This window comes from Podarcis cretensis, assembly GCF_951804945.1.
Source record: "Podarcis cretensis genome assembly, chromosome: 13".
NCBI classification, from domain to species: Eukaryota; Metazoa; Chordata; class Lepidosauria; order Squamata; family Lacertidae; genus Podarcis; species Podarcis cretensis.
In genome coordinates, this window is record NC_137182.1 from 41,395,277 (window position 1) to 41,464,216 (window position 68,940).

General features: G+C 46.9%; 5 protein-coding genes and 1 long non-coding RNA gene across 14 annotated transcripts; 5 read left to right on the forward strand and 1 right to left on the reverse strand.

Annotated features, from left to right (window-relative positions):
• Nucleotides 1-681: 681 nt before the first annotated feature.
• On the forward strand, nucleotides 682-8,626 carry LOC307201260 (apoptosis-associated speck-like protein containing a CARD). 4 transcript variants are annotated; one of them, XM_079950312.1, is made up of 3 exons: nucleotides 682-699; nucleotides 1,675-2,048; nucleotides 4,665-8,626. In XM_079950312.1, the coding sequence occupies exons 2-3, from the start codon at nucleotides 1,721-1,723 to the stop codon at nucleotides 4,943-4,945; spliced, it is 609 nt and encodes a 202-aa protein (XP_079806438.1). In that variant the 5' UTR covers nucleotides 682-699; nucleotides 1,675-1,720; the 3' UTR covers nucleotides 4,946-8,626. The 4 variants fall into 4 exon arrangements, with proteins under 4 accessions (XP_079806438.1, XP_079806439.1, XP_079806437.1 ...); XM_079950313.1 differs by lacking the exon at nucleotides 682-699 and adding an exon at nucleotides 755-772; XM_079950311.1 differs by lacking the exon at nucleotides 682-699 and having other exon boundaries at nucleotides 1,624-2,048.
• Nucleotides 8,627-15,009: 6,383 nt separating this feature from the next.
• Nucleotides 15,010-20,963, forward strand: LOC307200589 (uncharacterized protein). Of its 4 annotated transcripts, none has more exons than XM_079949142.1 (3): nucleotides 15,010-15,337; nucleotides 16,548-16,668; nucleotides 17,972-20,963. In XM_079949142.1, the coding sequence occupies exons 2-3, from the start codon at nucleotides 16,587-16,589 to the stop codon at nucleotides 19,006-19,008; spliced, it is 1,119 nt and encodes a 372-aa protein (XP_079805268.1). In that variant the 5' UTR covers nucleotides 15,010-15,337; nucleotides 16,548-16,586; the 3' UTR covers nucleotides 19,009-20,963. The 4 variants fall into 4 exon arrangements, with proteins under 4 accessions (XP_079805268.1, XP_079805267.1, XP_079805269.1 ...); XM_079949141.1 differs by having other exon boundaries at nucleotides 15,013-15,337; nucleotides 16,551-16,668; XM_079949143.1 differs by lacking the exon at nucleotides 15,010-15,337 and adding an exon at nucleotides 15,418-15,871.
• Nucleotides 20,964-22,934: 1,971 nt separating this feature from the next.
• On the forward strand, nucleotides 22,935-27,959 carry LOC307201722 (uncharacterized protein). 3 transcript variants are annotated; one of them, XM_079951053.1, is made up of 2 exons: nucleotides 22,935-23,150; nucleotides 24,764-27,959. In XM_079951053.1, exons 1-2 carry the CDS (start codon nucleotides 23,105-23,107, stop codon nucleotides 25,951-25,953), a joined length of 1,236 nt encoding a protein of 411 aa, XP_079807179.1. In that variant the 5' UTR covers nucleotides 22,935-23,104; the 3' UTR covers nucleotides 25,954-27,959. The 3 variants fall into 3 exon arrangements, with proteins under 3 accessions (XP_079807179.1, XP_079807180.1, XP_079807181.1); XM_079951054.1 differs by having other exon boundaries at nucleotides 22,936-23,150; nucleotides 24,767-27,959; XM_079951055.1 differs by lacking the exon at nucleotides 22,935-23,150 and adding an exon at nucleotides 24,291-24,621 and having other exon boundaries at nucleotides 24,656-27,959.
• Nucleotides 27,960-29,131: 1,172 nt separating this feature from the next.
• LOC307201723 lies at nucleotides 29,132-31,170 on the forward strand. Its single transcript, XR_013832748.1, has 2 exons — nucleotides 29,132-29,277; nucleotides 29,363-31,170. It is a non-coding gene; the product is annotated as an uncharacterized lncRNA (long non-coding RNA).
• Nucleotides 31,171-37,054: 5,884 nt separating this feature from the next.
• Nucleotides 37,055-47,463, forward strand: KAT8 (lysine acetyltransferase 8). Its single transcript, XM_079951197.1, has 11 exons — nucleotides 37,055-37,485; nucleotides 38,745-38,819; nucleotides 39,642-39,817; nucleotides 40,025-40,078; nucleotides 40,180-40,344; nucleotides 40,986-41,075; nucleotides 42,018-42,158; nucleotides 42,764-42,857; nucleotides 43,453-43,603; nucleotides 43,824-43,978; nucleotides 46,004-47,463. The coding sequence occupies exons 1-11, from the start codon at nucleotides 37,200-37,202 to the stop codon at nucleotides 46,066-46,068; spliced, it is 1,452 nt and encodes a 483-aa protein (XP_079807323.1). The 5' UTR covers nucleotides 37,055-37,199; the 3' UTR covers nucleotides 46,069-47,463.
• A 1,394-nt stretch (nucleotides 47,464-48,857) lies between these two features.
• Nucleotides 48,858-62,848, reverse strand: PRSS8 (serine protease 8). The gene is made up of 6 exons (XM_079951406.1): nucleotides 62,507-62,848; nucleotides 55,885-55,938; nucleotides 54,895-55,063; nucleotides 53,279-53,553; nucleotides 52,409-52,575; nucleotides 48,858-50,939 (listed from the first exon to the last, which is right to left on the reverse strand). Exons 1-6 carry the CDS (start codon nucleotides 62,550-62,552, stop codon nucleotides 50,550-50,552), a joined length of 1,101 nt encoding a protein of 366 aa, XP_079807532.1. The 5' UTR covers nucleotides 62,553-62,848; the 3' UTR covers nucleotides 48,858-50,549.
• Between the last annotated feature and the right edge of the window lie 6,092 nt (nucleotides 62,849-68,940).

Here is a 68,940-nt window from a genome sequence, read left to right on the forward strand (position 1 = left end):
AGGAGGGAGGGAGCAGGCTAGGACAAGCTGAAGACAAGCTGGGGCAGGCTGAAACTTGCAGAGCCAGCAGGAATTATAAAAGTACTCAGAGTCTTTAAAATGTTTTCCTTTTGTTAGAAATTGGCATCCGGAGGACAATTAAGATAAGGTTTTAAAAGAATAAAAGTGAGCGCCGGAGAGCGTGACTTGCCTCGGCGCCATCTTGGCTCCCTCCATGGCTAATCGCTGTTAAAGATATATCTTTATTTCTTACAAACCTGCTCCATCCCCCACTGGCGGAGGAAAGGGGTGGGGGAGCGCACCGCCCCGGCACCATCGGAGAGGGGGATACCATCATGGCCACCCCAGACACATGCCGTGCACCCCCCACGCTGCAGGCCACGCCCCTGCAGAGGGTGCCCCATGGCCCCGGGATGCTCGCCATGCCCTCGCAGGTGGTTGTGCCACACCCCCGGGACGCGCGCTGCACCCCTATGGGCAGCGTGCCATGCCACCGGAATGCGCATCACCCCCCCAGGACACTCACCAGCCTCGCCCTCACCTGCTCTCTGCCCCCTCCCGTCAGAGCATGCAGCTTCTCCACTGCCGTTCCCCCAAGTCCCCCCAGCCCTATCTCTTCAGAATTTCACTCCTGCAAGAGCCATGTGCTGCAAACCCACAAAGTGTCCCTATTTTCAAAGGACAGTCCCAGATTTACAGGTTACTGATTTGATCCTGGAATGTCCTGCTTTTCCTTAGGATGTCCCTATTTTCATGGGAGAAATGTTGGACGGTATGGAGTTTTGCCACCCCCTTGCCAAGGAGATAGAAGTAACTAGGGAATCTAAAGGCAGCCTTGCATAGGGAAGGTTTTTTTTAAAGTTTGTTTTATTATGTTATTTTATATATGCTGGAAGCCGCTCAGAGTGGCTGGGGCACCCCAGTCAGAAGGACGGGGTATAAATAATGTTGTTGTTGTTATTCCCCTATTTTCATCAGAGAAATGTTGGAGACAGTGGCGTAGCGTGGGGCGTGCAGGGGGGGGGCCGGCCGCAACATCTGGGGGTTAGGGGGCGCAAATCCACTGGTTAGGAGGGCGCAAATCCACGGGTTAGGGGCGCAAATTACTTGCCTTGCCCCGGGTGCTGACAACCCACGCTACGCCACTAGTTGGAGGTTATGCCTGGACGCCTTTTGCAAGCGCTCTCTCGTGCAAATGCTTATACAGTGGTACCTCGGGTTAAGTACTTAATTCGTTCCGGAGGTCCGTTCTTAACCTGAAACTGTTCTTAACCTGAAGCACCACTTTAGCTAATGGGGCCTCCTGCTGCTGCCGCACCGCCGGAGCACGATTTCTGTTCTCATTCTAAAGCAAAATTCTTAACCAGAGATACTATTTCTGGGTTAGCGGAGTCTGTAACCTGAAGTGTCTGTAACATGAAGCGTCTGTAACCCGAGGTACCACTGTAATGGGAAAGTAATGGGAAAGTCCGTCTCCGCCCAGCGCGCCGAGAAAAGAGACAGAAAAGCGCGGGAGGGCGCATGGGCGCGTTTCCGCCCCCATTGTAGCTTTCACTCAGGCCAGCCCCTCTCCTCCCGCTGCACCAATCGGAGTCCAGCATCTCCCCCCCCCCCCCCCCCGCCAGCCCAGCCCGGGCTTTGTATCAGGCAGGATGCCTGCTTTCAATCTTGCAGCTTCCGCGAAGCGAGGTTGATTTCGTGCTGGCTCTGAAGGCGCGCCATGGCGAGGAGCGCGAGGGACTGCCTGCTGGATTGCCTGGAGAACTTGGAGGAGGGCGAGCTGAAGAGGTTCAAGGTCAAGCTGAACGAGTTCCCCGTGCGCCCGGGCTACGCCAACATCCCCCGAGGGCGGCTGCAGAAGGCGGATGCGCTGGACCTCAAAGATCTGCTCATCAGCTTCTACGCCGAGGAGTACGCCGTGCAGCTGACCGCCGAGGTGCTCAGAGCCATCAACTGCAAGGACCGCGCCGAGGAGCTCCTGGCCGCCACCGGGAACAGTAAGGAGCGGCTGGGAGGGAGAGCGGCGCCCGATCTTAAGGATCGCCAAGGTGGGAGGGGAGCGAAACTTTCGCCTGGTCCCGAGTTCGGCGGCTTTGCAGTAGCTGCTGCTACAGCCAGAGAAGATCCTCCGGAGATGGGAAGAGGCGGTAGAGTAAAGTTGGTTGAGGTTCATCGGCACTCACTTAGCAAAATTGGGGAGTGGGCCCTTCCACTTAAAAGCCTCGCCTCGCCGGGTAACTTGCCCTTTTCGCTTCTCTCCATCTAGTTTTGTAACTACGTGAAGTCAAACAATGAGACTAAACTGCGATGAGGGAGGATTTCAAAATGAAATAGTAAGTCTCTGATCGCTTATCTGCATAACAGTTTTATTGGCCTTGAAGTAGTTGAGAATTACATTACAGAGAACATAAGATAGAAAATAATAAGTAAATAACGTTTTTTGTTAGCAAGGACTGTCAAGCACAAAGCTTGACTTTAAAAAAAATGCATTCGGGGCTCCCCCCCCCCCCCTGCTTTCATGGAAATGCCTCCGTTCAGTTGCTTTCGCTTTCGTGTATTTCATAACGCCCTTTCCATCTATGGACTTTAGAAACTGCCTTGTTCTTCTTTTAACTCATTCTTTACTTACATTCTGCCCCATGAGGGCTAAACTTTGTACTGCAACGAACTCCCGGACTTGCTCAGGTTTAAGTGAGCAATTTCGCACCGCGAGACATTTCAAGCTTAAAGCCTTTATTTCATTTCCCCATTTGCTTTAGAAATGCAAGGCTGCTTCTCAGCCAGAGAGGTTGCAGCAGCAATAAAAAGGAAGGACCAAACTGCTGATAGGCAGCTCTGAAAAATATGGATTGAACTTTGACAGTTTATATTTGTTGGCACAGGGCGGGGCACAAGCACCTCAGAGTCACAAAGAAATAAGGGAACAGTTCCATGGAATAATTCTGATAACATGAAAAAACATGCATAGTTAGAGAAAGGATGGAGAAAATGTGTTCAGCTTCACTTCTTTAAAACATTTTTAAATGGAAAGCTATTTAGGATATTTTTCTTTAAGGGAGCCCGAATTTTCACCCAGGATTTTATGCCCCTTTGCACCCCTTCCCAAAAGATTCTCCTCGCCTCTGTGCTCTGTATTAGGAATTAAAAGTGCAAAAGACCCCAGAGGAAGTGGCATGTTTAAGTTTCACATCTAGTTATGCCGTGGTTGGAGGGTTGTTTATGTCCTCTCTGAGAAAGGTGTACTCTTGAAGCAGACAGGGTCACCAGGTGGCAGCAGCAATAAAATAACCAGACTGCTGATTTGCAGCTCTGAAAAATGCAGGTTGGACTTTGTCCCTGTGTACTTGCTTGGATCATTATGGACACGACTTATAGCTCTACGCTTCCTCCCTACCCTCCATTACCAACAACAGCAACCAACACATCTTCCATCAGCTTTGATGTTTGCCAGTCCTGGTTAAATGGAGCCCATTAAATGAGGCTCAAACAACTTTAAATCTGCTCTGAGAAATAGCTGGCCATTGATAACAGTGGCCGACAATAAAAGACAAAAAAAAAATCCCCACAAAATATTCTTTTGTTTTCTGTTTACTTGAACTTTAAAATAGGTTTACACCAACAGCTTGATTTAACTGTAATGTTTTAAGATCTAATAGGCCACAAGAAGGGACATGGGTGGCGCTGTGGGTTAAACCACAGAGCCCTAGGGCTTGCCGATCAGAAGGTCGGCGGTTCGAATCCCCGCGACGGGGTGAGCTCCCGTTGCTCAGTCCCTGCTCCTGCCAACCTAGCAGTTCGAAAGCATGAAGTGCAAGTAGATAAATACATACCACTCCAGTGGGGAGATAAACGGTGTTTCCATGTGCTGCTCTGGTTCGCCAGAAGCAGCTTAGTCATGCTGGCCACATGACCCAGAAGCTGTACGCCGGCTCCCTTGGCCAGTAAAGCAAGATGAGCGCCACAACCCCAGAGTCGTCCACGACTGGACCTAACGGTGAGGGGTCCCTTTTTAGGCCACGGGATGTTGTGAACCTGAAGTTATTGCATGTTGGCTCCGAAAGCCTCTCCCAACCACCCAATTCCACAAATTTAAGGTCAAACATAGGATGGATGGAAGAACCTTTGCTATATACAAATTTCTCTCTTTTCTCTCCTGCCTCTTCCTGGCTTCTCTGGTTCCCACAGTTGGGATTATGCATGCCTTGGCTGCAATTTGGAGCCTTTTAGAGAGCTTCTGACATGAATCTAGGATACCCCATGCTTTTCCTTCTGTGATCACATTTGCTTGTTTTGCACCTTTACAAATGCATTTTTTTCTTTTGTCTCTCTGATATTTGCAGTTCAGTGCAGACCCCTGTGCCTTGCACCAGTGCCTCTCAAGTCATAGTGTAGTCAAGGCTGGTCAAGTTGCTGTCATTATTTATTGGTTGATATACTGCTTAAGGCCTAAACTGGCTTTTAAGCAGTTCTCAAAACAGTTTTTACCCAAAGAATTCTGGGAACTGTAGGCAGATGAGCTACTAGGAATGCTCTGTTAGCAATCCCTCCCCTCATGGAACTGCAATTCTCAGGGCACGGGGGAGGAGGGAATGAGTTGGGCAACCAGTTTTAAGCCCGCAGTGTGAATGTGTAGTAAGATTTCTGTTCTTTCTCTTTCCTTGTAGGACTGCAGTTTCCAAACTCTTCCAACGTGCACTTCATCGAGCGGCACAGGGAGGCGCTAATCCAACGGACCACCCCAGTGGAACCGGTGCTGGATAAATTGTATGGCTCTGTCCTCAGTGATGAGCAATACCAAAAAATCACTGCCAAGGAAACTAACCCAGACAAGATGCGAGAGCTCTACAGGCTTGTGCCAAGCTGGGACCTCCGGTGCAAGGATATGCTGTATGAGGCACTGAAGGCCAAAAACCCACATCTCGTAAAAGATCTGGAAGAGCTTTGAGGCCCCAAGGGAAGGCAGAAGGCAAGACCCCTTTCAAGGCACCAGAAATCCACCTCCCTATTGCCAGGGGAATCCTACAGACAAAGCCATACCATGTATTTTCCCAAGCACTCACTATGCTCCAATCAGGACACCATGAAAAGGCAAGAACAGCCTGCAACCATAGCAGGGCTCTCATAGTCAGAGCTGCTGTGTAACCTGGGAAGGCAAGAGGGGAACCTGGTTCTGTTGTTCAGGCCTTTAGGGTGGGGCAGGGGACAGTTTTCAACATATATCGTAACACAACCCAGTGGTTCTAACTAGCCTTCCAGACCTCCCCATTTGGCTTGCCCTGCTCTTTTGGCCAAGCCACACCCACCTTCCATGTACCTGCTCTCAGGCTTGGGGCAGGTAAAGATGCCGCTGGGCCATGCAGGGGCGGCCTGTCACTTGACTGGAGGCAGCAGCTGTGCAGTGGTACCTTGGTTCTCAAACTTAATCCATTCCGAAAATCTGTTCCAAAACCAAAGCGTTCCAAAACCAAGGTGTGCTTTTCCATTGAAAGTAATGCAAAATGGATTGATCTGTTCCAGACTTTTAAAAACAACCCCTAAAACAGCAATTTAACATGAATTTTACTATCTAATTTGACCATTGTTCCATAAAATGAAACCAATAAACAACAGTCACACAATCAATCAATCAGTAGCTGAACTGGGTTCCACACAGTCACAAAAAGAGCCGCAAAAACAAAAACGCAAAATAAATAGCAAAATCAGACAGACCTGAGCATAACACTCAAAACAGAAGCGTGGCACTGAAATCAGAAGTGTAACACTCAAAACAGAAGCATAGCACTCAAATCGGAAGCATGGCACTCAAAACGGAGCACTTTCAGCTTCTGAAAAAAGTTCGCAGACTGGAACACTTAACTTCCAGGTTTGCAGTGTTTGGGTTCCAAGTTGTTTGAGTACCAAGGTGTTTGAGAACCAAGGTATCACTGTATAACACTTTGCAAGCTGCAATGAATGTTGGGGCTTGCTCAGCACTGTGCTAGGGAACCCCGATGATCAGCTGATAATTGGAGATTCTGGGCCCATTGCTATACCGAATGGGATCACCTGACTTCATTGTGACAGTGGGTGATTGACATGTAGGCAGACTGAATCACGGAGTAGATGGATAGACCCATTCAGTTTGCCCAAATTCCTTTCAGAACCACTCACTCTTTTGTGCTGGTAAGAGTGGAAGCTCAAGAGGTCCTTGTCATGCCTTTGGGGTTTTTTAAAAAGTCCACTTTTGAATCCCCAAATTTATGCACTTCACAGTTCAAGCAGGGAAGGAGGTGGTCGTTATAGGCACAACCCAGTGTGAGTATCTTGAGTCATTTGGGTGTGAGATGAAACAAGAGTAGCAATCTGAATCCTTTAGGGCAGGAATAGCTGGCATGTTGCTCTCCAGATGTTGTGCTCCACAGCTCCTGTCAGCCCAGCCAACAGGTAGAGGGGCCAGGTATGCGGTGCTGAAAAAGAGGAGATCAGTTTGCATATAGTGATTTATATGTATGGGTGCAAATTTAGAAATAATTACTGCAGTTTAAATAAAAAATACATATCATGGTGGGGATGACAGGCTGCCTGCTTCTGCGGGAGGCAGTGGAAGACAGGAGTTCCTGGTGTGCTCTGGTCCATGAGGTCATAAAGAATCGGACACGACTAAACCACAAATCTTAAAGCAGACTTGGACTGGGCAGTCCTCAAAAAGAGGAGAGTCCTCTTTAATGTAGGACACCTGGCTACCCTAGGCCAGTAGTCAGGTCTGCTGGGAGTTGTAGTCCACCACATCTTGAGGTCCCCACAGTGGCTACTCCCGCTCTAGGGTGTGCCATTTTGTTTTGTATTCTGGGTAGAAAGTGGCTCTGAAGGCGAAGCCCTTGGTGCGGTTGTCAGATTTCCTGGATTGCAGGCTTTCCTTCCACTGCCCAAGTAGCACAATTTTTTGTCTATATTCTAAGGTTTTTACCTCCCCCATCCCTAAAAAGCCCACAACCCTCATCCCAATTTCAAAAGCTGTTTGGACTAACTTAAAAAAGCCCTCTGCAGGCAGTCAGTTCAGAGAGAAGGGGTTTCTCATTTCTGGCTATAGCCACTCTGTTCATTTTCATGTGTCCCCTGACAGAGATTACTTCTTGGGGAATGTGTGTTCTTGCTTTTGCACTGAAGAACTGTAGCAGCTTAGAGCAAAGAGGCAAGGAAACCTCTGAAGCTCCTGATGTTAGATCCCAACTTCTATCATCTCTGACTATGCTGGCAGCAGCTTCATTCAGTGGCTGTTGAACATACTCCATCTTCATTTAACTGTGTGGTTTTTGGGGGGGGGAGTGCAGTGTTGACGTTTTTAAGATTTTCTCTTCTGAAAACCCGGTGGTTCCCCTCAGTGTTAGAAACTCAGATATATATATGCCATAAAATCAGGCGCCAAATGGCATCTCACACCTAAGCTATGATCACCAAAATGGAATGCCTATTTGCCAGGGGCTTGGACTAGATGACCCTCGGTGTCCCCTCTAGTGCTACAATTCTAGGATTCTATTATCTCAACTACACTGCTTGTCAACAGTTCTCTTGACCCGGTATGCAAGAAGGAGAAACGCACACTGTGGAAATGGAAATAGTATTAACTATGGACTAGGACAGAGGTTTTTAAACTGTGACCGCCAGCCTGGCATCCAGAAATCTCCATGTAGTCGTGTGCCAGTAGCAAAACACACCTGGGAAAATTTAAACACTGGTTCGCCTAGGCATGCTGACATCACCGCCTTGTTTCTTGGCAACGCTATTTCGACTCCACTTCTGTTGTCACTTGCTCTCCTCCCAATCAGGAAAAAGTAATGTTAAGTGATCTGCCCTAATTGTGGTTTGTGGTGAGCCTGTGCTAAGCCCCTCTAGTGAACTGTGGAGATCATAGAGTCATAGAATGACAGGGAAGGTGGGAGGGACTGTCTGACTTACCCATGTTTGCTAATATGATTCTGCCAAGGAAGTTAATGGTTTTGACAGAATCCAGACACTTTTAGTCTTTTGCTGAAAATCCAAGCAGTTAAAGCATATAGTGGCAAATTAATTAACTGATCGTTTATTGTCCTTTAACACACACCAGGTAGATTCATTAAGTGAGCCATCTTTGCTGCCCTGATATCTCCAATCTATCTGTTAATCCCTATTGTGAATACCATTCCCTGCTCACACCTCCCAGCACCCTTCAAAGGAATAAGGAAGGTGCACAAAGGGTGAAATTAGGTTTTTGTCATGATAGCAGATGATCTTGTAAATTGCTTTTAAAACTCCCATCAGCCCCAGCCAGCAAGGCCAGTGATCAGGGGTGATGGGAGTCGTGGTGCAGAATAACAACAAATTTTATGAACTAAAATAAAGTTTTGAATACACAGCTTTTGATGCAAATCACTCTGGTACAAGGAACCACTTTTGCCTCTCCTTTTTGTCATTCCATTTTATCAGACAGTTCTTGTCAATATTCCCTAAGATGTGCCAATGCAATGTGAATTTTTATGAAACTGGGGGGAAACCATGCTTCATCAACTCAGGACTTTGTTACATATAAAAAGGATATGGAAAAGGAATGTTTGTGAAGTGATGTTATATGTGCCTTACAGATGGATTTTAGTAAATGCGACCTTCCCAATTCCAAGCCTGCTGTGTCCTCATTTGGTGAGAAGCTTGTGTGGAGTGGGGTTCAGCAACCCAGGAATTTCCTTGGAGATCAGTTCTGAGAAATCCAGGACGGGGCGGGGGGGTTCTCATTGTGCAAGCAACTGCCAGCAATTGCATCCTTGGATTTCCTCAAGGCTATTATTGGGCTGGTCCCAGAGTATGTTCTGAAGGCACACGAGGCTACAAAAATGATACAATTATGCACTATATAAAATAACTAAAATACCTTTCTGAAGCTAAGCAGGTCTAAATCTGGTCAGTGCCTGGATAGAACTATAATACAATCTTGGGTTTTATGATGGTAGAAAGGTGGCATATGAATGTAAGAGAATAAACAAGAATAAAGCTAACAGTACAATTTCATGCATTTATACTCCAAAGCGAGTCTTGTTATGCTGCTAACTTTGGCCACTATCCTCAACGCATTTACTAGCAGTTTGAAAGCATACCAGTTCAAGTAGATAAATATGTACTGCTGTGGCAGGTAGGTAAACGGCATTTCCGTGTGCTTCTGACTTCTGTTATAGTGTTATGTTGCGCCAGAAGTAGTTTAGTCCTGCTGGCCACATGACCCAGAAAGCTGTATGTGGACAAACACCAGCTCCCTTGGCCTGAAAGCAAGATAATAATAATAATAATTTTTTATTTATACCCCGCCCTCCCCAGCCAAGGCCGGGCTCAGAGTGGCTTACAAACAATAATAAAAACAAGAAGAATGATTACAACTTAAAAACAAAAATAAAATACAACATTAAAATAATGGAACATTAAAATATTAAAATGTAGCCTCGTCACAGGAGGAGAAGGAAAAGAAAACAAGAGAGAGAGAGAGAGAGAGAGAGAGAGGGAATCAAATTGGCTCCAAGCCAAAGGCCAGGCGGAACAACTCTGTCTTACGGGCCCTGCAGAAAGAAATCAGATCCTGCAGGGCCCTGGTCTCATGAGGCAGAGCGTTCCACCAGGCCGGAGCCAGAGTTGAAAAGGCCCTGGCTCTGGTTGAAGCCAATCTAACTTCCTTAGGGCCCGGGACCACTAGGGTGTTGCTATTTATGGACCTTGAGGCTCTCCGTGGGGCATACCGGGAGAGGCGGTCCCGTAGGTACGTGGGTCCTAGGCCGTGAAGGGCTTTAAAGGTCAAAAGCAGCACCTTAAATCTGACCCTGTACTCCACCGGGAGCCAGTGCAGCTTGAAAAGCACTGGGTGAATATGCTCCCATGGCAGAGACCCCGTGAGGAGCCTCGCTGCAGCATTCTGTACCCGCTGGAGTTTCTGGGACAGCTTCAAGGGCAGCCCCGCATAGAGCGAATTACAGTAGTCAAGCCTGGAGATGACTGTCGCATGGATCACTGTGGCCAAGTCAGGGTGGGAAAGGTAAGGGACCAACTGCTTGATGCGGCGAAGGTGGAAAAATGTCGCCTTGGCTGTTGCTGTAACCTGCCCCTCCATGGAAAGGGAGGCGTCAAGGATTACACCCAAACTCTTAACGGAAGGCAATGGCACTAATTGGGCCCCCGCAAGAGAAGGGAGTTGGTCCCTCATCCCCATGCCATCCCGACCTAGCCATAGGACCTGTCTTCGAAGGATTTAGTTTCAATCGGCTCCCACGAAACCATCCAGCCACAGCTTCCAAGCATCTGGTCAGTGTGTTCAGGGTCGAGTCGGTGTGGCCATCCATCAGCAGATAGAGCTGAGTGTCATCAGCATATTGGTGACAGCCCAGCCCAAAGCTCCGGATAATCTGGGCAAGGGGGCGCATAAAGATGTTAAAAAGCATTGGGGAGAGAATTGCGCCCTGCGGCACTCCACATACCAAGGAGTGGCGCAACGACATTTCCCTCCCTAGTGCCACCCTCTGTCCCTGACCAGAGATAAAAGAGCACAACCAGTTACGGGCTAAGCCCTGTATCCCCACGTCTGCGAGGCGGTGGTCCAGAAGATCATGATCGACCATGTCAAAGGCTGCTGACAAATCTAAAAGGATCAGCAGTCCTGACCCGCCTCGATCCAGTTGTCTACGGAGATCATCTGTTAGGGCAACCAGAGCCGTCTCCGTCCCAAAACCAGGACGGAAACCGGACTGAAATGGATCTAATGCCGATGTTTCCTCCAGAAACCTACCAAGCTGTTCAGCAACTGCTCTCTCAATTACCTTACCCAGGTATGGAAGATTTGAAACTGGGCGGTAATTGGATAGGTCTAAGGGATCTAATGAAGTTTTTTTTTAAGAGTGGACACACCACTGCTTCCTTCAGTTCCCCTGGGAATGTCCCCGTGTCAAGGGACAAATTGATAATTTCAACCAGGGGGGTCCGCACAACATCTGGACACTCCCTAATCAGGCAAGACGGGCACGGATCGAGGAGACAGGTGGTGGGCCTACCAACTTGGAGGAATCTATCCACATCAGTAGGGAGTATCCGATCGAAATGGTCCAACACTGGACCTGAAGTCAGTCGAGGGGCCTCCAGTTCAGTCACTGTATCTAAATTGGCAGGGAGGTCACGGCGGAGCAACAGGACTTTCTCCGCAAAAAAACTCGCGAATGCCTCACAGCTGTGGGTCGAATTTGTGCTTAAATTTGGTTGTCCTCCTAAGGACGTTATTGACCTAATTATTCTAAAAAGTTGTGCCGGGCGAGAGCTAGCGGATGCAATGGAAGCTGCAAAGTAAGATTTCTTAGCAGCTTTCATAGCCGACTCATAGGCTTTCATAAGCGTCCTATAAGATGTTCTTGAGGCTCCGTCACGAGTCCGTCGCCATACTCGCTCTAGCCGTCTGAGATCCCGCTTCATTTTCCGGAGCTCCTCAGTAAACCAAGGGGCCCGGTTTCGACGGGGTCGCAGAGGGCGCTTAGGCGCGATCTCATCAATGGCTGCCAAGAGCCGGTTATTCCAGTCCTCAACAAGGTCATCTAATGAGTCGCCAGGAGGAGCAGGGTTCCGCAAGGCTTGTCGGAATCTATCAGGATCCATCAGTTTTCGCGGACGAGCCCAAATAGGTTCGCCACCCGAGCCGGGGAGGAGCGGGAAGTCAATCTTGGCTTTCAGGGCGTAGTGATCAGACCATGGCACTTCCACAGCAGGGAGCATGATCACATCTATGCCAGCCCCAAAGATCAGATCCAGCGTGTGGCCTGCTTGATGAGTGGGGCCCAAAACAACCTGGGAGAGCCCTAGTGTTGCCATGGAAGTCACTAGGTCCAGAGCCTGTGAGGAGGGAGCAGCATCGGCATGGACGTTGAAGTCTCCCAAAACCAGTAGGTTTGGGAACTCCAAGGCCCAGCCCGCCACCACCTCCAGCAGGTCTGACAGGGTTGCTGCAGGTGTGCTGGGTGGTCGGTACACCAGCCAGACAGCCAAGCTCTCCTTGGTGCCCCACACGAGACCAACACATTCAATGCCGGAGATCGTCGGTGATGGCAGAGCTCTGAAAGAGCAATCCTCCCGGAATAACAACGCTACTCCTCCCCCCCGACCCACAGTCCGCGATTGATGGAGGACAGAGAAACCTGGGGGTGTTATGTAGGGAGACTACTTCGCCTTCCCGTACCCAGGTCTCTGTCACGCAAGCCAGGTCAATCCCCTGCGAGACAAAAAAGTCACGCATGGTGGCGGTTTTGTTGCCTATGGACCTGGCATTGCACAGCACCAATGACGGAGGTGTGTAATCCTTGCTCTCCCTACCCTCATCCCTTGGGATGGGGCGTAGATTGGAAGGGGTTCGAGGATCACTGCACCCCAGTCGCCTTTGACGGGACTTAACCGTCCAGGAGTCCTTTACCTTTTTTTACTAGGAAGAAAGCCCTGCATATTTCTGGGACTTATTTCTGAGTAAACCATCACAGAATTGTAGAGTTGGAAGGGACCCTGAGCCTGAGGATCATCTAGGCCAACTCCCTGCAATGCAGGAATATGCAGCTCTCTCATACAGGGATCGAACCTGCAACCTTTGTGTCATCAGTACCGCACTCTAACTAACTGAGCTATCCACATAGGAAGCTGCTTTACACTGAGTGAGACCATTGGTGTAGCTCACACTCAGTATTATCTACAATGATTCTCAGGAGCTCTCCGGGGCTCCAGACAGTCTCTCCTAGCCCTGCCTAGAGAAGCAAGGGATTGATTCTGGAACCTTCTGCATTCAAGGCAGATATTCTACTACTGAGCTACAGCCCTTGCTCTGTCGTGTGGCTCTTCCTCAGTCCTCTTACCACCAAGTAGCCCTAAGGATTAGGGCATGGGTAGGCAAACTAAGGCCCAGGGGCCGGATCTGGCCCAATCGCCTTCTAAATCTGGACAATCCGGGAATCAGTGTGCTTTTACATGAGTAGAATGTGTGCTTTTATTTAAAATGCATCTCTGGGTTATTTGTGGGGAATAGGAATTTGTTCATTATTATTTTTTCAAAATATGGTCCAGCCCCCCCACCCCTGGATTAGTAGTACGACTCATGCAACACATTGGCAACTAATATACACACAATAATTACCAAAATAATTATACATTCTTTATCAATCTTCTGAGAAAAATACAAAACCTTGTGTAAAGCCACAGAGACTTACGAACTACCCAAGCTAAGATGAATTTATAATGTCTGGTTTCAATGGATTTTTCAGATGCTTAACTCAGTCTTTTGTTTTCTTTATCTTTTTAAGTAAGTTCATGAAGATACCAACAAAGGGTAAGTTCGGTGTTTTTCACAATACTGAGAGATGCTAGTGAAGTTGTAGATGGATGTTAGTGAAGTTGTAGACAGGGTACCAGCGTTTTACACCTGTTTCGCCCTGGCAGTCCAAATAATCAAGAGGCCGCTGTTCGCCCCTGATGGGGCCCTTTTACTGGGGCTTGCAGGTAGCACACTCCCAAGGTAGTTTTCCAGGCTTCTTCGGTGGTCTAATCTCAAAGCCGTGATAAGTATATTGATATTCAGTTTCATAAAGAATACTATTTCTTGCCTTAAGCTTAAGAAGACAAGAATAAGAGTTTGGATTTGATATCCCGCCTTTCACTCCCTTTAAGGAGTCTCAAAGCGGCTAACATTCTCCTTTCCCTTCCTCCCCCACAACAAACACTCTGTGAGGTGAGCGGGGCTGAGAGACTTCAAAGAAGTGTGACTGGCCCAAGATCACCCAGCAGCTGCATGTGGAGGAGCGGAGACGCGAACCCGGTTCCCCAGATTACGAGGCTACCACTCTTAACCACTATACCACACTGATTTGCTTAGCAAGGTTACCCTGTTTGGATCTGAGTGTAAATACACGGTTATTTCCCACACCTGTGAATAACCTTATAAATTCTTTACATCTGTTTTATCAGTATCAGTTAGCTACGCTGGTTAGTGAGCTCTGATCCGCAAGTATTACATTTACCTGTATGGATAGTCTATCTAAAACTATTTGGCATGTATGCCTCATTTATTATTTATTCGTTATTTAATATACAGATGGCTCAGTATTATTTTTGTTGTCATTCACTATATGTAATGTATTCAATTTCATCAGCTGACAAAGATTCATCTTGGAAAAAGTTGATTCAATCCGGATATACTGTTTGGGATATCATCTATTGAAAGGCGCTGTGGTGTTCCCCGCCAGCAATTCATTTTGTTGACTACTTCTTGGTTATTGCCTGATATTTTGAAGTTGATGAATTGTAAATTTTGAATGACATTCTACTACTAATAATAACACATTTACTATATTCATTAGCCACATGTTGCAGCTGTATTTGAGCAGACGTTTGTCCACAGACAGCTTTTCTGGTCATGTGTCCAGCATGACTAACCCGCTGCTGGTGCAACAGAACATCGTGACGGAAGCCAGAGCGCAAAGAAACACCATTTGTGTTCCCGCTGCAAAGGTACCTATTTATCTATTTGCACTGGTGTGCTTTCGAACTGCTAGGTTGGCAGAAGCTGGGACAAAGCATCCGCCGCAGGGATTCGAACCGCCGATCTTCTGACTGGCAAGCTCAAGAGGCTCAGTGGTTTAGACCACAGCGCCACCCACACTGTTTGACAGTGGAAGGACTCCCACAAGAGGTTGTGGGCTCTCCTTCATTGGAGCTTTATAAGCAGACGCTGGATAGCCATCTGTCACAGAAGCTTGGGTTGAGATTCATACATTTTGCACGGGCGACCCTCAGGGTCCGTTCTATCTCTACAATTCTATGGCTGCTACTTTCAGGTCCCTATCCAAGACATGCAACTAAGTGTGTGTTCTTACCCCTAACACAAACTGGGCTCAGGCCCACCCTATACAGTTCTGATCTCCTGGAAAAAGCAAGTCGGCTGAATTAGAGACATTGTTGGGGGTTAGGGATGCTGATGACTGGCATGGAAGAAGAGCTCAGAAACACAGGAGCCCCTTTGTTGTCTATTCTCTTCCCAGGACGGCGAGGAGGAATCTTTCTGGCGAAACGATGCGGGCTGCAACCTTCTGGAGGCGGCGGCGGCGGCTTTGTCTCGGGGACGCGCGTGTCGCAGCCCTCGAGTGGCCTCTGTCCTTTTCACCGCCGCAAATCCGACGCCTCCTCCCGGCACTGCGGCGAGCGAAGGGGAGGGCTGGGCGGCGCCCTCTCGCGCAAGGGGAACGCCTGATGCCAGGATGGGATTTCCTGGGGACGGCCTTCGACGGGGCACAGCGCCTCTTGCGCCCGCAGTCTGCGGTTTCCCGGGAGTCTGGTGAGCGATTGCGAGCCTTCCTTTGAGAGGGGGGGGGGCTGGTTTCTCGGGGGTGGGAAGTAGGGAGGATCAGGTTGCTTTTCCGGGTTGGGGGGGAGTTGCGACGGAGAAACAATAGGAAGGGGGCAGGAATCGCGCTCTGCAGTCGCCTGGAGCGCTGCAAAAAAGGGGGGGATGGGGGAGGTTGTTGCTTGATCCTCCCCCCTCCGTGGTCTTCTCAGCCTGCACTGCGATCTCTTTGGGGGCCATTGCACGGAAACGCGCCCCAGGACTTTGTTTTCCTTTCCCACGCACTCCCTCCTTTTCCAACCCCCCCTCCATGCATGCAGCGCTGTGGGGCTGGAAAGAGGGGCGGGCAGGGGTTTCGTGCCACCCCCCTTCTCAAACTGGGGTGGCAGCCGCTTTAGGAAGGCGAGAAGAGTCGTTGCACTGCGTCTCTAGGGACCGATCCTCCTCCTGCGGGTGGCTTTCCTTGATCCCGTCTCCGGCGATCTGTGGCTTCCCTTCTCCCTCTATAGGGGGTGGGCGTGCATTGTAAGTATCGGTTTCATATTTTGCTCACCCATCGAGCTGGTTTGTTTGGATTCCCCCCCACCATCTGGTCTGCTTTTTCCTTTCACAGTGACTCATTCTCTTAGAACTGCCGTCGCTGGCGGAAGCCGCAATTTTACATGGCGGGGTCAACCAGCAGTAGGGAAGTTTTGCAGCTGGCTGCGTTGTGGCTTGCGACCAGGGCAAGTGATTCAGAGGACACGCTTGCTGTAAGCGGGGTGCAGAACAAAACAAATGACTAGCCACGGACATGCGAATAGGCCTTCTGCATTCGTTCCATATTTAAATCGTTGTTACGACCTCCTGCCCTATCAACCTAGTTTATCTCAGAGGGCTCTGTATTTTTATTTTATTTACTCTAGCTTTCTGATTGTTTTGGTTGCTTTTTTCCACACCTTTTCCAGCTCTACATGCACGTTGCCAACCACCCTGTGCTAGCCTAGCTTTATTTACTGCGACTAATACCTATGCAATTATCTTAATGACTGGTGTTATGTTTACTGTAACTATAGAAAGTTCCACAGGCTATATGTTCTGAGGAACTGCACATTCATGATTGATTGAGTGTGTAGCAATAATTGTTTTCCCCTACATTGAAACATACCGGTATTTAGAACAGAGAGTGGACATGAAATCTTGTTTCTGCATCTCTCACTAGCAGGTTTTCAGCTCAGCAAAGTGTGTTTTGGTCTTCTGGATGGCCCAGGTTGACGGAAATTATGTTCCAGAATTTCAGATTTCTGAGGATGGGGAGATCCCAAGGGGAACAATCTTTTCAGGTGAGAAATTGGGCACGATCACACTGTATTATTGATGAAAAATTATAATGCAATTATATAGCTCATTTCCCCATTAATTATTCACTTCAGATTGACAGATTCACTTCATTTCTCTTAAAATAAGTTAAAAGAATCACTGCCACAAGGGAATATTCACTTATTCAGGTTTTTTGAACACACTTTGTATTGTAGTCCTATTACAGGAATGTTAGTCTACTATACACCTCAGGCACACACAATCATTATTTTTGTGTTGTTGTTGTTGTTACTAATTCTCATTTTTTATTATTAGATTTTACACTTGTCCTTCACCCATATATATATATATATATATATATATATATATATCTCCCTGGTGCCAAAGGCTAAAGTAAATAAGTGCATGTTCAGCATATGACTGTATATACTATACCCAAAAGTGAATCCCTCCTTTCATTTGGCTGAATAAATACTTGCACAGGTACGTGTGTCTGTACTTTGTGCTCCAAACCACCTCCCAATACATATTCTGTGACCTGGATGCTCATATTCTGAAATCAATGGATTATGCAAACTATGCATGCCTATGCATAAATACTAAGTTTTACATAATTTCTTCTGTTTCTGGGGCTGAAGCTTTGCAAAAAGTTGGAATTTTTGATTGAGAAGTGAAGAAACACTGGGGGGAAATTAAATGAGGAAATGGAGATGCTTCCAAGCTCCTTTTCAAAACTATGAGCAGTAGAAACTTAGTTTTTGCCGGTTGTTGCCAAATTCAGTGCTAGACAGCAAATGCAAAGTTTCAGCTGAAGCCCATAACTTGTTTTTAGTATCAGTCTTCAGCCCTGGAACATGTGTGATATTATTAGACTACCTTTGAGTATACGTATGCTCCATTGAATATTATGTTTACTTACATGTTATTCTTACCCTTATCCTCACTACAGTGAGGCAGGTTAAGCTGAGAGAGAGCGATTTGATCAGCCACCCAGTGAGCTTTGCAGCTGAGTGTAAATTTGACCCTCGATCTCCCCGGTCATAGTCCATCCCTCTAATAATTATGTAACAGCAGCCCCAGCATCTCCCCTTACCACCCACCCACCTCCTACAGTTCTTAAACAGGGCGTCTATCTTACGCTCAATTTCCTGGTTTCTGCTGATTGGCTGTTTGTCACATGACAGAACCCTGAGCAGAGTGAACAACTGGTCTGACATTGCCTGGGAATTCCCAATCTCTGATGGCAACTTGTCCTCAATATGGGCAGGGAGCCAAGCTTTTTAAAGTACATATGGGGCTGAGATCCTCACAATATTCTCCACACAGGTGACGGAATGGTGAATGAGGAAGTGGCATTTCTTCCTAATGCGGCAGCTGCGGAAAACGCCCCCCGAACCCTTCAGAACATCTGCCGGGTAAACCCCCCGCCACTCCGACGTCGCCGCAGGAGATCGAACGCGCCAGCCATGGGGGGTTACATCAATGTCCTGGGCATCTTAGAGGCCCCGCCGAGCTCGCCCCGGCGTGCGCCCGAGAAGCCGTTCCACTGCACCGATTGCGGGAAGAGCTTCTCTCAGAGCTCCAACCTGATTGAGCACCAGAGGATCCACACAGGGGAGCGCCCCTTCACGTGCAGCGAGTGCGAGAAGAGCTTCAGCCGCAGTAGCACCCTGGTGGAGCACCAGCGCACCCACACTGGCGAGAAGCCTTACACGTGCCTGGAGTGTGGGCGGGGCTTCAGCCGCAGCTCCACCCTGGTGGAACACCAGCGCACCCACACCGGCGAGACCCCCTTCCCCTGCCGGGAGTGCGGGAAGGCCTTCAGCCGCACCTCCAACCTCATGAAGCACCTGCGCACCCACTCCGGGGAGAAGCCCTACACCTGCGCCCTGTGCGGCAAGTGCTTCTCCCTCAGCTCCAACCTGCTGAAGCATGAGCGCACCCACTCCGGGGAGAAGCCCTTCCCCTGCTCCCTGTGCGGGAAGCGCTTCAAGAAGAAGACCCACCTGGTGTCCCACCACCGGGTGCACACCGGCGAGCGGCCCTACCGCTGCGAGGAGTGCGGCAAGTGCTTCTCCCAGAGCTCCATCCTGATCGAGCACCAGCGCATCCACACCGGCGAGAAGCCCTACAAGTGCGCGGACTGCGGGAAGGGCTTCTGCGTCAGCTCCAACCTCATCAAGCACCAGAGGATCCACACGGGCGAGAAGCCCTACACCTGCTCGGTCTGCGGCAAGGCCTTCCGCTACAAACCGCAGTTCACCCGTCACCAGAAACAGGTGCACCCTGTGGAGGAGGAGCCGGTGGCCCCTCTCGCCTTGCACCCCTGGGCGGAGACGCCCCCTCTGCTGCAAAATATCTGAGAAAGCAGAGAGCAGGGCTGCCCTACGGTTTCTTTATGATAGTAGCCCCTTTCACTCGCTTCCTGTCTCTCCCTCTAGGCCCCTTTAGAGCTGTGTTCCTGGCCTCTTTAACTAGCTTTAGCTCCTTGGAACAAAAGAGCTTCTGATCGGACCCTCTACTTCATTCCTGCATTGCAAGGGGTTGGACTGGATGATGAGGTCCCTCCCAGCTCTATACTTCTATGATTCGACTCTGCACCCATCAGATCTCTTCTCCCTGCTTCCCTGATCGTGACTGGCAGAGCTCATCAAGGCCATTTATGTGCTTCGCCATAGGTTGGGCAAAGGCTGAGCACTCAAATTAAGAGTCTGAACACACAGTGGTTGGCGCTCCAGTGCTTTCTCCCAAGTCCGGTGTTCGCTGTCATGGTTCTCCTGCCCAGCATACGTAGCCCTGTTGCAGGTGTGTGAACAGTTGCACACCTCTGGAGAGTGGTACTAGCCTCCAGGTCACTAGGCAAAAAAGCATTAATCAAATGGAAGAGAGCTGGTTCTTTTTCTGCTGGACAGCAGAAAGTGGTCTGGCAAGCTAATAATCTCTGTGTGCTAACCTGCCAATCTGTCCTACTAGTTGCCTAACCCCTGCTTCTATGCTCTTCTCTGTCACTCACTTCATTCCTCTGCCTCCTTACTCTTTATTACTCCTGCAGAGTATGCAGAAGTCTGTTTCACAGCCTGGCCCTGCTTCTCGAGACTTCTAGCTCGGCTTGCTGCAAAAGTGAAACTGGCAAAGGGCTTCTATACGCTTTGCCTTCAAGCCAATCAGTTTCAGCTCCCTGTGAGTGCTCCTCCTTTGTGTGCTGAAGCGCACATCATCCCGCCTTTGGAGTGAGGGGGGGAGATCTTTGGACCTCCAGGGCTGTTGCTGAACTACAACTCCCATCAGCCCTAGCAAACGTGGCCAACGGCCGGAGGTGCTGGGAGGGCCAAAGCTTCCACACACCTGCATGAGAGCAAGGGTGTGGAACCTGCTCCCCACCCCCACCCCCAGTGTTGCTGGGCCACAGTTTCCATCATCCCCAATCATTGGCCATGCTGGCTGAGGCTGTTGGAGTTCAACATGTGGAAGGCTGCAAGGTCCTCAACGCTTCTTTAGAGGGAGCAGGGACATTTGAGTTGGGATTTCTTAAGACTCCTGGAGAGGCTCCAAGATGAATGTGACCTCCCTTTTGCTTTCTCTATGGGTCCCGTCTCTGCAGCTTGCACTAGCGTCCAGTGTGGGCACTGTGGGGAGTCGGGTCATTCACCATCCATGATGCCAAGGACACTACTGGCAACAACGTCCACACAGCCACATTTCAGATAGCACTTCAGATAGCACTTCAGGTGGCCCCGTGAGCTGGGCATGGAATTGCATGTTCCCAGTGACAAGCAGATTTTGAAGAAAAAAACAAAGAGCAATATCCTCCTAACAAAAAGCACTTCCCCAAGGAGTGAGGGGTTTGGAGCCCTCACACCAAAGGAGAAACTCAACACAGTTTGTTGTGCTGGTGAGCATCCAGACTATCCGGACAGTCCCCAAAGCTTGACTTAAGCTTCTCTCCTTGTCAGCGGCAATGACATTTTATTAAGAGCATTAAAAAAAAGATGTATTGCTACCTAAGGTCATCCATCAATTCTGAAAGAGTTGTCGTGTGACTCTGTAGCAGCCCTGGTCTCCTTTGGGAGGAAGGGCAGTCTATAAAGAAAAAAAGAGGGAAAGAGCATAAAGTTCTCAAGTACACTCATACCACAATAAATCAATTGGTTTTTAAGGTGCAACATGCAATAGGCTCTTTGGTTTTATTTTTTGACTGCCTTTGAGATGGTGTTTTTATTCCATGTATCAACTGCCCTTGAGAAAATCAATTGTGAAGAAATTGTGTATACCTAAACCCCCTTCATTGTAAGTTACCAAAATAAATGTTTTTCATCCAGTTGCTCATCTTGACTATCCTTTTGTCTAACTGTTTTGTGTAGGTGAAAGAGAGGAACATCCAAAACATGTGGAGAATCATACAATCATACAAAGCTGTCATGTGTTCTCCCTTGTAAGACCTACAGTCACTGAGGACTCTTCCATGAAGCAGCGCCATTATTTATATACACCACTTGATCCAAAATAGTTTTCTAAGTGGTATGGAAGTATATTTATTTAAGGCATTTATATAACGCTTAATTTGCATGTCTAAGCAGCACACATAAAAATAAATCACATATGGTAAAAAAATTAAAAGTCATCATAAAGGTAAAGCTAATGACTACCTTAAAATATCGAGTCTAACAACCAATTATGCAAGCATTAAAATAAAAACATGCTTTAATGTTTAATATAGTAATGCTGTTAAAATAACACAGCAATTAAAACAAGTGACTCAAGTGTTCAATGGGATTGCTGTGTAAATGGCAGTGCCATCTTGAAAAGCAGGACATTTTTTTAAAAATTTAACACTTTTATTTAACACATTTATATCCCAGCTTTCTCCCAAGTCAGGATTCAAGGTGACTTGCAACATGTAAAAACATCAATGATAAAATACAGATCAAAATAAAGAAACTAGTGCAAAACAATTAAAATGCATCAGGATGCATTCTGATTATTTTGTTCATTAAATTTGTATACTGCCCTTCATCCAAAGACTGGCTTGATAGGTGATGTTCACGCACCTGCTGGCAAGCTCAAGAGACAGGAGGGCCTTTTGGTGGTGGTCCACAGCTGTGGAACTCACTTTCAAATGACTTGCACCTTGTTCAGGCACTTAAGCAAAACAGAAAGACCTTTCTCTTCGCCCCTCCCTTCAATGAATGCTTTGAATGGCTTAACCAGAGCAGCTTCCCTTAGTAGCACATTCCTTTCAGAAGTGTCTCCATTACTATTGTTGTGCATCACTTTGGGAGGGCACAGCTAAACATTTTTTTAAAGCTAAACTATGCAGCTTATAAAAATATTTTTAATTAGACAAACCAAATATAGATGGCTCCTCTTGCGTTTCAGCAGGAATTGCACCAGCAAAAAAAAAAAAAAAAAAAAAAAAAGCCCTCTGCTTCACAAGAAGCTGGTACTGTTATTATTTATTCATTGAATTTATATATTGCCCTTCAGAGATCACAGTGGCACAACTTTTACTTATTTATTTAGTAAACTGCCCCTTCATCTGAATATCATATATCTACTATTTTCTCTGACAGGGATTGGGGGGGGCGGCTTACAGATAAAATAGGAACAGCTAAAAACGGGGGTGGGCAGGGAAGGAACAATAACTACAAAACAGTTAAACGTTAATAGAATTGAAAGTAGGTGGATTGACAGATTAAAACGTACAGATAACTTTTTTATCATTTTTATTAATTTTCAATTACAGTCCAATAATAGCCTCATTCTAACAATGCCAAATTATAATACTGTTACTAATATCAATCATTCAAATACCAAATTATATAATTTAGGTGCCCCCCCCCCCACTTGCTAGAATTGGTTTGGTGATTTCCTTTATTTCTGCGTTCCAAAATTCCTGGTTTCAATTATATTCCGGTCAAAATCATAAAATCTTTGTGCAACAACTGCAATATTAATAACTTCTATTCGTGTTGGGACATTAAATGATTTATCGTCCAGATAACTATCATGGGGGCGGGGAGGCTTCCCCAACCCCAACCTAGTGGATTTCCCTTTTTAATTCTCTTAGCTACGTGGCTATAGCAAACAACGTCTTCCTTTGTTTCCTTTGGCCGCCTAAAACAAGGGGCCCTTTTCCAGGATCTGCGCCCCCGACAAAAGCAAGTTCGGGCTCCAGGAGGCTCTAGGCCTCGCGCGTTCCCTCCGGTATCCCGGCAACCGCCTCCAGGATCCCCCCTCCCTCCCCTCTGGTCCAGGTTCCCCCTGCATCACGTGGACGCCAGTGAGGATGTGACGTCATCTCTGGGCTCCCTCCTCCTCCTCCGCTGGCGTTACCGACTCGCCAGCCTGTAGGTTGTGGCAACTGCTGCCCGCGGGTGGTGGTTTTTGTTGTTTTTATTTTTTGCAACGGACCTGCCTTCCGTCTGCAGCGGGGAGTTCGTGAGAAAAGCCTCCCCGAAGATGGAAGGGGAGGGTGCGGAAGGGAGGAAGGAATCCCCCGACCAACGTAAGTAAGGGAGAGCAAATCTCCGTTAGGGAGCAGCGTTGGAAAAAGAAAAGGGGTGCGGTGGGGTGCAGCCAGAAGCTCAATGTTAGGTTGCAGTTAATAAAAAATAAAATCCCCCGAGTGAAGGTTTCGCGATCGCGTTCGGCCCCACCGAACAAACAAAAAAAAAGGAGCAAGCAAGCGAATGCCTTTTTTTTGTTAAAGGCAGCTAGTGTCAAAATTCTGGAAGCACAAGCTTTCTGGGTTGCACAGCTATAGGTGTTCAAGGCGGAAACATTATGAACGTGCATGAATGCATAGATTTTAAGGGTTATCTTACATGCCCAGGTTAATGGAGATGCATGGGATAAAAAGAATATTCAACTTAATCCTTTTTGTGTGAGTGGTTATACTAATAAGTTAGGCAGCTTTAGAGATGCACAGGACTCCCCCTACCAAAAAAAGGTATCTGAAGAAGTGTGCATGCACACGAAAGCTCATACCTAGAACTAACTTAGTTGGTCTTTAAGGTGCTACTGGAAGGAATTTTTTTATTTTGTTTTGACTATGGCAGACCAACACGGCTACCTATCTGTCACCAAAAAAAAGACACCATTTTCTGCACTTTGAAAACATGATGCATTATCACAATGTATGGTGTGATATATAGGATTGAAAATCATAATACCTGTATTTTTTGAGATCAACAAAGCACCCATTCTGGAACTTAGATCAAAATTTTTCCTGGAAATCTGGAATGAGATACGGGTTTGTTTTGGTGTGCAGCCGGAAACCTGATAATTTGAAGGTGGAAAAATGGGTGAGTGGGAGGCTAGTATGTGTTAAAGCACTTAAATGACAGGGATGGTATGGGGATCTGACAGGGAATTTGTGTGGTTGGAAAATACTGCTTTTAAAACACCCTGGAATGGGAACAATACGTTGGTGGGGAAACTTTGGTTATATTCTGTGGAGCTGGGTATTCTAGAACAATAAAACATTTTTAAGGGGTGTTTTAAAAATGGGATGCTTGGCAACTATCACACCCTTTGTCATTTTCATTCCCATTCCCATTGAGGGATTCAAAGTTCCTATATCCTTACTACCATTTTGGAGATGCAGTTAACTACAGTACTTTGGCAAGACAAGCAGTGTGTTCCCCACTCTTTATCAGAGGGTGCTCTGTCCTGCCTGCCTGTTTTAGGCTTGTGGAGGTTTCTCTTTCCTATCCCCTTGAAACTTTCCCTTGCTTTGCTATGTACTGTATTATTAAAAGTTTCTCAAGATTGAGACTGGCATTTAATTTAGTGATCTGATCCAGGTTCATACTTTAGCAACCCAGGCAATCAGGGGGTGGGGGTAAAGTATGATAAAGAACATAGACATATGGCCCTGAGTGTTCTCTCATCCTAGGAAAAGCTCCCTGAGCACTGTAAGCTGGCATGTCAGTGGCTGAATCTCAGCACCCTAAGATAGTTTTCCATAGTAATGTGTCAGTTTCTCAACAGTTTCTTTGTTCTCAAAAGGGATATTGTTTCTTTGTTCTCAAAAGGGATATTGCAGTGAATATTCTTCACTACCTAGCTAGTCAGTTTCCTTCACAGGTTCTACTTCTTCTGCTTTGTTCCTCTCAGCAGATGCTGGATTTGAAAGCCAGATGGAGGCAGAAGATCTCAGAATAGAAGTCCCTGAAGGAAGAGGAGAGGTGCAGGCGCCGGAAATGACTTTGAGCACTGAGCAGAGAGGAGAAGCACGAAAGAGCAGCAGAGGTGCTGGAAGACACCTGATGGACCGAGATGGGGAGGACACAGCAGAGGCCGAGCCACATCCTCCAAACAATTCCCAGAGTCCCAGAGACTGCAACAGTCAGCCAAAGGTAGAGGAACAGAGATGGAGGAGCCAGGTGAGAAAGCGCCGGGCAAAGGAGACTTCCTATGATCCTCCAGGTTTTATCAACCTTTTGGGTATCCTGGAACCTCCTCCCCCCCCTGCCCCCCGCAAGCCGGTGTTGAAGCCCTACCACTGCACCGAGTGCGGGAAGAGCTTCTCGCAGAGCTCTGTGCTCATCGAACACCAGAGAATCCATACCGGGGAGCGCCCCTTTGTGTGCAACGTGTGCGGGAAACGCTTCTCGCAAAGCTCCACCCTGATGGGGCACCAGAGGATCCACACCGGCGAGAAGCCCTTTGCCTGCCCCGAGTGTGGGCGGGGCTTCAGCCGGAGCTCCGCCCTGACGGAACACCAGCGCACCCACACCGGCGAGACCCCCTTCCCCTGCCGGGAGTGCGGGAAGGCCTTCAGCCGCACCTCCAACCTGGTGAAGCACCTGCGCACCCACTCCGGGGAGAAGCCCTACACCTGCACCCTCTGCGGGAAGCGCTTCTCCCTCAGCTCCAACCTGCTGAAGCACGAGCGCACCCACTCCGGGGAGAAGCCCTTCCCCTGCCCGCTCTGCGGCAAGTGCTTCAAGAAGAAGACCCACCTGGTTTCCCACAATCGGGTGCACACTGGGGAGCGGCCCTACCGCTGCGAGGAGTGCGGCAAGTGCTTCTCTCAGAGCTCCTCCCTCATCGAGCACCAGCGCATCCACACCGGGGAGAAACCCTACAAGTGTGCCCAGTGCGGCCGAGGGTTCTACGTCAACTCCAAGCTGGTCAAGCACCAGAGGATCCACACGGGCGAGAAACCCTACGCCTGCTCGGCTTGCGGGAAGACCTTCCGGTACAAGCAGCAGTTCCCGCGCCACGTGGCCCATGTCCACCCTGGGGAGGAACAGGTGTCTGTGCTCACCTTGGGCCCCAGTGTTAACGTGCTGCTCTCATAGAGCTGGAACAGGCCGCTGCCCTTTGGGGCTTCAGGTCCTCTGGCTTCCAATGAAAGGCATCCTGCAGTGCCAGATTTGGTAACTCTGTAGCCTGTCCGGTTTAGCCTCTCATTGCTAAGTTGTGAAGCAGTTCCTGGGACCTCCAAGGGTCATTCTAGTGGCATAAAAACAGTCAGTGGCTCACAAGACTCGTTCCATCCTCCTGTAGAGGAGCTGTTTCCTGAAATGATGAGGGTTAGCATTCATGGTTTGTTATTGGGAAAGGGGCTGGAGAAATCAAGGCTGCTTTGCTTCAGGGGGGTCCCAGACTAGTGTAAATATGCAGTAGCACCAAGGACAGCGGCAACCTGAGATCTTGTCTCAGAGGGAAATGTTGACCACTGCAGTGATTCCGTTACTGCCCATGCATTGTTTTTTGAGGGGTATGGAACTCAAAACGGTTCACTACTGATAACTGTGCCTTTCCGTTCCGTGAGGGTATTCCTGGTATCCTCCAGCAGCTCCCTTGCGGCATTTGTCCTTTCCGTCTTGTTTTGAGGAAAGGCAAACAGATTTCGCGAGGGCCTCTTTTTCTCCTTTTCCTTCTTAGTTTGCAGTATTGCCGAATAAGTTAGGCAAGTGTGTATTTCCTAGGCCTTGTTTCATTTCTCAAGGAAAGGCAAAATCATAGTGTGCAGTTCTTTACCATATTATCTAAGAGACAGCCAGTTAATCTTTTGAGGATGTTTTTTCCATCAGTGTTGTGAAGGTCATTCTGAAAATGCATTTCTGTTATCAAATGGAGGAGAACAGCAAACAAGCTCCGAGGTAAAAAATTCTACTGGTTTTAATGAGGATGGGGCCCCTCTGTTTGGTATTCAAGGCAATCCCTACATAGCCAGCATGTGAAATACTGTGGGTATCCATCTTGGTTGAGAGAAAATGCATTTTGACTGTTATTGGGTCTTTAGGATAACCATGGTAGCCTCAAATGTTGCCCAGTTCTCACTGCGGAGTCCAACTGAGTAAGCCATTCTTCTAGCTCAACAACAACGTAACAGGCTGTATGTAACTATATAAGAATAATGGCACATGCAAAAAATAAGCTCGTTGGTTGCATAGCTAATTAGCATGCAGGAAAGCTCAACTGGCCCAGACACGGAAAGGATTGACAGATTGATAGCTCTTTCTCGATTCTGTGGGTGGTGTTGCATGGCCGTTCTTAGTTGGTGGAGCAATTTGTCTGGTTAATTCCTATATTGAACTAGACTCTGGCATGCTAACTAGTTATGCAACCCCGATCTTATTTTCTGCATGTGCCATTCTTCCAAGTTCTTCGTCTACGAACGCTAGATTCTTCAAAGCATCTTCACGTGGAACACTACAAGACTGATATAAGAATTCCACACTGTGGATATTGCTAATATAAGAACTGAATACTGTAGATTGTATTTTCTGGTCTATCTGCTGGACTATAATTTGTCATAATAAGTTTCATTTATATGATAAGTTGGTCTATAGAACCATATATTTTGATATGTCATGTTGAATCGCATTTGAAAAAGAATTTATATAGTTACATACAGCCGGTTACGTTGTTTGTGTTGTTATCAGTTTTGCATTTACGTGACAAAGGGTTTGGTGGTGTTTAGATTCTTCTAGATCAGGCTGGGGGACCTTTTTCCAGTCCCAGGGCCTCGTCCCCTCATGGACAACCTTTGGGCTGCAGCATGGAAGGGAGGGCTGCAGCAGATGTGATTACATTCCAACCAAGCAAAAGTCACCAAGAAATGGTACACGCACAAACTTACTTCTCAGTCCAGGCAAGTAAGAGACATTATAACAGTTAAAGAGCACATTCCAGTCTGACCAACATGGTCTGGGGAGTCTCAAGGGTCAAATTGAGGTGACTAGAGGGCCACATTTAGGGTCAAAAAACCAGTAAAGTGTGGTTCCTTTGTCCTCCTGGCAGACATAAAACTGCTAGACAAACAGAATAAAAAAATTCCTTCCAGTAGCACCTTAAAGACCAACTAAGTTAGTTCTTGGTATGAGCTTTCGTGTGCATGCACACTTCTTCAGATACACTGAAACAGAAGTCACCAGACCCTTCTATATAGTGAGAAGGTGGGGAGGGGTAACTAGACAAACAGAGTTACCTTGGAGGGGGGAAACTGGGTATGATCCTGCCCAAGCCAAACACATTAGGTTCCACCTTTTTCAACGGAGAGCAGTTCATTGTTTCTCCCACTATAATCACAGACTTTTAAGTTGTTAACTTTGGCTGGATTGTGAGAATTAGGAACATTGGAAGCAGCCTTATACCGAGTCAGAGCACTGGCCTATTTAGCTCAGATTTGCCTCCACTGACCGACAGTGGTTCTCTAGGTCAGTGGTTTTCAACCAGTGTGTCACGGCACCCTGGGATTCCTTGAATGATAGTCAGGGGTGCTGTGGGCAACACTGTCCCTCTTCCCTCCCTTCCTCTGATGCCCTCTCGCGTCTCTGCCTCCTAAAGGCTTGCACAGCTGTTTGTTGCAACAGCCCTAGATACAAGCACCCTAGGCGAATGGTGCCTTTGCAGCTGGCCAGAGGGTGCTTCCAAAGCCCCTGTGGGGCAGTGTGAGGAGGCACCTCTCTTTGGGACCGGGGGAGGGCAGCTCAGAGACCAGGGGCAGCAGCTGTGGCTGCCTAGATGATTCCCAAGGAGAGGGCAGAAGAGAGGATGCTGAGGGAACACACCACAAGGAAGGGTGTTTGAAAAGGGGTGAGAGGCTGCCCGCTCTACAGGCAAGGGGTGACATAACTGGGCTCCTGAGCCCCACAGGGGTGCCGCAGAAAGAATGTAGTTGGTCAAGGGAGCCGTGGACCCAAAAAGGTTGAAAACTTCTGCTCTAGGTTTTCAGAGATGCCTGGGAGTGAACCTGAGGCCTCCTTTATGCAAAACAAAGCTCTACTGAACTAAAGCTCTTCCTCCCTTTTATTATTTTCTCTCCTGTTTCCAAAAACTCATTTGAGCAAGAAGTCACTCCTGCATCCCTCACTTAATTGCATTTGAGGAGTTTGTCCTTTCCAGCAGAGAATTTCCTTGAATCACAAAGATCTTCACAAGGTCAGAATTTCATGAGGACTAGGATGGAAAAGCAAAGCTGTTCTACAGTTGAATGAGTAGCAGGCATGCAAACCCTAAGCCACTTAGACCTGGAGGTCAGTTCCACTGGATTCCAGCAGGCAAGGCAGCTGTGGTGAAACCACCACAGGGTGAGTATTAAATGCTCAGACGTACCTCGGACAACCAGTGAAAGCAGACTTCACTGTGTTGGGTAAGACATTTGAAATGATGGTGTTTCCTGCTTGGCAGGGGGTTGGACTCGATGGCCCTTGTGGTCTCTTCCAACTCTATGATTCTATGATTCTATGAAATATGGAGTGAGCTAAGTGAGTAGCAAGCAATCATGGCCATCTGCAGGGAGGGCAAGGGCAGCAGCCATTTCCCCCAGATGAGACATACTCTCCAAAGTCCCAGCTTGCATTAAAAAAAACAGAAGCACTTGAGGAACCCAAGACTTGAGGAACGTCAACACTAGGCACGGTCTTCGGTGGTGAGTTGTGGTTTTGTTTTTGAGAAAGTAGATTGCCCCTGCCTTTCAGTGTTTTTAGCCAATGAATGAGATCATAGTCGTGATAGACATTTGGGAAAGCAATCTGGCCAATTAAACATAAAGGAGTGAAACACCCATTTTCGAGGCCAGCCTTTCTTAAATAGTGTTCAGCAAAATCCTGAGGTGCCAACAAAGCACTCTGAGAAAAATGTTGCAATGATGGGCATGCATCTCTGCTGCAGCCGTGGAGATTAAGTGCACTGCTGAAGCAACAGTCTTGGGAACTACTGTTATTTTTATTATGGTTGTTATTTATTAAATTTGTATACCACCTTATACCCACAGGTTTCAGGGCGGTTCCCTTCCCTTTCTTTCATTCCCTCGCAATTTCCAGGGGTTACATTTCAGTAGCGCCCAGCAGCACAGGCAGGGGCTGCATGGCTTCCCTGCCTTCCTAGTGCCATGCAGCAGAGCCAGTCTGCCACTCCCCACTGCCTTGCCTCCTTCTAGGTAACCAGGATTAACCAGAATTGGGAAAATGTCCAGGAAAATCCAGACATAACAACAGTGTCGTTTTTGCCGATTTCCCTTAAAAATAGCTCAGTAACATCTTTTTTGCGATTTTGCCCAAAAAGCTCAACAACTGTGCCAAAAAGCTCAGCTTTTGTGTCTAGATTTTCACTTTTGGAAATATGGCAACCCTAGGTAAGCATCCCACTATCCTTCCAGCACTGACCCTCCAGTGGTATAGTGTTGGGGGGGGGGCAGGCCCTGGGCTCAAAATTCTGATAGGACACAAGAAGGCACCCCCAGGAGAGCTGAATTCCACTGCTTCGTGTAATTTATTCTGTAGTCAGTTTTGAGGGGTTGACTCTGCTCATCTCCTTATTTTTCTGTGCGAATCCAAATTGGTTCAGCAGATTTTTGAGTAAATGTTATAGTCAGCAATTGAAGCAATAAAGTAAATCGACACAGGAAGCTGCATTATACTGTGTTAGACCATTGGTCCATCTAGCTCAGTACACTGACTGGTCAACCTTCTAAGATGTCAGACAGGGATTTCAAGGATTTCAGACAAGGCACATTCCCAGTACTACCTAGAGATATCTGGGATTGAACCAGGGACCTTCTGCGTGCAGAACAATTGCTCTAGCCACACCCCTTCCCCCAAATGGCACGATGCTCAGTTGCCCAGATTGTGAAGCTAACAAATCAAAAAGAAGATAGACAAGGCAATTCCTACAAGAGTTCTGAGAAAGATTTGCAGATGCAAATGTAGCCAAACTTGACATAACAGCACCTGGTCAATATGGAATCAGATTCCAAACATTTTACTCCAAAATAATCAAAGTATGTTTTTAATAACACCAACTCAAGCCTTATTTTAATTTCTGCTGGCTCTGTTAATAGGGAGCAATAGAGGTACCTACTTTCCCATTTAAGTGTGTTAAGTAAAAATAACAACAACTTAAGTTACTTAGTGTTATCCCCCACAAAAGAGTAAAAAGGCTGTGTGGAATATCTGCCTTGTGCGTTTTAATAGTTTTGTACTGACTGTGTTTCAGACTGTGACTGTTTTCTTTCTAACCCCCCCCCCTTAATGGCTCATTAAAACCATAATTTCACACAACCTAAATGTTCTGGCTTTGTTTGCAGCACAGGGTTTGTTCTATCCACAAATAACACTCTGTTTAGTTAGGAGTCCAGTGTGGTGCATTCTGGAACAATGTCTTTGAGACATATTGTGGGAGGTCTTTGAGCAGCAATTCCCAACTGTTTACTGCGATTTTAAAATGTCTTCTGTAAAATCAAAGCACACACACATGCCTACTGTGGCTCTGCATGAAATATCATTTTGGATTTCTCTCCTAGTCCACCTTTATTCAGGGCAGGTAATTCAGGTCTTTGAACGTATCAGAATTGACTGGGCATTAAATCCCCATTTCATTATTTATTAGAGATATCTGTATCCCACTTTTCTAGTTCAGACTGAGGTGGCTAATGCCAACATGTTTTTTATTTTACAAAAGCACACAGAGCTATAAAGTATAGAAATGCAAGAGATAGGGCCATTACACACCTTCAGAGTAAGGTGTGTGTTGCATCTCTGAATGAGATAACGTTCTGGAGTTTGCTTGCTCCATTCAGTTTCAGCTGGGAGGAGCAAGGTTGGGTAATTTGCACTGGAAGCGACTGCCTCATACAAGCGTACCCAGTGCAGAGGCTGTGCTCTTACCCATGCTCTGGGACAGCTGCCTGTTGCATCTCTGTGTGAGTCACTGCGCTACACTTGTCTCTGTGAAGATCTGATAAGATCTTAATTGCACTGGCCATCTAATTGCTTTATGGCCTCAATTAGCCCCAGTGGTCCGGCACGCTCCCAGCCAAGCTGCGCAGACCTTTTTCTTCTCCGGTTTCGTCTAGCAGAGTAAAAAACACAGCGGATCAAAACTGTCGCAGTCTGCTTCAGATCCAAATACACCAAGCACTGTGTATGTCCAAATTTCATCAGTTCTTTATTGTAGCAAATATTTACAGCTCAGCATTTCCCAAAATCTCCTGGACTGCTAGCATTCATGGCTTCCGTCCGTCTCTCTCAGAGACACAGAGAGAACAACTAGAGCTCCTCCCTCTTTCCACACGTCAGAATGGGAGGCACACTCAGAACAAAAATTAACCCAGTAAGTTCTGAACCCCAACACCCCCTCTTGCCGAGTATTCTGACAAGACCTGTGGATGTACCTTTGCAGACCTCTGTGAGATCAATCCCTTCCCCAATGCCTTGCGCCCTCTCCTGGCGTCCCTGTCAGGCATCTGTGGAACATCCTCACAACTCTCAGATTCGCACTGTGCGAAACTTACCCACGCACCTGTTGCCTGATACCTCTCAGGTGGAATTCCCTTCGTTGTGCGACTGGACCTCCTGGGCACAAACTCAGGCACTTCCTCTGACTCACTGTGGTCAGCAGGTGTGTCCTTTGCATCCTGGGATTCCCCCTCTGACTTAACGCGTCTTCGAACCCTTGGAATTACCCTCACAGGAGAACTAGGCTCACTCTTGGGCTCCCTTTTTACAACTTGCGGAGATGCCCCATCCTGCTCCTGACTTTGGTCAGTGAGCTGATCGTCATCAGCAGACTCAGCCCCTGGCTCTCCTTCCTCCTCATCAGAACCTTCCTGCTCTGAATCAGAAAGACATTCTGAAAGAATATCGCGTCTGGCAGGGGTCTTGGACCTTTCCTCCTGCTTACAGAACTCAGCGTGTTTACTGATCAGCAGCTTACTCTGATCACCTGACGGGTACGCAAACCTCCATGCACGAGCCGCTGGCTCATACCCACAGAAGATCATTTTCTGGAACTTGGGTTCACCTGGCCCTCGCAAAGCTTCAGGCACCAGCAGCGAGGCCGTTGATCCGAACTCACGGAGGAAGTGTACCTGCGGCTTCCTCCCGTGAAGCATGAAAAACGGTGTGTCTCCTACCACTGAATCGTAGGACCTATTCCAGGTGAAGCTCACATATTTAACTGCCTCCATCCAAAACTTTGGAGGTAACCCAGAATCTGACAGCATCACCTGTGCAGCCTTAACCAGAGCCTCACTTCTGAGCTCTGCCACCCCCCTCTGTTGAGGAGAAGTCACTGTGTGACTTATCCCTTTCTTGTGAAAGAACTTCTGCAAAGCAGACCCAGTAAACTGTGAACCTCTGTCACTAGCAATTTCCCTGACCTTCGTGGAGAACATTAGTTCCACCTCTTCAATCCAACGACTAATCAGCTGTGCTGCATCTTCCTTGGATTTGAGACCATGTGTCCAGGTGTTCTGCGAAAAATCATCCTGTAGCGTCAGCAGAAACCTGGCCCCTCCCAAACTTGGTTCCTTCATGGGACCCAACAGATCTATGTGTACAAGATCAAAAGGTTTTGTGGTTACCCTCTCCACCCTGGGGTAACTGCACCCTCTTACCTTTGCCTGTCTGCAAGCCTGACAATCTAGGACTCTTGCACATTCCTCAATTCTACAGCCTTTGGAAACCTCAGGTAGCACCTGTAGTTCTTCAAGACAAGCATGCGCTGTCTTCTTATGCCACACACAAGAACATGAAACATGAGTGGGAACTGTAGCACGCAGGGCTTGTGCTTTCTCAACCTTCCCCTCACCCTCCAGGGACGTTTTAAGAATGAAGAGATCATTCTGCCCCTTTGCAACTCTGACCAGTTGCTTCCCTCCTTTGGAGATTGTACAAACATCGTGTTCAAAGCAAACCTTAAACCCCTTTTTCAACAAATAAGGCACAGATAAAATACAGTGTCGCACTCCTGGCACAATGCAAACTTCCATCTGCTCCTGCAAAACAGAAAACAATACATTTGCAATTTTATTCACATTTTTCTTTTCCCCACTTGCAAACTGAACAGTTTTTCCAGCCGGAATTGCCTTGCAATTCCACATCTCGACTGCAGGGGTCTCTGGGATCAGGTGGCAGTTCGCTCCTGAGTCGATTAGAAAGCGAAAATCAGTGTGTCTCTCAGAGCTGTCCTCAAACAAAGCCATACTGGCAACAAACGTATCGCTGCCCCCTGTCTTTGGGCTTCTGCAGCAGTTCTGTCTGGTTGTCTTGGCAACCAACTCCCCCTTGCTCAGGACCTTGGCAGCTTCCGTAGAAGTAGCCTCCTCCGTTGCCTTGGAGACCGGCCTGGCCTCTGCGTTCCCACGCGACTCTTTAGGCCTTATCTTCACTTTGTCCAGGTGGCTGACCTTGAAACGTCTAGCTCTCCGCAGCCTTTCAGACTTTGTCTGACGACGATCACCAGTGGAAAAACACTGCCCAGGGCTCCTTTCAGCTGGCCTGGCCCCCCTTCTTCCGGAAGAGCACTCTGTGCCAGCCCTGCCCTCGCTGAAACTGCGTTCCACTTCAGCACTCACAGTGGAAAACTTTTGAAACTTGCCTTTGGAATTCTCAGCCCCCCCGACGTGCACCTCAGGGACTAGGGCTTCAGCCATTTCTAGGCTCTTCGTGACTCCTCCAGGGGCCTGGCCTCCTGCTGAAGTTTCACACAAACTTCTCAGCACCTCCCAGGCAGCCCTTGCTGACTTTACGCCCTCCAAACTGGGCAAAAGTGATGCATGTACGCATGCTTTTAGCATAGCAAGCTCTCTTTGCATTCTCTGCTGGCTTTCTTCAGGCAACGCAGCCTCAAAGCCTGCAATGTCTGTCCCTTCAGGACCTGGATTCAGGGGAAGTGGTTCTCTCTGGCTTACATCCCAAAGCCCAGTAACCAGAAACCAACCCCTTACTCTTCTGGACCAGGTTGCCCAACTTCTTAAAGTGAGCTTCTCAAGCGGAACGTCCTCAAAGACCTGGCTGTCTGCCATTCTCTCCTCTTTCCCGGGGCCCCAGCTGCTGTACTCACGTTTCACCAGTCAGCTCTCCGGCACCCGATTCCTCAGCTGCTTTTTCAGCTCTCTGCCTCAGCAACTCTTGCCTCTCTGCAGCAGGCAAAACACAGAACGCAGACCTCTGCCGCTTCAGTAGCGTCCTCCCAGCTCTTCAAAGCTGACTTCAAGACTTCAAAGCTCACCGGCAGACTCTTAGCAACAGTTTTATTAGCGGTAATTAGGTCCTCCATAACCTGTGAAGATCTGATAAGATCTTAATTGCACTGGCCATCTAATTGCTTTATGGCCTCAATTAGCCCCAGTGGTCCGGCACGCTCCCAGCCAAGCTGCGCAGACCTTTTTCTTCTCCGGTTTCGTCTAGCAGAGTAAAAAACACAGCGGATCAAAACTGTCGCAGTCTGCTTCAGATCCAAATACACCAAGCACTGTGTATGTCCAAATTTCATCAGTTCTTTATTGTAGCAAATATTTACAGCTCAGCATTTCCCAAAATCTCCTGGACTGCTAGCATTCATGGCTTCCGTCCGTCTCTCTCAGAGACACAGAGAGAACAACTAGAGCTCCTCCCTCTTTCCACACGTCAGAATGGGAGGCACACTCAGAACAAAAATTAACCCAGTAAGTTCTGAACCCCAACAGTCTCCTCCATAACTCCTGAGCAGGGCCGGATTTAGGTTTGATGAGGCTCTAAGCTACTGAAGGGGTAATGGGGCGCTTTATATGTCCAGCTGTCCTTTGTCAACAACAAATTGTTGCTGTTTTTTGTGTTGAATATAAGCTATATGGTAATTTATGGACCTAATAGGTATCTAAAGCCATTTGCACATAACAATATATATATTTTATCAAAGCAATTGTTGAACTGAAATACAATTAAGAAGTATATTAATAGTGAAATACAATTAAGAAGTATATTAATAGTGAAATAATTATTAAGCTCTAACTTAAAATGATTTTTTATTCATAACCAACTTAATAATGCAAACACATTGGCATTTGGCAATAGCAAAAGTTCCTTTAGAAATACTATTTACAAAGACTCATAATCTAGTCTCTAGAAACTTGCTATAACGTGAAATAATAATAGGTGTAACTATATTATGCAAACTACTAATAATTATAAATAGCAGAATGTAGGCACCCTATAGTAAATAGAAATGAGCAAACCAGTGATATTTTAGGGAGCAGGCTAGCATACCATTACTTACATCATAGGAGCCTACACAACACAAAACACTGTTGCTGTATGTAGATTTTATTTTATTTGTTTTTCATCTTGTATTTTGGAAATGTACATCCAGCGGGTTTTTTTCTTTAATTTTTTTTAGGGGGGCCAGCTATAGCTTGTTTAGTTTATGCGTAAATCGGCACTGCTCCTGAGCGTACAGTGGTACCTCAGGTTACATACGCTTCAGGTTACATAGGCTTCAGGTTACAGACTCCGCTAACCCAGAAATAGTGCTTCAGGTTAAGAACTTTGCTTCAGGATGAGAACAGAAATCGTGCGGCGGCAGTGGGAGGCCCCATAAGCTAAAGTGGTGCTTCAGGTTAAGAACAGTTTCAGGTTAAGAACGGACCTCCGGAACGAATTAGGTACTTAACCTGAGGTACCACTGTATTGACCTGGAGGTAAGTTCAGTGGGACTTACTCCTAGATAAGCGTTCATAGGATTGCCGCCTTAGGGAAGCACATGGGGGGGAAAGTGTTTTTCTGAGAGTGGCTTGTTTTTACTCCTGAGCGATCTAAAAGAACAATTTTTAAAAACCAGCTGAGATTTACAGCGCCCATTTCAGCCCAAAGTGACCCCCAACTTGGAAGAAGGAGTCTAGTCGGTGCCCGGTTTTATTTCGGGGAAGCAATGCCACCTTCCCCAGCCTCCTCACCTCCAGGGCCCGCATTGTCGCCTAGAGAGTTCCAGGCGTAAAGCGCCTGGCGCGGTGCATGCTGGGAGAAGGCCGCTGCTTTACCTTCATAGCTCTGGAACCCCTAACCTGACTTAAAACGGGCGCTCACGTGGGTTCTCCGTCTCCTAGCAACATTCCGCCGCGCTGAGCGGCCTCTCGCGAGCGCCTTGCGTCACATGACCCATGGCGTCATATTCGCGCGCCACCTCCGTACGACAGTGACCCCCCCTCTCTTTTTGTTTCTTGTTTTAATCCGAAGAATTCACTTCCGGTTTGGGCCTTGGACGGTTGGGGGGACCGTTAGTCGCGGGGGGAAGGGCGCGTGGGTTGTGAGCGCGAGTTCTCGCGGTGGCGGTTGTCATGGCAGCGGCTGCGGGGCCTGGAGGAGGCGAAGCGGCCTCGGCCTCCGCTGCCGACGAAGGCGGCGGCGGCGGCGGCACGGACAGGGGGAGCCCCCCCGGCTCGGACCCACGACGCCTGGGGCCGGGGGGGCGAGAGGAAGAGGAGGCGCCGGGGCAAGGCAGCGCGGGGGGCCCGGCCAACCAGAGCCGCGCGCCCTCGTCGTCGCCGCCGCCGCCCCGCGAAGCCGAGGTCACCGTGGAGATCGGGGAGACTTACCTGTGTCGGCGCGGGGACGGGACGTGGCGTAAGTACGTCTCCAGGACAACAGGAGCGGTTCCCTTATCTCCCCCCCCCCCAAAAAAAAAATCACCTCCTGCTCGTCCCCAGGACAGTGGTGGCTCCGTCCAGGTGCCGTTGGTCTCCCCGTCAGCCCCATCCAGCATGGCCAGTGGTCAGGAATGATGCGAGTTGTAGTCCAGCAGCATCTGGAGGGGGCCACAGGCTCCTCGCTCTGAGCCCGGCCTTGGCTGGGGAGGGCGGGGTATAAATAAAAAATTATTATTATTATTATTATTATTATTATTATTATTATGAAACATCACCGAGGCTTCCATGACCCTGCATTACTCCTTATGAGAGCTGTTGTTTACTCAAAGCTTTTCTACTACCGGCATTGTTGTTGTTTAATTTTGATTGTTTTAAACGTTTCCAAGGTGGGGGGAGCCTAATGAAACCCATGGCAAAGTAATATCACACAGCAGCAAAATGAAACAAACTAGAATGTGTTGCTATAAAATGCTCAAAACGCTTCACCCAATCAAGCACAAACATGAGGTCACTACTAAAAGGTTCTGTTCCTGGTGGACATAGCCGTCACCTCAGAACAAGCAGCAGGATGTCAAAATGATGACCTGTGGCTGTGATCCTGTGCCCACCTCATTAAGTGCTATTGGACATCCCTTTGGGACGTACACAGGTTTAGCCAGTGCATCCAGTATTCTAGTTCTTCCTGTGTTGTATCATCCCTTAAAGCAGCCTTTTCAGAGAGTACTGTAGAGATTTATGTGACGACTTCTCTTTGCATACCTGCACTCCTGCAACATTGTGGCTCCCAAAATCAAAGGTATATAGGTTGGCTCCTCTTCTGGAGTGCCCAATCTGTATTTTCCCTCAGTGTTTTTGCCACATTTGTATCTGAAAGATTCTTATTGAAATATTTCTTACTGAAATATTTATTTCTTACTGAAATAAAAATGGACTAAGGCACTTTGGCATACTTCCATTTTGTGCCTATTACTTGGAAACTTTTAAAATTCTGTGATATATTGAGCTCTACTGTCCAGTACAGAATAGTATATTTGGGCTACTCAAATGGGCTCTTGCTTTGACAAAGCATGCACACCTGCACCCTTGTCCAACTATTACAGGTCCTTTCTGCTTTTGCAGCTTAGCTGGTTGTAAGGAGTTTGGCTGAGGTGTGTCAGAGTGAAACACTGTTATTAGATTCTTTTTTAGTATTTCCTAATTTGAGATTAACCATATTGAGTGTTGACTTTCTTCCAGATTCTGCAGAAGTGATCCAGTCGCGGATCAATGAGCAAGAAGCCAGGGAGGAGTTTTATGTGCACTATGTTGGGTGTAAGTATCTTTTTGAGGTTCTCGTATGTCTGCTGATGTGGTGAGGAGGAAGTGTGAGATGCCTTTATGGTCCAGAGGTAGCCCACATGATGTCCCCCAGATGTTGCTGGACTCCCATGCTGGCTGGGGTTGATGGGAGTTGTAGTCCAGCGACATCTGGAGGACACAACACAGGCTACTCCTGGAATAAGAGCAGGTAATTCCTTCCAAACCCATTCCAGAGTCCCTGTTACGTTTTACACATGCAACAAGACTTCTCAAATGTTGAAACTTATACTGAAATTACATATTTTTCCAAGTATCTTACACTGAGCCAAAAAATTACCAGCAGCCTAGATGAATAGACAGATTTTTAAAAATGCTTGTTTTGTGGAGGTTTCCTAAAAATAACATTATTATTATTATTATTATTATTATTATTATTATTATTATTAATTTGCCCAGGAAGGGAGTGAAGTATCAAATAAGGAGGTTAGCAGTTGCACTCCTGTGTTTTATGCCCTTTCTGCAAGAGAAAAAGACATGAAAATTTTCTTGAATTTACATCCACTGCTGTCCTGAATTCATTGCAACTAGTGTTAAATCCCATGTTCTTAGAGGTGATCTCTTCAGTCACCTGAACAGATAAAACACCTGAGAACTATTAGAGTGATACTGCTGTTAGTAGGAGGGGAAATGATCTCCAGTTGTTTAGATCAAGGAAGGATGGAATGGGAGATGTTTTAACCTTCAGCTGAATAACGTTTGAAGAAGCAGCTTCAAACTCTTTTTGTGATTGGTGGAAGATCCAAGGCTGATACATATTTCTTCTCCTAATTGCAGTCAACCGGCGTCTGGATGAGTGGGTGGACAAAAACCGCCTGGCCCTCACCAAGACAGTAAAAGATGCGGTACAGAAGAACACGGATCAGTACATGAATGAACTTTCTGAACAGCCAGAGCGCAAGATCACTCGGAACCAGAAGCGCAAACATGATGAAATCAACCATGTGCAAAAGGTGATGCCAGAGGATACACGGCTGGGGAGGTTGAACTGTCCTCTACTACAGAGTGTCGGTTCCAAGGCTGGAAAAACCCCGGGTGTCTGGTTGTACCTCTGGAGCTATTTCTAACATCAGTTTGGCACTAGGAGATAGCTTTTTTAGGGAGTCTTGTCCAATTAGGAATTGAACATTTGGCCACCTTGCTGTCTTTTTCCTTTGCAGACGTATGCTGAGATGGATCCCACCACAGCAGCTTTGGAGAAGGAGCATGAAGCAGTGAGTATTCACTAGTACTTGACCTGTCTTGTTGCCGAAATTCAGTAGAGAAAAGAGCACAGCTGTGTTTTGTGGCTCCAGCTATATTTCTGTGTCCTCAGATCACCAAGGTGAAATACGTAGACAAAATCCATATTGGGAACTATGAGATTGACGCTTGGTATTTCTCGCCATTCCCAGAGGACTATGGGAAGCAGCCCAAGCTGTGGATCTGCGAGTACTGCCTCAAGTACATGAAATTTGAGAAGACTTATCGCTATCATCTGGTATGCAAAGGGAATGGGTGCTGTTGGGGGTGTGGGGATAGAGGTGTATGAGTAGACCTGCCTCCTTAGTTAATGTTTTTATTGATGGACCACCCTGAAGACATCAAGAGCTTCAGAATTAATTTATTTAAAGTATTTCTATGCTTTTCAGGTGGACTTCACAAAGCAGTTTAAATAAAAATAGTAAAACAATAAATATCCATAACATTTGAATAATAAAAATTAAAAAGACATGGGTGAAGGAAACCCTTTTTAAAAAAGCCCGTTTCTGCTGCTTTTTTCTTCCATCCGTAGAAGATGGTTTGTCAGAAGCTGCTGCACTGGTAGTCGAGGAAGGGAGAGACCACAACGGGGAGCTGGATGTTGATAGCTTACCAAGCTGTTGGTTTTCCCCTCCCTTCAGAAGGATATTATTCAATTTCAATAATTCTAATACCTATTTATTCATGTGTTACAACTAGGAAAACTAAATGAGCAGTACCAATCTCAAATAAGAAAAGTAGAGGCTGTTGGCCTTACCAGAACCCAGACAATTGGGGAAATTGTTGAAGCTGTATTGAGCAGCCCAAGCAGTGGAATTGCTCAGAAAAATGCAGATTCATCTCTCTCTCTCTCTCTCTCTCTCTCTCACTCTCGTTCAGGGACAGTGTCAGTGGCGGCAGCCGCCAGGGAAGGAGATCTACCGCAAAAATAACATTTCAGTGTATGAGGTGGATGGCAAAGATCACAAGGTAGGGGGCCCAGCTTTTGTTTTTGTTTTCTGCTACATCAGAAACCTGTTAGTTGCTATCCAACCTATCTTCCAAATAATTTCAGAGCCATGCCTCTACAAATATGAGCCTAATCTCTCCCAACGGGCTACAAATAGTCATTGACATGTAAGCTCCTTCCAGAACTCACCTTACTGTATCTTTGTGATTGAGGCAGCTTTTCGTTTCTTGATTTGGGAAGACTTACATGGGCAAGGTTGGAGCGCTCGCATATAGAAAAGATTTCCTGAGATTTCCAGTAATGGGGCTTAGTGTCAATATCTATTCAGAAGGGAGTGATCCAATATAGAAACAGCTTTACCCAATCCTACTGGTCACGTGAAATTGAGGGCCATCACTGCCTACGTGATGAATGGGAATTTTAGGTTGCTTACACAGTGCTCAGTGATATCCTAATTACAGGCAAGATAATAGCTGAGAGCAAAGAGCACCAATATTGTGAGAGACCATTCAGTGCAAGGCCTGTGAGGTATGCCAGAGAACTTTTAACATGGAAATGGCCCAGAAGATCCACTTTCTCATGTAGAGCCCTGACTCTGACCCTTGGCTTGGTTGGTAGGCTTGAAAACATCTAAGAATACAGACTTTTGCAAGTTCAGACATTGCAATATGTCCTCTTGATTTATTTGTTTTATGTGTGTAACTTAATAAATTGGGGAGATTTGATTGCACTCTGTAACTTCATTGAGGATTTTCTTAGAACAAAGTTGCAGGTTGAAATGAAATAATGTTTTCTGGGAAGAGGAGGTATTTAAAGGTTTTGGGGGTGTCCTCCATAGGGCACCTCTTTCCCTGGACTGGGAAATGAACTGGGGCACCTCTTTCCCTGGACTGGGAAAACTCACCGTGTTCTTCTTGCTGCTGTGCTCTATTTATTTACTGGTGTTTGCTTCTCTCCCCCAGATTTACTGCCAGAATTTGTGTCTCTTAGCCAAACTGTTCCTAGACCACAAGACTCTCTACTTTGATGTGGAGCCTTTTGTCTTCTACATTCTCACTGAGGTCGACAGGCAAGGGGCTCATATTGTCGGCTACTTCTCCAAGGTGCTGGCCTGGCATAGGATGAGTGTTGGGAGAGGGTTCTAGCTGAACTTTAGAAGGGGCGTGAAAAGGAGGATGAGCAGTCATGATACTGCTTTTCTTAAAACTAAATTCTGAATCCAGTAAAAATGAAAATTCTCATATGTCTGTTTATTTTGTATTACTTATTTTGCTTCTGCCATGGATGAGAGGAGGGCAATTGTGTGCTGGAAATCATCCTCATCCTCCTTTTGAGTTCTGAGATATCACCAAAGTTACCTGTCTGCTAACAGGCTCAAGATAGTTCACAGTATAATGCCTTACAGTTGAATAGATGTAATTGCAAAGAGATGATGGGTGGGGTGAAAGAGGAAGATAAGTGAATTTAAATACTATGGCCACTAGGGGCGGAAAGACGCTAAGTGACACTTGTTTTCCGCTAGCCCAATAGAATAGCTTTGCTGTATCAACTCTCTCACTAATGTAACCAGGTGAAATGTCTGCTGGTGAGAACAGATCTTGCTTTCAAAACAGTGAAAGCTGTGGTACTTAGGATGCATGAATCCTATGCCCAGTACAATATTCCCTGCTCCCTCGTTTCACTTCTTTGTTTGATTTTCTGCCGCCAGGAGAAGGAGTCACCAGATGGCAACAATGTTGCCTGCATCCTCACCTTGCCCCCATACCAAAGAAGGGGCTATGGGAAGTTCCTCATTGCTTTCAGTAAGTTGGATTCTTTCAGTCATGTGCAATAACCGCCAAAAGAAGTAGCTTCACAACCTCGCAATCTCTTCCAGTTGCTGGAAATGAGGATAGTGCCTTCACTTAACCAGAACAGACTAGAAGTAACTTGTGTAACATATGCCCTCGTATTCCACTTCAGTTAATCTGCTATAATTTGGCTTCCTCTGATTCTGTACTGTATCACCAGATGGAATAATGTTTTAAACTGTAATTGCTTTCATAAAGTTATAACTGCCTTAGAATGTTTTTGTTTTTTGAATATATAATACTTAATAGTTAATCTGAATTAGCACTTAGAATTTCCACCCTTAAAATTGCACTAACTAAAAGTGGGGAGGAATCTGCTCTTTTTAACATGTTGACACCTCTCATACTCTTGGTTAAGTTAAAGGGTTTTAGGGGTAACTGAGTATGTTCCCTAAGATCTTCTGGAGGGCTCAGTTGAGAGTGAGCCTTCTTTACTGGGTCTGAGCTTTACCTGGGGGGAGAAGCTGCAAAAGCATAGCTCTTGAGATGTTTGAATTCTGAGTTGTGACTGCTTCTTGACATTAATCCTAAAGCTCTTGTTCCTCAGGCTATGAGCTCTCCAAACTGGAAAGCACAGTGGGCTCCCCAGAGAAGCCCCTTTCAGATCTAGGCAAGTTGAGCTACCGTAGCTACTGGTCGTGGGTCTTGCTAGAGATCCTCCGGGACTTCCGAGGTACCCTCTCCATCAAAGACCTCAGGTGAGAAAGAATCCATATTGCTAGTAAGAAGTACTGTTTTGAGTAACAGTGCCCCCTAATTCCTCATTGTTGCTGAGTAGCACATATGCTTCTGTGATATTCTATTATGAGCAGTTTTGAGTGGTTTTCGTATGACCTGCCAGTTAAAATTGCCGGTCACTGACCTTGCCTTGTTTTTCACTCCCCTACCCACTGCTTTCCCCCCCACTCCCCGGTGCAGTCAGATGACAAGCATCACGCAAAATGACATCATCAGTACACTGCAGTCTCTGAACATGGTCAAGTACTGGAAGGGGCAGCATGTCATCTGCGTCACACCCAAGCTGGTCGAGGAGCATCTCAAAAGTGCCCAGTACAAGAAGCCTCCCATCACAGGTACCATGGGAAGGGCAGTAGTTGTATCCTAGACCTGGCAGTGATTTACAGGAGTCTTTTAATCAAAAGCAAAGAATTGACAGCCTAGTTCAAATCATTATATGGCATATAAGACCTGCCCAAGCCCCACTCTCTTGGATCTTACTGTTGTCTTTTGAGTTGTCAGGTCACAATGGCAGAATTGCCCTCTCATGGTTTTAGAGTTGCTAGAGCTTTTGATTCCTTGTACACAGGCTGCAGTCCTCCAAACATCCTGGTTTTGCTGACTTCCTAACAGTCTTGCACAGTCCCAGCTCTTTCTTTTCTGGCTCCTTTCTTCAGTTTCATGTTTTCCCCCTACACATTAAAGTTCTTCTCCTTTAGTACTTTGAGATTATCAGAGATGGGCTTGGTGCATACTTCAATCTCCTGCCATTTTCCTTATGCCTTATTCTTAATCTTGCCAAGTCTCACCTCATTTTAGTCTCCTTGTCTCTGAGTTCCTCGTCCTTTTTGGCTTCCCTGTGACTTGGAACTTCCTCCCAGTTTTTGCCCTGCCCTGTATGAGGTTTTATTGCCATTCAAACTGACAACCTCATTTTCTCTCAGAAGTTGGACTGAAAACTGCTTACATAAGGAGCTAAACATTCCATTCTTTGTCACTCCACCACCTCAGCCAGTCTCGTCAGCTGCTTCACTTTAACAAGCACAATACAATACATATGAGAGTAGCTTATATTGCATGTCTGTCTGTAAGATCACCATATGAGTATGCAAATATTGGGACAAAAATTGACAGCAAGATAATATCAGTCCCCCCCCATCTTGTTTCAAGTCTTCAAAATATGTGGATGCTGACTGGCTATTTCAGAAACCATAGAATGGAGATGTTTGTGACAAAGAATTAACGTGTTTCTACTTGTCCCTTTCAGTTAATACTGTATTCTTTCCTGTTACAACTGAGCTGGGAAATAGCATGTCTAATTCCAGTCCTTTCTGCTGCTATAACATTTGCAATAAGATGTTCATATTCCTTGGAAGCTGAATCACCAGTGCAACTTAAATGCGGACAGGCTTAACTACTTTGCTTAATCAATTCTGAATGCAAACTTTATAGAGTATTTGTCTCCCCTCTCCCCATGTACAGTTCTCTACATTTAAATCTGTTCCCGGGATAATTGGGTAGTATCCAACTAAATAGATCCACTAGCGCAAGGGCTTACTTCTCCCCATGCACCTTCCGTGCCCCCCTGATTCTGTACTGGGGATTCACCCTAACCCTCTGGAGCAGACATGGGGAAGAGCGGAGAGAAGAGGGAGGGGAATATCCTTTGTGCAGCCAAAAGCTAGCTGGATACCACCCATATCCTGCTTTTGCTTTGTTCATTCCGTCATGGAGTGTGCCAGGCATTGCTGAGTGCAAACACAGAACCACCTTGTGAGAGGTCAGGAAGTCAGAACCACTTTCAGTGGTTTCAGGTTTTGATCCCTGCTGAAAGAAGCATTGTTTGCCCCGGTGGGGCTGCTGACGTGCCAATCAGTGCCAGTTATGTAAGAGGAGCTGCAGACAGAGTGCCAGTTTCTCCTTCTGAGCCTCTCTCTTTTTTTAAAGGAGCTGCTCGCTGTCAGTTGTTGCAGAGGAGCAATCTGCAGGGTGGGGCATGAAGGCTGATTATCAGCCACTTTCAAGATAAGCTGGAGTATCATTTTCTTCCATGAAATGCAGTTGTTTCCAAGATGGGTAGAACAGCAAACAGGCTCTCATAGAAGCTAAAATGAATTTGTCTCAGTAATCCGTATTTGCCTTTGTTACAATCCCAAGGCATCATTTCATTCATATTGGCATTTTGCTGCTTGTTTTTCTGAAGAGCATTAAAAAACTGTACTGGGAACAGTAGCGTTTTGAACTGGGATAGCCTTTTTGAGAAGCTTGTATCAGCATTCTTAGCTGGCTAAAAGGCAGTACTGCTGCTTGTCTGCCTGTCTCTAGTGCCTGCTCCACACCTATTGACTTTGTTTTCCCTCCCCTCCTTCCTTCCCCTCCAGTGGATTCGCTCTGTCTGCGATGGGCACCTCCGAAACACAAGCAAGCCAAGATTTCCAAGAAGTGAAGGAGAAACTGATATAAGCAACGGAAGCAGCTCGGCTTCAATACACATCCACCCTTCGTATTAAGAGATTGTCTGAGGCACTCTTGTTGGTATTGCATTGATCAGACATGTCTTGGAACAGATGTTTGCAGGGTGGCAGGGAGAGAAGGTGTGTTAGCAGTGTGACGCCAACTTTACTGTGCTCCACTAGAGTGAAGACTTCCCACTTCCTCCCCCACCCTCATCTCACCTCCTGTCCCTTTCTGATTCTGCATGGCAAACTCCTTCCTTCTGGCGAAACCTGCTGTCTTGCTCTCGTAGGGTAGTAGAATTGGTGGCTTCTGTCTTAACCGGAAGAGGAGGGGGATACACACCTTCTCATCTGTTGTTTGTCACTGGCCTTGGAACCTTAGTTTCTGAGCTGCTCTAGCACAAAACCTTGGACTGCCTCTACTTCCATTGTCAGGCAGGTAGAGCAAAACAGGGGCAGTAAACACACATGAGGCAGGATATTTGGGAAGCGGTTAGTCAGCAAACATTGCAGGTGGGGGGGATTCACTTTTAGCTATGACCGTTTGGAAAAAGAAGACTTGATTGTAGTTGCAGTTTAGTTTTCCACAGTCAAATTGCAATTTAGATCCATCACAGTCAAGTGTTTTGAGTGTGGCACGCCAAAAGGGGGGCATTGTCAGAATAGTGCACAGAAGCGCTTCATGCTCCCCTCAGCAGATGAGAGCACGACTGTGCATAGTTGGGTTTGAGGCTGAATTTAAAAGCATGGATTCCCAAGAAACACAGCAGCTGAGAAGTCATTGTGCCACACCTGTCCCTGAGAATATTCCTGGCAGCTGTAGTGTCGTAGCTAACAGGGTATCTGGCCTTTTGGGTTGACCTAGTTGATTTTGATTTTCTGTGGAGACCCTACATGAAAGGGATTACTTCTAAATGCAAATATGATGGGGGGGGGGGTTACTTGCCACAGGGTCGTCGTCTTAGCCCAGGGGAATGTACAACCTCCAAACTGGAGGAAACCGAACAGTGGGATATTGTGAGTTACTTGGTTCTGACAAGTTGCCCTACCATTGTATGAGCTACCTTTGCCAGAAATAAAATGAGAAGGAATTTTCTAAGAATCGACATTCTCTTGGACAAAGCGCAGTGGAAGTAATGGAACCGAAGAGGGAGGCTGCCGCTGCTGTTCTCATCAACTTTCACCGATATGCTTGCACCCCTTCTACACTGGGACTAGTTCAAAAGGAAGTTGGTATCAGTGGGGTGGGGCTGCATTTGATATTATGGGAGAAACTGTCCACATGATGGTTCTGCTACAGATATTAGATTCATAATCCATGTATGCAGTGTGTTTTCTTTTACTTTTCAAAAATATTTTAATTAATAAAACAACAAAACAAAGTATCTTTCTATGCTGCGTGTGTAATGATGGAATTATGCCGAGCACAGGTTTGGGTGGGGGGAGAAAGTTCTGGGCAAGGTGTGGAGGCTTTAGGCATACTGGAAACATATATTCAGGATCCTGGAAATCTGCCACTGTCTGCTTTATTGCTATACTACCTGTACTGTGAAGTAAGAGAGCCCAAGCAGGCCCCTGTTGAGTGCAAGTGTGTCATCTGATATCCTGGCATCACTTGTTCATGTATATGTTTCTAGAATAGAAACACACAAAAACACACCATGAAGTGAGTGACTGCTTTAGAAAGTGAAGCAGGAATTCCTCTGACAGCCTTCCTTGATCTGTAACTCAAAGAGGCAATTCACCTTCTGTTGTAGCATGGTGTAAGCTGTACCAGGTGAAATTCTGAATTTGGTGTAAGTTCTAAACCTGCAGGGTTCAAGGGAGTGATAATTCAACAACAGCTGGAATGCTTAAAAACACAGCTTCACTTCTTAAAATGCCACTGAACATTTGCAGAATACCTTCTATATGCCAGATTTCTTTCTAGCCAATTTATTTTGTGGACTTGCTTCTTAATCAGCATTACTCACAGGATTTAAACAGGGTAAATTATATCGGGATTACCATTTAGGCTGCAATCCTAAACCCACTTACTTGGTAAGTGCCATTGAACCCAGTAGCATTTACTTATGAGTAGACATGGTTAGGCATGTGTTTTTTGTAGCATAAGCACATTCTAGTCTATATAAAGTAGTGGCACAATAAATGTGTTGTTAATCGTTAGAATCATGTTTTGTCTTATAATTAGTGTAGTGTTATTGGCAAAGGAGTGCAGCCTTATCATGATTTGATTCCATGTAAGTGAAAGAACCAACAGCATACTTTGTGGTATCTAATTATTTTACAGTAATGGCGTAGTTATAGCTACTAATGCAATCCTCCACATTTTTATTGAGCTGTGAGTGTGTTCTGTGCAACTTACTGTCATGTTTAGTTAGGTGCTAATTTTTTTTTTTACAGTTGCCGTTCTTAGGTGTCCACGGTATCTTTGCCAGGTGGATAAGGTGGAAATCAGGCTTTAGCTTTTCCTGTGAACTTGGCTGCCATGCCACTGGACCAGCTGTAACAGAATGCATGGCTTATGGAGTGCATTCTGTCTGTCACCTTAGTGACTATCTTGCTGGGACTCTGGTTAGTTCACTTTCAGTTCCAGTAGAAAATGGAGCAACTCCCATACGCCTGTGAACCTGGTCTTATCATTATGCAGCCACTTCCAAAGGAATTTCCCCCCACCTCTGTGCAAAGGTATTTCAAGTGTTGCAAGCAGCTGAATTTGCCTTTGGATTCAGTCGGCGCTCAGGGCAGTGGTGGAAGTTAACACAACTACTACCGTCACTTTAGAATTACTATTTGCTTTATTAAAAACCCTTCATTGTGAGAGCAACATCTGATTCTCATCCTTCCCAATAAACAAATAGATGCTTACATACTTATTTTTAAAAGATGTGCAAATACAGGTTGTCAGGGAAGACCAATAATATGTCTATGATCCGGCAGCAGCAAACTTACGTAAAGCAGTCCCATTCCATTTCTGCCTCACATGCAAGTCATGCTGCATCATAAATAAATCTTCAAGCTAAGGCAGGACATTTCATTTAGCAGTAATGTTGCCCTGATTATGTTTCCCGCAACTTTTTATCACACACACACACACACACACACATATATACATACATACATACATACACACACATGCACACACTCCACCAGTGGAGAGATTCCTTGATCACGCACAGAAACATAAGTGAGGTTACCATTCAAAGAATCCAAGCCAGTCAAGGGAAGTTGCAGTCCGGTCAGCACACAAAGATGACCAAGTCCTCAGCCAGGGGTCAAAATGTGGCAGCTAATTAAGAAACATGGTTCGGTCCAGTCACTCCATCTTTTCAGTCTGAGCTTCAAGGAGGCATCGGGAAAACATGTCATCTTAGTTGCCCCCAAACACACATGTCAAGCGCCACAAGAATCCAGGAAGCAAAAAGCAGATTGGGTGCCATAGAACCACCTGGAGCGTCACAGATCCCCTAGAGACTGATGCTGCTTCCACAGACACATCGCTGAGTGTCACTTCTTTAACACTGGTCTTGATCCAATCACGGTGGACTACCGAGGCTTTAACACAAAGGCTGTGTCGATTGAGCTCCCTAGATGACACTCCACACTACCTCCAGCCAGTAGGCACCATAGAAGGGGGTGTTTGAGGGTATAGTTTATACCCAACTCCATGAGGTATCGGAATCAGTGGGATATCGGACAATGGTTTGAACTGGACCCTAAGAAACAGGTGTAGGGTTCAGCTAACTGATTTGGCTTAGAGGGAGCCAACTCACATTCTAGGATGAGACCAGGCAGCAAAACCACTGGTGTGCCAGTAGAATCTGTGTGGAGCCTCTCAGGACTGAAGCTGCAATGGTTAGCAGGAGCAAAGACCGCAAAAAGAACCACGAAGGCACCCTGTTACAGGCTGGGGGGAAGCTGAGGGGCGATAACCAGAAGGCAGATCGAGATAAATGGATTTGGGTGAAGAATACATTGGTAACAACCATGAAATCCAGGATTAGTGAGAACCAAGACCCAGAGAGCAGATCAGGACCTGGCATGATGAGGAGACAACTTAATGTGCGTCTGCCCTCAACAAAGAGGCAGGAGGTGGTTGCCATTCATGGCTTCTGCAATTGTGCTGAGGCAGGGCAAGTTCTCCAGCAGCAGGCCCAGGGGATTGTCATAAATTAACACGTCAAAGGGAAGGAGGAAACAGCAAGTTGGAATGTAAGGTATACATACTAAGCAGACCTCGAGTGCACATTGGACTGAACCTTCGTGGCTTGGCAGAACCCTCTGCTCCAGAACAAGGCTGCCGTTTTGTAATCGTACCAAGAGCATCACATGCTTCCAGAGAGCAAAGCGAAAAAACCTGAGGCATGGCAGAATGTGAAATAGTGGGACCACCCACTTGAGCACAGAGTAGGAAGGGACTGCTCTCCCCCCGCTACACAATCAGTCATTTGGCCCATACTTGAGGGACGATTCATAAGAAATAGTGGAAGGTCTGAAGGAAGAGGACAAGAAGAGGCAGGCTGGACATGCAGGCCCAGGACACAGCGCTGCCCGAGGCAGGGTTTGTCGGATTGATGGGACGGGACCAGCCTGGCTGAGGCTGGATGTCATCGTAAGGTCCAGGCCGGCTAGTGTCAGGAGTGTCAGAGCACATGCCCTCCTCGGAGATGGGCTGCACGTCGGAGGTTACTTGGCTGAGCTGTACCTCTGGAACATTTGCCTGAATCCAGTCGGCATAGGTTGAGATGCGGCTGTAGATACCAGGCCTGTTGGGGGCTCCACATTCGTCCCCCCAACTCACCACTCCAGCCAGCAGCCAAGCATTTCCAATACGACAGGAAAGGGGTCCTCCAGAGTCACCCTAGGGGGGGAAATGGTTATTAGATTGGAAATAAATAATAATAATAATTTATATGCCACCCATCCGACTGCATTGCCCCAGCCACTCTGGTTTCCAACTACCATATTTTTTGCTCTATAAGACTCACTTTTTCCCTCCTAAAAAGTGAGGGGAAATGTGTGTGTGTCTTATGGAGCGAATGCAGGCTGCGCAGCTATCCCAGAAGCCAGAACAGCAAGAGGGATTGCTGCTTTCACTGCGCAGCGATCCCTCTTGCTGTTCTGGCTTCTGAGATTCAGATTTTCTTCTTGTTTTCCTCCTCCAAAAACTAGGTGCGTCTTATAGAGTGAAAAATACGGTAATTATAAAACCACTGTAAAACAGAACACATTTAAAACTTCCTTATACAGATGTCTTTTAAATGTCATATAGTTGTTTATTTCCTTGACATCTGACGGGAGGGCGTTCCACAGTGCAGGTGCAACTACCGAGAAGGCCCTCTGTTTCCCTGTAACCTCACTTCTCTCAATGAGGGAAATGCCAGAAGGCTGACTGTGAGCAGCTGGACTTGAAAATACTCATCCACAGGCAGCTATTTGGAAGGATCCAAGTGAGTTAAGGGGGTCGGCATTACCCAAAGTATACCCTCAAGAACTATTCAACATGGTCCCCACCTACATTGCGATGGAGGATCCCTAGCCCATCAGCCAATCGTAGCCTGCCAGGCTTCCAGCTAAGCCCACAAGGCAGTTTTCCCAGAACCACCCTGGAATCAGGTGTCAATCAGGTGACATCAGCTGACAGGTGGGAGTTTGGTCCTGCTTAGCTCAGTCGGGTGAGCAAGTTTCCTGTCAGGAACTCATTGGCACAGTTGATCCCTGCAGAAATCAGGATCAAACACTCCCGCCCATCCGCTGAAGGGCAAGGAGTTCAATCCTGCTTTATGACTATCTCCTCCCCTACCCTGCTAGCCAACTTCAATAAAATCTCAGGTAGCTGACAGGTGGGAGAGTGATTTTGCTCACCTAACAAATTTGGCCAGCCAGAGCAGTCAGGGAGGGAGAAAAAAGACCTGGCTCACTGGGCCAAAAAAGGACTCTATACCCTGTTCTACGTGGAATAAAGATGGCGCAGTCCAGGACTGGCAAGAACTGCCTCCAGCCTGTCACATGATCACTTATAGACACAAGTATAGTGAATTGCCTGAGAAGGGCTACAAAGTGCCTCATAACCAAGGGAAAAAAGGGGGCATAGTGCAAGTTTATACAAGAAAAGAGGGTTCTAATCCATGAGTTGCTACAGCACTTTCTTTCCAGACATCTATGCAACATATAAACAGATGCTGGCTGAAACTGATCACCAAAAGGCCATCTCTCTTGGCCTTTTGTACAGTGCTGAATCTGGCTCTCACTGCCTCATTCTAAAATGCCACCCCCTTTCCTCAACGAATGGGCAACCCCAGCCTCCCATCTCCTCCTGCCTGATCTCACCTGGCATGCATCCTTCATCCCCTCAGCAAAGCCGGCACAGATCATGTCGTCGTGGACGGTGAGGGGATCCTCGGGATCAGGGTTTCGCCTGTACAGGCACTTGCAAGTGTCTAACCCAATAATGGGCACTTCAAGCTGCTGTAGCGTCTTGGGTGTGGGGAGGCTTGCTAAAGGAAGAAACAAAACTCAGAGTCAGTTCCCAGATGTGGAGAAAGGCTGTCCTGCAGTGGGGGCTGGTAGGGCAGGAGGCCAACAGTAGGTGCAGCCAGCACCAATGGCGGGCAAAGGCGACTCAATCTAATTTTGTCCCTATCTTCCTCTCTGCCAAGTTCTACGAGGAGCAACACAGAGTCCAAGGAGGAGGAGGATGTTGAAAGCTGGTGCCACTCCTGGGCTGACTGGAAGCAAGGCTGCAGAGCAAGTGGGGGCTGGACCAGCCTCTTTTTGTGTCCCGGGAGGCCAGGTGTTTGCCTTTGCGTTGGGAGTGCAGGTGGATAAGTGCCTCGTCATTCTGGAAGCCAGACTCCCTAATCTGCAGCTATGGACTCCTTTCCTACAGCTGAGGCTCTGTCTGCCTCAAGATACGGAAGAGAAACAAAGGCACTCATCCCATACACAGAGGAAACCACTTCATTGTCTCTTCAAGTGCTCCAGGCCTAAGCCTCCATGCCAAGATATGGAGGCCTTTTTGGGTGGAGGGGATGGAGGAGAGAGATGGGGACTGAGCCCTGACTGCACAAGGGAAACATGGCATTACAGAGGATTAGCTGTGCCCCCCCCCTATTCCAGATGTGGTCGCATCACAGTGCCAGAACAAGTTCCATCACTCTAAGGACCATGACTCCAATAGGAAAAGAATTTCTTCCTTACTGGATACAAGCACGTTCCCCCAGCCAGTGACGGTACACTTCATGCCAGCCGGGAAGACGACAGAAGAGGTGGGCAGGCAGATGGGCCGGATTGTTCGGCTGTAGTTCACTGCCTTCTTGAGCTTCACCAGGGCAATGTCCCCTTTAGAGCCTTCTTCTTCCACGTAGTCAGGGTGCTTAATCACTTGCTCCACCTGCATAACTTGCAGGTCATTTGGGGGGTCATTCAGCCGATGGACCCCCAGGATGACATCGTAGTCTTCAATTTCAGCCCTCCTGCAAAAAGGAGAGGAAGCAATATTGTATTAAAATGCATTTCTAAGATGCAAGAGGAGGTCATTGCTAAGGGTCTAAGAGTACCTGTGCTAGGGTTCACATATCCAATGGTAGCCAGACTGATTCTTTAGCACATGGGGAGGGAGAGAAAGCAACAGTCTTCCATTTAATTCTGCCCCAGAATCTAGTATTTAGAGGTGAACTTTTCTTAACATGGAGATTCCATTTAACCTGCATAGAGAGCAGTCATGGATTGACCTTGTTTATGATATTTGTATTCTGCCCCATAAAGTTATCTGGGAGGCTTATGATAAATAAGAAAACCATTTTCATACAAATAAGCCATGAAACCATAAATTCAAAAAGATAAATATGTGAAAAACAAAATTCATCACACACAGCCCAAATTAAGGCAATATATTAAAAAAAAAATATTGAGGGACCCAGATTGCAAGAGTTATTTAGAAAATATTCTGAAACTAAAAATACCACAAATATAGCACCAAGCAAGCTTTACTGGGAAGCCTGCTCCATTGGCCAGGGGGCCACTACTGAAAAGGCCCTCTCCCTAGTGGTTGTACAGGTCCATTCTACATGAATGTGTCTCCCCATTTTTCAGAAGCGATCTAGGAAGGACTGTCCACGTTAGAGATACAGAACCATAAGAGGGAAAGCAGAGACCTCGGAGTTGTTTGTTAATGAATTAGCACTAGGCAGACACACAGGGGATACTTTTGTCTTTCCTGGACCTATAGATACTGATTAAAATCTAACATAGCATAGCTCCTATGAGACTAAGTGATGAGTTATGCAGTGGGGAGGATGAGGTCTCCATTGCAAATCTCGTCTCTGCCATAGGTGGTGTTGGAAAAACCATTCTCTCTCAACCCTCACTATCTGAAATATATATATATAATAGCACAGGCCCACCTTTCAGGGTCTTTTCAAATTTCACATACCGGTACATTATCTTCTGGCAGTGCTTTGAACACTCAGAAGCACCATGCAAATGCTAAAGCCAACATTTTTAGCATCCTCATCAGTAAACCAAGCTCTCGAATTATGAGAAGGCTGCAGAATAGTGTCTGCACGCCTCGCCAGCTTTCTATTATTTAAACCAGGCATAGGCAAACTCGGCCCTCCAGATGTTTTGGGACTACAATTCCCATCATCCCTGACCACTGGTCCTGTTGGTTAGGGATGATGGGACTTGTAGTCCCATAACATCTGCAGGGCCGAGTTTGCCTATGCCTGGTTTAAACTTCCTATCCAAAAGGCATTGCCTGCTCTCTTCCCCAACACCCACAACAGCATCTTATTCCACGGATGCCTTGCACTTACGCAGGGAAGCAATGTGCCGCTGTGACTAGCCACTGGGGGGCAATGAGAGACGCTCCGCAGAGGTGACGGCCGCTGCTGCTGCTGGTCAGGGATACCTGCCAGGGCCACTGTCCATGCTCGGCGTTCATGCCACCCATGATTCGCCCCATAGCAGGCACTCCACAGAATCCTGCAGACATAAAGACATTTTGCAGAGTGAAAAAGCGCTCCAGAAATCACCCACATCACATGTTCTTTTGTACACGACGATCAGACAACATGATGGGCTTGTGTACCCACGGCTCTGCATTATATTATGTTTCTCCTTCTGCATGGGGAAGGGCCATGGCTCGCCGGAAGGGCATCTGCCTTGCATGTGGAAGTTCCCAAGTTCAATCCCCGGGGTTTCCAGGTAGGGCCTGGGAAAGCTTCTAGCCAAAATCCCAGGCAGCCATCAGGACTCATTGTAAACAACACTGAGTTAAACTGACCAAAGGTATGATTTGATATAAGGCACCTTCCTTTCATATAATTTATATACTGCCTGACTGTAAGAAGAACCCTGAAAGTGGTTCCTATATGTTTCCGGTGTTCCCACCATTCAATAACAGGTAGAAAAGGCATCTGAAAATCTCTCAGAATTGCATTTTGAAATATGGAAGCCTATATTTGTAGACCTTATATGGCTGCAGAGATGGGACTGAATGTGTATGCACAATGCCTACTGAAATCTCAGAGGCCACGGAGCTGACTGAAGAAGATTCCTACTGTGTTGAAGGCAGGGTTTTAAATGTCTGTAAAAAAGTTGCTTTCTACACTCTAGGAAGTGAATTTGGAACCTAAATAATAATTGGTGTGAGCAGAGGAGGAAGGGTTAAATTAATATGGGATAAAACAGGGAAGGTAATCAATGGATGTCCATTGTTGACATACTTAATGGTGTGCAGTGTTTTCTTTTTAAAAAATAAAATAAAAATTCACACCCACTCATGCAAAATTCAAATATCTTACCTGGTTGGGTGCTGTTGGCTCCAATGGCGGCAGAGTGGGAGCATGAGAAGAATACTGTAAAATTAAAAAAGAAGTAGAGTTATAAAGACAAGCTGCAACATTTTGATTACAATAAAACAAATAGCACTTAAATATTTTCAAATTTAAAAACAAAACAAAACAAAATTACTTGAAAACTCATTTCAACTATGACCTAGTTTGCACTTCAACACTAAGACAATCCTTAGCCTTAATGCAATGAACAAACATGCTGCTTCCTGGAAAAGGATCATAGCTGCTGTGCTCCTTCTCTGCACCTCTTGTTGCTGTGTTGCTCTGAGCCAAACCATGGTTTGGCTTATCATGTCCAAACCCAGGCTCATGGTCTCTCTTGCTCCAGCAAAGGGTGAGCTATAACCAAGGTTTGTTCTAGGGTTTAAAGATTATTGGTTTGGACATGCTAAACTATAGTTTAACTCAAAGAAGTGCAACAGCAGAACCAACAGAGGAGGAGCAGAGAAGCTGCTGTCATCCCCTCTCCAGAGCCTGAATGTTGGCTTATCTGCTTTAAGCCATGGTTTAGCATAGCACTACATATGAACCAAGGAATGCAGGTGGCGCTGTGGGTTAAACCACAGAGCCTAGGACTTGCCGATCAGAAGGTCGGCAGTTCGAATCCCCACGACGGGGTGAGCTCCTGTTGCTCGGTCCCTGCTCCTGCCAACCTAGCAGTTCGAAAGCATGTCAAAGTGCAAGTAGATAAATAGGTACCGCTCCGGCAGGAAGGTAAACGGTGTTTCCGTGCACTGCTCTGGTTCGCCAGAAGTGGCTTGGTCATGCTGGCCACATGACCTGGAAGCTGTACGCCGGCTCCCTCGGCCCATAAAGCGAGATGAGCGCCGCAACCCCAGGGTCCCTTTACCTTTACTTTACATATGAACCAACATTTGTTTGATCAAGATCCCACTTTTATGTTTCTGTTTCCGAGTACTGTAATGTCTTTAAGAGTCACCAGGCCTCACTTTGTCTCAAATAAACAAACACAAGAATCCTGTCCTCCACATTGATCTGTTACAATTCACTAAAACCCTTCCACATCCTAGAGTTGCTGGAATATTTCTTAGAATTTTGGAGAAATCAAGCGGAGTGCTTGTTCCGATTGTATGATTTCAGGCTCCAGAGTGAATGAAGTGAGAGACAGATTGCTCCCTCAAGGAGAAAGGAAAATTCTGCACACAGGACAAGGCTAAGTACAACCCTTCTTTTAACATGCTATTGTTTCAGTGAAATAGCATTCTGACTTGAAACCGGCATGGCAGCCATATACGGTGCAGCGTAAGAAAAGCTCTACCAAAATACCACTTGATTCTTCCAATCGTATAGACTGGCGCTTCAATGCCAGGTCAGAAAGGTCAGATAGTAAGGCAGGTATGTGCAAATGAGCAGCAGTCAGAGATTACACAGGAATAACCTTCCCTCGCTGCTGCACCTCCGGACCAGGAAGCTGCACCTACAGAATTTTTCCTCTGTTGCAATAGGCACAGCTTGCCACCCGGGAAAAGAAAAAGAGGTGGCTGCAGAAGTCATAGTTTCTGAGCACATCTGGCCCCATGCATATTTCATTTTGGAAATTACACACCAGGGGACGTTGTCATGCTGACAAAGAGAGAAAGGTGATTTCTCCCAGGCCTTTCTGACGTTTCCTCCTTAGGCTGTACTTTCTACAACCTATGAGAAGGAAGCCAGGGTGCGCCTCTCTGCTCCTGCTGCCCCAGTTTCTCTTGCCACAGCTGTGGCTTCCCAAGGATTTGTTTCCCGCCCTGCTTGTCAGCCTAGATTGGCTTTCTAAAATCCTGCAGTGCCAATGATTCCTGGGAGATGAGTCTGAGCGGACTTGGCAGAGCATCCAGCCAGCGAGTCACTGGGGACATGGAGAGGTAGAAGAGGGGAACCTGAATACGCAAATGAGAATGAAGAAGTTCTTGACAGTTTACTCCCCGAAGGCATCATCAAGGATAAGGCTATATTTAGCCCCTCTACAAGGCTTGAGTTGTCAAGGCTTGCGTTTCCACACATTTTTGTTTTTCAAATGTCAGCCGCTTTGTGCTTATGAAGCATTGGCCATTTCATTTCCTGACTTTTTTGTTAACGCAAAATTGGGTGTCTGAGCAAACTCCCACTGCTGATCCTGGAGGCGATTGACAGTCTTATCCATCGAAGTTGGTGACCACCTTGTGGCATTCCAGGGAAGGTCTTCTTTTTGACTTCTAAGGAAGCATTGCAAACTTTCAACCAACTGAATCTCTGCCTTTCACAACAGGTCAGTACGCAGACAGGAATGGGAAATTAGTATTTCTATGCTGTCCAAAACTTCCTCTGCCCGTTTCTGCACCCTGAGCTGCAGTTAAGAGTAAGGATGGGGAACCCGCGCCTCCAGATGTTGTTGGTACTCCCGTCAGTCCCAGCCAACATAGCTAATGGTCAGGGATGGGAGTCATGGCCCTCCAGATGTTGGTGTCCTATAGGTTCCCTATCCCTATCTTAAGGACACAAGAGCAGGCCAGGTGGTTTCTTTCTGGTTCTCTGGATGATCAAACCCTGGGCAAGCAGATATCTAAAACGCACCACAGAGCAATATGGTTTTGTCACAACTAATCTGAAAACTGAAATGGCTCTTTGAGGAATGAAGAGCATCTTAGCCATTAAACCCCAGTGGCCTGTTTGTGGACCTCCTCTTTCATAATTAAAATATGACTTGGTGCCAAAGTTTACATGCTGTTGCCACAGCAAGTCCCTTGAGGTCCTACTAAGTCTGCATCATAAGTTTCCAACTTAGAAGGGGCCAATGCTCTAGGGGCTGCGGGTTCTAATCTGGCAAGGGCATCTGCTGGTCAAGTTGGTAAGAGTTTTGCGCAATTTACTTATTTTTGTACCACAAAGGGGTTTACGGAATTAAAACAACAATTGAAACAGGAAGTATGCAGAATTATCAGAAGCACAAATCAATCGGATGGAGCAGCAGATAAAGCCATATCCAAAGCAACATGAAACAAATACAAGTGTGGTATAAAAGGCAGGCTGAGACAAAGCAAGTCTTCAATAAACCCTAAAAGAAAAAGGTCCAGCAAAAATTCACAGGGAGAAAGTTTTGCAGCACCACTACTGAAAAGGCCCCGTCACGGGAACTCTGATGCAAGCAGACAAAAAATGCCTAAGTCACATTTGATGCACAAAGCATTTTTCTCTCTCCTTAACAGATATTTGCGGTTGGCCTCATCTTGTATCTTCCAGCTACGTAATGTTGAACACGAGAATTAGCAGGTTTTGAACGGGGCTCTCAAGCATGAAACTCCTCTTGCAAGAGGCCCAGTTGTGTTCTGTTGGTACTTTTGAGCCACCAACTCTGACCTCCCGTGACAGTGCTTTTAAGTGAAAACAGATAGCAACCCTCTAGGGGGCGCTACATTCAGCATGCACCTAGTCTCCATTGGCCCTCAAAATATCCTGGGTTTGGCCCAGATTTTGGTGGACTTACTCAGCTGAACTATCAAAACAACAACAACAGAGACCTCCACCCACAAAGCGACACCAAGAAAGGCCCCACAAAACAAGCTGATTCCAGGCATCCTGGCCAGTCCTCATACACACACTGCTTGCTATTTTGGATCTGCCATCAAGAGGTTGCGGTGAGATGAGCAAGTAGGACATTTAAAAATAGAGGCAGGCCCAACTGGTTGGGTAACCTACCAATGACGTCCGAGCCTGCCCCACCCTCAGAGACAAAATGTCACAGAAAGAAACCAGCCTGAACTATCCTTGCCCTCTTGTTCTACCCCACCTCCTGGGGCTCAGCCGTGTCAGCCAGGACACACCTGCAGGACACCAGGCAGCTTAAGGTGCCCTTCTCAATTCATCCCCAGGGCAAATTTGTGCCATTCAGTAGAGTTCCCATCAATACACTTCCAACATGTCACATTTTGACCTGGAAAGTTCCAGTTTGCCTTGTTCTCTTTCTAGAGAACACCTTTCACAGCTACGTGACGGACAGAATTTCAACAGGTGAAGCTTTACGGGAAATGGAGTTGCAGGAACCAGGAAAGAAGCCCCACAGTAAAAATTCTGTCTCCCTGTTAGGAACGTGGAGGATGTTTACAGGCAATGCCGTGAGGGATGTGTTAGCAGAGATTTGCTGAAGAACAAAAAAAGCTTCAGGGGGAAACCCGTAGAGAGGGCAACCCCCCAAAACAGCTCAGTGAAGACCAAATGAGCTCATTGGCAACAGACCAAGCATCTGTTGAGAGGGGAACAGGGAACCTAGGGCAAGGGAATGGGGTATCCTAGGAAAAAGACATGACTGACTAGTATCCTGAACAGCAGCATTACAGAAATTTATTGCAGGTTCTACAATAAACTTGAACGAATACGATTCAGTCCTGCATGGTTTTCAAGTTTCACTGTGAATACTGAAGCAAGTTTCTAAGAAGAGAGGTGCCAGGAGGAGAAGATACCACTCTACAATCCCAGGGATAGAACCTGGCCATAATTATTTAGTGGTAAGAAAGAAGTACTTTGCACATGCTCAGAGGTGGCCTTATCATGTTCTAGGGAATGGAGCATTGCTGCTGAATTCGAATGTCAGATTTCCACCTTAATAAGCCTTGGTCAAATAAGAAATTCCAGAAGAGAGACCCTGAATCTTGTTCCTTTATTACATTTGGAAACAAAGTCAGACTCTTGCCAGAGGCTGAGGGCAGCACTGGACCCACACCCCAATGAACAATTTGCACGGATCATATTCTCTCCCTCTCTTACACACACACATACACCCTGAACTCCACTGTTCTCAACTGCTTGGCTTCCAGCCACTTTTCCCAAGGGTGTCAGGTTACAAAGAGTTTCGGGGTTGTCGGATAGATAACGGAAGTTTCACAAGTGGGCTACGCTGTTTGAAAAAGAGTGTTGAGGGAGCAGCAACAAAAAAGGCTTTATGCCCTTTGGCTCCTAGGCCAGATTTGTCCACCAGCTCACTAGACCCCACTGTGTTCCCAAGCCTTTGAGAAAGGACCCAGCCCTAAAGTCTTATTCTTTGACAAAGGAACAACTAACACCAGTTCTCACTTATCTTGGAGAAGACAATAGGGTGCTTCAGATTAGAGTGTATGCCTTCCATTGAGCACCATCTGTAGATAACTTTTCTATATCGAGTTGCAACCTTTTCCTCCCCGGCAGAACTCCTGTGCTTTTAACAGCTGCATGGCAGGAAGAAATTCAGCAGGTGCAGTCCTTTCCAGTATGAAGTCGCAGCACGAATTATGAACAATTCACTTATGCAGTTTCTCCTGTTTTCCATTAAAGTCACAGGAGCTCCAACAGAAGGAGGAGAAAAAACCCACCATGGCAAAGTTCCCTCCCTCCTTTACTTGGGACGGGTTCCAAGGAAGATCCTCTTCTTCCCCTTCCCTTTCTCTGTGTGTTTTCCCAAGACTGAAAGGACCTTTGTCCTCTAGGAATGTGGCACCTATTCCACCCCCAACCATGCATACTCTGCTTTCAAGAAGGAAGGAAGGAAAGGCTGGGGTGTGTTTGTTTCAATTCTGCACTTTAAAAAGCCATCAGACCACCAGTCACAGTGTGTGTGTGCGCACACGCACGCACACACACAAGCAAACACACCCCTACCTCCCCTCCACACATAAACAGAACCTGCTCCCCAACCACCAACTTAAATGTGCCACAGTGGCTTGTCATATGTTCCATTATTTTCGAGGATTCCTTTTAACAGTTGTCATGGTTTCCCTCCTTACAATTTAACAGTGCAATAAAACTCATCTAGGGGACATAATGGATCATCAAGCGTGCTGATAAATTTTGGGGCGTGTTTTTTTTTTTAACAATATGGCACTGCTCTGGAGTTCAGTTTTAAGCTCGACATATGTCATGCGGTGATGAATTTTTAAAAGATGGTGCGAAGCCACAAGCCCCGACAAGAATGCCGTTGAGCATGTCCAGAATACCTTTTTTTTTTTTTTTTTTTTTTTGTATACAACAGCTACACTCAGCCTCTGCAGATCCTAGATACAGGGGTGGCCAATGCTAAAACAACAGAGCTTCCAAACCAGTCCCCACACCTCCCTTTTGAGATTGGCATATATAGCCACGGGTTACTATTGAGGAAGAATGAATCACTCCACAGATACCATGACAAAACGCCATGTTATCCTACCGCCACCCCAACGCATAACACAGGATGGCTCAGCTTGGGGGTTGCCTCCATGTCCTCTGACCAAGTCACACGGGCTAGCCTATTGCTCCAAGCAAGCAGGTGGCGGGGAGTCTCAAAAGCCACCCCAGTGAGGACTTGAAACTTGGCCCCCGTTGCATCGCACCTTCGCCACGCACAATTCCAGACAGCCCAACAGTGGGAAAAGGCCAGTTTTCAGCTCTTCCCCCTCGTGCTTGCCAAACCGGCCACGGCTCTGAAAATGGGAGCGCAAGAGATGGGAAACGACCGGCAGGCGTAAGGGCTGGGCGCGGGTGGCGGGGACGCAGCTCCCAACCCGTCCCCCGGTGCTGGGAAAGGAGGAGGGAGGGAGGCAGGCTAAATCTCCGGCGAGAGAGGCGCTTCTCTTTGCCCGGTACTCACCAGAGCCGAAAAGCAGCAGGCCCAGGCCTCCCAGCAAACGCCCCATTTCTTTTGGTCCCCGGTGCAGCTGAAGTCAGGCGCGCAGGTGTGCGCGTGTGTCTGCGCAAGGGAGCGAGAGCGCGCCAGGTGAGCTCCTCCAGGTAGTCCCGCCGGCAGGTGGAATGAAGGAGGGAGGCTGCGCTCGGGACTCTGCCTTCCTCGGCTGATGGACAAGTTACCCAACCTGTTGGTGACGGGACGGGCTCCCAGCCAGAGCCAGTCAGCTGCCTCTCCTGTGGCTCCTTTGCATGTTTTTACCTTGCTCACCTGCCTGCCTAGGCTCGGCGGCTTCGCCCCGCCTCCTCCTCTGAACTTGGTGACTTTTTCCAGGCCTGCCACGCCCTTGTTGTCTTGGGGGGTGGGCAGGGGGACTACAGCTCCCATCATTCCTAGCCAGTGGGGCCAGGGACCAGGGATGGTGGGAATTGTGGTTCAAGGAGGACCTTACGGTCTTCAAAAACATCTTGGAGGTCCCAGGCCACAGGGAGGTTAGGCTGGGCTAAACCAGAGCCAAGGCTTTTTCAGCTGTGGCTCCGATCTGGTGGAACTCTCTGTCACAAGAGACTAGGGCCCTGGGGGACTTGACATCTTTCCGCAGGGCCTGCAAGACAGAGCTGTTCCAACAAGCCTTTGGCCAGGGCACAACCTGACCCCCTCCTTTGGCAATCATCCTCACAGAACTCTAGCCCAATGGTTGCCATTAATCTGATTTGAACTGATTTTATAATGAAATGATTTTAGAATGTTGTATCATTTTACTGTTGTTAGCTGCTCTGAGCCCAGCTTCGGCTGGGGAGGGTGGGATATAAATAAAATTTATTATTATTATTATTATTATTATTATTATTATTAAGGGCATCTGGGCAGCCAAGTACGAGTGTGGAAGGAGGCAGGAGAGGCCCACCCAACATTTTAACATAGGAAGGCCCATCTAGTCCAGCATTATTTACTTTGTTCCGTTGAAGGCCCTTAAGGCAACAGCTTGTTGTGGTGTTAATTTAGGGGAGGGGGGAGGGGGCCAACCAAGAGGTTAAAGGTAAAGGTACCCCTGCCCGTACGGGCCAGTCTTGACAGACTCTGGGGTTGTGCGCCCATCTCACTTAAGAGGCCAGGGGCCAGCGCTGTCCGAAGACACTTCCGGGTCACGTGGCCAGCGTGACATCGCTGCTCTGGCGAGCCAGAGCCGCACACGGAAACGCCGTTTACCTTCCCGCTGGTAAGCGGTCCCTATTTATCTACTTGCACTTTGACGTGCTTTCGAACTGCTAGGTTGGCAGGCGAACCAAGAGGTTAGATATGTAAATAAGAGGAGGAGGTGGGGAGGCCTTCCAAGTGAAGCTGATTTTCTCTGCTAGTGTTAAATAAGCAGCTGTGAGATGGGCTACGGGCCCTTCCCTTGGGGCCAGAGGCTGGCCTACTTTGTTGTGGCTTGCAAACTTTTTAGGCCACTGCCTGCTTGGTTCTATAAACTCAAACTCATCCCCAGTGCACCCTCTAAAAAGTGTTATCCCGAAGAGCATTTTGCACAGCCCACTGACGAAGACAACCACAATAATATTCCAAATAGTAACAATTAATTGCATTTATTCAAAGTCCATTTAAAGCTATTTAGTTTAGTTAACTCAATGAAACGGGTGAACTTGATTAATACCAGCTTTTCAAATTCTGAATGTTATTTACCCCTCCAGCAGGCCCCCTGCTGCCCACTTGTCACTTAGCACCTGCCTAGATAACCAGTCAGCGCCTAGGGCTTGCCGATCGAAAGGTCGGCGGTTCGAATCCCTGCGGCGGGGTGCGCTCCCGCTGCTCGGTCCCAGCGCCTGCCAACCTAGCAGTTCGAAAGCACCTCCGGGTGCAAGTAGATAAATAGGGACCGCTTACCAGCGGGAAGGTAAACGGCGTTTCCGTGTGCGGCTCTGGCTCGCCAGAGCAGCGATGTCACGCTGGCCACGTGACCCGGAAGTGTCTCCGGACAGCGCTGGCCCCTGGCCTCTTAAATGAGATGGGCGCACAACCCCAGAGTCTGGCAAGACTGGCCCGTACGGGCAGGGGTACCTTTACCTTTACCTTAGATAACCTTACCACCACCACCCACTTTGGGAACCACTGATCTAACCTTTTACTTGTATTATTTTAATCAAAAGTTAGATGTGTTGCTATACACACACACACACACACACACACACATATGTATACACACACAAACAAAAATTATAGACTATTAGGCATGAGATACTGGGAATCCAACCAATATGGCCATTGGTCAGGGATTTGTGGTCCAGTGAGGGCCACAGGCTTTTCCTCCCCCCACCTGCACATTAAATAGTCCAAGGCAGGCTCCAGAACACCTCAGATTTTTTGTCCCATGTTTGTTTGGCTCTCCTGGGTGCTTAACACTGAATAGTGGCCTGTGCTGAGAGCCACAATCTGATGTAAAGTGTTTGGTGTCTCATATCATCTGTGAGAGCCTAACTTCTTGATGTTCAATTCTACCCCTTAAACTATTGTTTCTAGAATACTGTGGGGTGGGGGTGGGGAGAAACATATACATGGGCGTAGCCAGGGGGGCAGCTGCCTCCCTAGATCTAGTAAAACAATAGAAACTGACCAATCACATTGGTTCTGCCCCCACCCCAACAAAACTCCTGCCCCCTCTAACAAAGTCCTGCCCCCCCCCAACAAAAATCCTGGCTATGCCCATGGACATATAGTTCTATATGTTTAAGATGTCCAAAGCAAGGCTTTTTGATTCTCACAACATTCCTCTCAGATCAGCATCAAATGCATTTTTTTTATTGCAGCGGCAGAAATGTACTGCCTGCCTAAGCTCACATTCAAAATTTATAGCTCAGGTGAGATTTGAGGTTAAAATATTTTGGTTGGAGCCCTGTCTTCATTGTCACAGTTCTTTCCACTCATGTTAACATGATGCTTCTGCACTCCCATTTTAAAGGTGGATGTACATAGTCAAAAGGTGCAGGTGATGTAAGCCTCTGTCATGGTGAATAATACAATAATACACATAGCAGCATGACAAGACACAGCTCGTGCTTCGCTGCATTTTGAGTACTCTTACAATGACCACACTGGTTTCCATGATCACACTGAAAGCCCTGTAGTACTGCAAAGCTCCCGTTGTGTTCTGTGTGGTGGTATTGTGCACTGCAGCCTTGGCAAATGCAGAGTACTGAATAATTTCTTATCATATTACTCATGCCTTTGCAGGGTCTCATCTTCACACTAGTTGCCCACCAGTGCAATGCCTGCAGCTCTTCATAGTCAAGTAATGTATTTCATAGTTCTTTTATTCATAGGGAACAAGTCCCACAGGGTTGTTGGGAACAATATTAACTTTGCACATTAAAGTGAATTATCACCATCACTTAACAGACATACACACTCTGATCCAATACTGTCTGGGCTGCTAGGCTGTCATGGAATGTTCACAAATGGTGCTCAGGGGTAAGATATTAGCAATACAACCTTGGTGAAGAGTGCAGTTTCTGAGAGTGAGGTGAAAGGCTCGTTTTGACTATGAGAAAAAAACAACCTTAAGGACCAGGAATATTTTTGCTATTAATAGAAATACAGGAAGAAGGACAGGATGCCTGGAGCAAGTCAGAGGCTGACAGGTGCAAGATGAGGGGGGAGAATGGAAAGAGAGAAGTGCTTTGAGGCTGAGGGACTATAAATCAGGAAGGCAAAAGGGAATGCAACAAAACCAAAAAAAGGCAGGACTGAAGTTAACAGGTTGATTTGAATGAAGAAGACATCTTTTGAGCCACTAATCATATCGTATCACTCACCATTTTATCCCTCTTTTGTTGACTTGGCTTGTAACGCCGCACGTTCTCACGGTATGGACGCCACTTTAGTCCCCGTACATTCCAGGAGTTCCCAAGCTTTGTGTTGCTTGTCAAATGACACGCGCAAAAGTCTGACTCAGTGTCTCTCAGGAAGCGAGTGGAAAATTAAAGGTTTCCTGTCCCGCTGCACGTGAACTGGGGCCCATCATCTCGTGGGCGGGCAGGTGCCTCCGGGGACAAGAAAGGAAGCGGCAGGTGCCGTCTCCAATTCTCCTACCTAGCGGCAGCTGCCCTCAGGGCTGAAATGGTCGTCTGTAGGGCATGTTGGTTTTTGCCAGGCAGGTGTGAAGGAAGTTTTCTGTTTCTCAGTAATGTGATGGACTGGTTGACTTGATTAGAAAGAGAACACAAATTCAAATTCCTGCCTAGCTATGAAGTTTTGTAAAGCAGGCCTTGGCTCAGCCGTTATCTCTCATGCTAACCCAATCTCACACGGCTATTGTGACGAGCTTTTTGGGGGAGATACAAGATTGTGATGTGATATGTATGAAGTCTGCATCAGTCAGGGGTCACTACCCTTTTTGGGGTGATGGGCGCATTTGTAAATTGTAGTAACTTGTGGGCAACACACACACATACGACAACCTATTCTCTTGGCTACAGTTTCTTTCACGCCTTATTTTGGAGGAAGGCCCTGTGTGCACCTGGGAAGACCTTTGTGTTCACATGTGGGCCAGTGGGCTCCATGCTGGCAACTCCAAATCAATTTCAGGAGGAACAAGTCCTCCACTGAAAAGGTGATTGAAAGCTCTCTCTTTTTTCATCCCCGCAGGGCTGCTGTAGCTGCAATCACTTCATGAAAGGGAAAATTTCAACAGGTGAAGCTTTTATCCCATCAATTTCTTACCTGGATAAAAAAGCAAGCGGCACCTGATGAAGGTCTGCCTGTCACACAGCAGCTCAGATATGAGATGACCATGTGTATCTTTTTTGCAATACACAGTTACTGACTCACACTTGCGTGCATGAAAGGGTTGACCTGCGTGAAAATTACCAGTGGGTGGCTTTTAGCAGGCTCCCTCCATTCTCTCTCTCTCTGCCATTCCTGGAACAAGCAGCAGCCAAGCAATGGCTGACAGCTGCAAGAAAAAAATGCATGAATGGAGATAGTGTCTGCAGACAGTGTCATTATGTGGGTGGTTCCCCTGCACAGGGCACCAAGCTGAGGGGGCACAAAACTGAGTATCATAGAATAGAATCATAGAATCATAGAATCATAGAGTTGGAAGAGACCACAAGGGCCATCGAGTCCAACCCCCTGCCAAGCAGGAAACACCATCAGAGCACTCCTGACATATGGTTGTCAAGCCTCTGCTTAAAGACCTCCAAAGAAGGAAGAAGATCCATCACTGAGAAGATTCATTTGGGGTGTCAAATTTTAGCTTCACTCAGAGTGCCATACTACCAAAGATTACAAAATCTCCACTCCCACCCTGCTGCAAACAGCAGGATTCTTTTGTAGGAAACCAATTTCTTTCTTTTTAAGTTGTTTGGAACATTTTCTCCTTCTTCATTTTACTGCCAACAGATGGAGACTTGTTTGCTGTAACTCAAGAATCTCTGAGAATAAAATCTTCAGTTATTTGCAATACTAAGTGCCTGTCATTTATTCTAGCCTAAGTATTTTTGTGGTGGAAAGTTATTTAAAGGTGGACAAGGGCAAATGTAAAATCTAACCAAGTTTTAATGTGCTTCAGGCATTTGCCATTGCACTAACTCTGCTTTGAGAGCGTAAGCACCTCTGGCCAACATATATGTTCATGGTCACAGAGCTTTAATTTCTTTGCAGCCTGTGTGGTTGTGGAGGCTGCATTGTTAAAGCGCTAACAAGAGGCAGTAATTCAGTAAAGTGCTAAACTAATCACAGCAGGGAAGGTTTGGTCTGGTCTTACAGTCCCCTTAGACATAAAAGGCCAAAGAAGTGATGGGAACAGCAGCACTCAGAGATGTGTTAACAGTATAGCTGGGCACTTCAATCAGCACCCCCACCCCACCCTGCCTCTCATGCTGTCCCCCACCCAAAACACCCAAGGAACCAGGAAGCGAGCAAATGGGGAGGGAATAGAAGAGGATGATGCAGAAGGGTGGGGTCTTGTTTCCTCTTAACACACTCATGCTAGTTCAAATAATCCTGAATCACATGATGGCATACAATCTCAGAACCGGAACACAGAAAAGCACATATTGATACAGCCTTTTTCATAAAATAGGAATAGTGCCAAAAAATAAACGCACATCGCCAGGGAAACGGGCTGGGCCTTGGAAGTTGCTGTGAAGCAAATGGCTTCAGCACACGAATAGATTTGCCAGGCTGGGAACCTGGATACTCTTTGGACACTCAAGATAGCAAGAGAGAGGCCTGAACCTTGAGGTTGTACTTGGCTTGAATGACAGCTGAGGGTGGGGGCTTCTCATGTCCTTAGTGGCAGGCATAGAATCACTGAATTGTAGACTGTCACCACGTGATGTCTGAGGCAGCGCAAGGCTGACAGGCATGTATGGTGGGGACACCAGAGAAGGCCTTATTGG

Coding starts and splice junctions, on each gene's coding strand:
- LOC307201722 (XM_079951053.1), top strand. CDS start 23,105: ATGGAAGGGGAGGGTGCGGAAGGGAGGAAGGAATCCCCCGACCAAC. Junction 23,151..24,763: donor GAAGGAATCCCCCGACCAAC/GTAAGTAAGGGA, acceptor TGTTCCTCTCAG/CAGATGCTGGATTTGAAAGC.
- LOC307201260 (XM_079950312.1), top strand. CDS start 1,721: ATGGCGAGGAGCGCGAGGGACTGCCTGCTGGATTGCCTGGAGAACTTG. Junction 2,049..4,664: donor CGATCTTAAGGATCGCCAAG/GTGGGAGGGGAG, acceptor CTTTCCTTGTAG/GACTGCAGTTTCCAAACTCT.
- KAT8 (XM_079951197.1), top strand. CDS start 37,200: ATGGCAGCGGCTGCGGGGCCTGGAGGAGGCGAAGCGGCCTCGGCCTCC. Junction 37,486..38,744: donor GCGCGGGGACGGGACGTGGC/GTAAGTACGTCT, acceptor ACTTTCTTCCAG/ATTCTGCAGAAGTGATCCAG. Junction 43,604..43,823: donor CTCTCCATCAAAGACCTCAG/GTGAGAAAGAAT, acceptor TCCCCGGTGCAG/TCAGATGACAAGCATCACGC.
- PRSS8 (XM_079951406.1), bottom strand. CDS start 62,552: ATGGGGCGTTTGCTGGGAGGCCTGGGCCTGCTGCTTTTCGGCTCTG. Junction 52,576..53,278: donor GGGGAACGTGCTTGTATCCA/GTAAGGAAGAAA, acceptor TTCTTCCTTTAG/CAAGCCTCCCCACACCCAAG. Junction 50,940..52,408: donor GGATGAAGGATGCATGCCAG/GTGAGATCAGGC, acceptor TTCCCCCCCTAG/GGTGACTCTGGAGGACCCCT.
- LOC307200589 (XM_079949142.1), top strand. CDS start 16,587: ATGGCCCAGGTTGACGGAAATTATGTTCCAGAATTTCAGATTTCTGAG. Junction 16,669..17,971: donor AAGGGGAACAATCTTTTCAG/GTGAGAAATTGG, acceptor TTCTCCACACAG/GTGACGGAATGGTGAATGAG.